Source organism: Kogia breviceps, chromosome 1, assembly GCF_026419965.1.
Source record: "Kogia breviceps isolate mKogBre1 chromosome 1, mKogBre1 haplotype 1, whole genome shotgun sequence".
NCBI classification, from domain to species: domain Eukaryota; kingdom Metazoa; phylum Chordata; class Mammalia; order Artiodactyla; family Physeteridae; genus Kogia; species Kogia breviceps.
In genome coordinates, this window is record NC_081310.1 from 155373952 (window position 1) to 155446040 (window position 72089).

Sequence of the window (72089 nt, forward strand, 5' to 3'; positions counted from 1 at the left end):
AGATCCACAACATAATCATGGCACTCCTGTTAAAGAAGGTGGAAATTGGAAGAAGATGTTGGACCACATCATTAATGAAAGAAGATGTTGAGACCAGGTAATCCGTGGAGTCCTGGCCAAGCCTCACTGTCTGTAGACCACCCCAGCGGTAATTTCCCTGGTACCTGACTGCATAATCAGTATGAAAATTGTTGGTCTCCGGCACACTTCAAATCACATTTCTTTTAGCTTGTGGGGTACAAACTGTCCTAATGGAGAAGAGCAAAATGGAAGACTCTAAACCTTGACTTTGGTCAAGATAGAAGATCAAATACTGCATTCTGAAAGGAACTGGCAAAGACTAGTTAGACCTAATTTTTAAGTCTTGTTGTATAAGATGAAGATTCAGTCAATCACTGGGTGCCTATGTGTCAGATACCACTGAGTCCTGGTGACACTCAGTGGACTCACAAGAAATCTCTGCCATCAGGAAGTTCAGTACATACTGAACACAAATTCTTTAGTCCATCTGAGACTTTAAATGGAACAGGATAGAGAGGGAGTCAGGCATGCCAGCAGGCAAGGATCTAACATTTAAAATGGTTGGTCAGGGTTGAACTCACTGAAAGGGAGGGGAGCAAGCAAACACGTAGCTTTGTAGAGGAGGCAGACATGAGCCAGATCTGCTGACATCTTCCTGAGAGAGAAGCAGAACTGCTCCCGACGTTCCCAGAAGATGGGAAGCACAGGGGGTCATCCGTCACACCCGTTCCCTGTAATTGATACGTGTCACCATGGGGGGTAACTTTTCAATACTGCATAAAGCTGAATTTTCATGAGTTTGGAATTGGTCACTTTCTGACCACGGCTTTCTAATATTCATTTTTTCTAGTAAAGCAAATAACATTTCTGTCATCTTTCCATTTGAGAAATATAGCAACCCCTGAGGCTGGTGCCAGGAGGGAACAAACTACTTGTAGGTTCCATCGGCCATTACTCCTCAGCTAGGCAGTCTTTCAGATTCAGACTTCTGATGTTAGCAAACACTCTTCTACTCTTCAATAAGTATAAGAACATAGAAAATTATACAAAAATACAATTCCTTGAACTAAGTGCTTCTTTGTGGTGATCCACTGGAGGGCTTCTGATCTGTTGAGAGAGATACTGGCCTCCTCCTCCTTTATTCATGTACCTGCCCCCTCAGCTAATCCAGGCCCCAAGTGTTGCTTTAACTGTCCTGAGCACCGTGCTATAGTAGCCAAACACTTAGAACCCAAATTATGGCTTTCTTTTATATCTGTGTCAGATTTCCCCACTCTGGACAGAATAAAGTACTGGATCAGCTTCCTTGTTCTCCCTTGGTGGGATTAGCCTTCTTGTTTTTCTTTGGTGAGATCTGTACCTCTATCAAGGATTACTGGTTTGTTGGTACTTCTAAATACAAAGCCTATCAGCTCATCCTGGGGATTAACACATGGTGAAAGTGATTTCCCCCCAAGCCTTGTAAATTAAGGTATTCCTTTAGGGATGAATATGTTCTTAAATTTCTGTTTCTATCACTACTAATCCTTAAATTCTTGAATTTATGGCTGTGTGATAGAAGACTGGGTTCCATTTTCTCCACATGATCTGCAGTTATGCTAAACCCATTTTGAAATATTTTTCTAACTGAAACAGAACAACAGTGGGAAGCTAGACTTCACACCTCCCGTCACCGAGCTTCTTTTGAATCTGAATTTGGTGAGAAGTGCCACATTTTCTCTGGGCCTACAAGGATCAGGACTGAGTTGGGAGCTGCCTCATCTCCTGCCTGGAATAGTGTGATACAGAACATGCCAAAGCTTGACCTCATCTTGAACATGCCATGACCAAGGATGTTGGAGATGATAGGCAGCATCTGGGCTCTCCTTTTGAGTGTGAGGCTGCATGTCACAGGTGACAGAGATGGAAGAATCTGAGGAGGTTTTCAAATTAACTCCCATACAACACCAAAGAGTTTCTCATTCAGGTTCCAATAATTGTATCTTCATGTATCCTTGAAGTCCTACAGAAATCCATCTGATGTACTCCTGTTTCCCTGTTGGTCATAAAACTTAGAATTAGTACACTGCCCCTGAATTTTCTTTAGGAGTGGCAATTCTCTTAATGTAGCAATTCCAGGTTTTTCATGTAAACTCTGAGCTTTGTATAGAGTTTTCAGTATCCAGATGTGTGAAGCAACTGCTAAACAAACTGATGTTAAATGCATCAGAGGTGATTATTGAGACAAGACTGTTGGATAAATTGATCATGTGTTCAGTCATATTCAGGTAGGGCAAGAGATCCATTATGTGATCTCAGAGTCATTCTTTGTAGGCTCTAGTGAAGAGAAATATGGACCCCTAAAATGTGTTTTGAGATTCTATACAAGTACCTGAAAGGAACCTGGAAGAGGAATCTGCCCCTTGCAGGTTATTTTTCTTATCTTGATCACTACTGCCAGCCTAAAATATCCTGTGCTGGAATTATCAACATTGGCACCAAAAGGATAAACTCCTGCCTATTTAACCCTACCCCCTTTAGTGTACCAATTCTTCAGTCAGGGTCTTCTGAGAAGACCTTCTCTGAGGGTGAGAGACCCTTCAGAAGGGGATGCAGAGCTGAACCTTTGAAGGGCCAAAGAAGGAAGGACAGCCTTCTTCTTCCTAAGAAGAGCCTCTAATTGTGTTCCATCTTTAAGAAAGTTTTCACCAGACCAAAAGAAGGCATTAGAGTTAGACTGTACAGAGTTCTGTGTTGGGCATTAGACTGGGAAAAATCTAGGGAGGACCTGGCCTTGACATGAATGTTGCAGTAGATCCTGGAGGTGTGGCTGCTGGAGGCTGTCACCCACCTACACAAGTCCAAGGATGCCACAACTTGCAATAAATGTATAATCATTTACTTGGCCTTTAAGGCAAGAGAAGGGTAAGCATGCTTCATCTCATGGGCCAGTGGTAGATAACACTCTATGTTGGGAGAGTCCAATATTTGTCTAAGCATTGGAGAAGAATGCTGGGTTGAATTATCAATGCCTGCTTCAGGGAGGGATGTGGCATCAGTGCTTCACAAAACAGTTCATTGCTTTGCCTGTTCTGAAGATGTCCATCTTAAAACTTATATCCCTCAAATTGATGAAAAGAATTAGACTCGTAAAGCATTTCAACTCTTGTCCAAACAATGCTATTAGATGTTTTCCTAGATTTATGTTGACTTTTTCTTGCTGTATTTCAGAACTACTTATACAAATTCCGTGTTGTAGAGATGCTAAAGATGTAACTAACATAGCACAGTGGTAGCATAAGCAGAAAATGTTCATATTCTTCTTCACTGAGACGTCACTGACAACCAGATGTGATTATTAATATACATTGGTATATGCACATATATTATGGTGATATTCAAAAAATCAAATTTTGGTTTACATTATACATGTATCTTTTTTTTTTACAAGGTTAAGTGATTTGGTCTACCCAATATGTTGCCTTTCCTTAACAAATCTAATCATACATGTGACTGAATACATATGAGATCATGTTCTTCAACATTGTGAAGGTTGGGAAATCATAGCATTTTCCAAGATAATATTAATTTTCCACATTAATAAGGTTGCTTATGAGCAATAAATCCAATTTGGTACCAACTTTTGAAGTGCTTAGCAATGACAACTTTTCTATCTTTCAGATTCAGAAAAAATACTTAGATTGGGCAGATTAGTAGGATTACAGATGCCACATGACATTGGAAGGCCTGAACTTTCTCTAAAATTAAAGCATATTTGTATTATGAACTCCAGATTATAAACCTTTATGGTAAATATATATTACACTGTTTTGACTGACTTCTGAGAATTCCAAAAGGCCAGAGACCACAGGAGTGGATAGGCCAGAATCTTGTTCACCAAGTCATGTATAATTCCACACTTATCAACATTTTCTCCATGCTCATCACTATCCGGCACATAAGAAAATACAGTGTAGGGCTTCCCTGGTGGCACAGTGGTTAAGAATCCGCCTGCCAATGCAGAGGAGACGGGTTCAAGCCCTGGTCTGGGAAGATCCCACATGCCACGGAGCAACTAAGCCAATGCACCATAACTACTGAGCCTGCGCTCTAGAGCCTGTGAGCCACAACTACTGAGCCCACGTGCCACAACTTCTGAAGCCCATGCACCTAGATCCCGTGCTCCACAACAAGAGAAGCTACTGCAATGACAAGCCTGTGCACTGCAACAAAGAGTAGCCCTGCTCGCCACAACTAGAGAAAGCCCATGCACAGCAACAAAGACCCAATGCAGCCAAAAATAAATAAAATAAATAAAATTTAAAATAATACAGCGAATAACATCATTCCTGCTTTAAGAACTTAAAACTTTTTATGAGGAATATACAGATGGTCAGGTGCAAGTAAAAGAATGGAAGAATGTGTTAGGCATCTGCAGAAGAATTTTCACGAATGGAACTTCAAGTGGAAATGAGTTTGTTCCATTTTGGAATATTTCATAGGAACTAGAATTAGTAGTACTTCTAAAAATGAATTAATAGCTGTCTGCAAAGTCATGTACTTTGTGCTTTAAAAATGTTAGCTTGAGGGATGGTTATCAAAAACTTAAATTGTATATAATAGAAATTATATATAATCATCATGCTGTATTTTAATCCTAGAAACTAAGAAAATACCATTTAAAGGCTTGTCTAAAAAAGGGACACCAAGGTCATCCTACTTGATGGTGACCTAACCACGTGACATGATGCCTGATGATGCTCTCTGAAGTTCTGAGACACAGAGGATCAAGGGTGGCCTTAAGAAAAACAATGACCTAGACTGAGACTGGGGTTGGGCCTGGACTCAAATTCAATAGTTCCCTGTCTTATCCTGTTAGTAGCAAAGTTGTGATTTACTTGACAGGAGACACATTAGCTCCATTCAAATCCAGACTTTCAGAGGCTGAAGCTTTGGCATCATGTGCACCAATTGGTAAGCCTTTAAAGGCTATTGCTCTTCAGTCCCTGGCTTATTTAGGATGTGTCCATACCTGAGAACTTATTTTCAAGGCCAGGTGTGGGCCATTGTTGGCGGTGCTTTTCATGTTTTTGGAACAGAGCTGGCTGATTTTGTTCTTGTAGCCAGAAAATCCATGTGGAAGACTATAAATCTATTTTACTAAACAGGATAGACTATTAGCAGGTTTGCAACTCCCATCCTACAAGAAAAATGATCATATTTAGTACTCTAATTTTAAATGCCTTAATTTGGGCTCTTCCAGGAGCAGAGCCTGAGATGAGAATTTAGACGCTGATAGTGTAAAGTGAGGAAAGAGTGGGTAGTGTAGAGGGAAGGAACTCAAACTTAAAGGACACTTTGAACTCCTGACACAATGCACCTTTACACTTTCTCTACTCTTGCCTGAGTTTCCATCTATTTTCAGAGATTTCCTTGAGTCTTGATGGAGCATTTTCTGAGGCACTTCAGATACTTACAACTATAAAAAGCAATCTGGATTATACTGTCAAGAAGATAAGTTCACCCTTGAATAGGTAAACCTATGGCAGTGTATCAGCCATATCTATTATGGATGAAGTAGAGAAGGGAAAAGAGTGGGTGGGGAGAAACTCTGGAATATGTTGCAGGTCTGTTAACTGAAACAGGAGAGAGAAAGAAGGAGAATTGCACAGGAGACTTTGACTGAGATTCCGCATTGACTGAACAAAAACTTTTTCAGATGCATACTGCAGTCTGTGATTGCCCAAAATCAAGTCCTGTATCACAGGAGTGGCCAGGCTGCAGTTACCCTTCTGTACTCTGTCATTGGCTAGGAGAATGTGAGAGAAATACTGAATAGAAGGAGTCTCAATTCAGGATAGCTTTGAGAAATTCTCACCCAGGCCATTGCTGATTAGCAGGGCAAAAATTACCCATAGACAATTCTCTCATTGAGTTTGAAAAGGCATCTGCAGAAAGATTATTGAGAATGAAACAGTTTTAGCCTTCAGGTTCCACTTGGGAATATGGCATTGGAACCGTAATTGCTAGTATTTCTCAGGAATGTTTTTTAGAGCTCTGTGCAATGCCTTGCACTTTAAGCTAAATGTTGACCATACTCTAAGCTATCAAAAACTAACATTGTATATTGTAGATATTATATATCCTATATATTTGAATCCTAGATATTAAGAAAGCATTAAATACCAATAAATACTTGTCTTAAAGAAGCAACAAAAATCATCCTATAGTGTGGTGGCCAAGTCCATTCACTTTGAAGCCTGAAGCTCTCCAAGAATCTGAGAAATAGAAGTATCAAGGGTGGCCTTAAGGAAAAAGACCTAGGTTGAAGCTGGGGTTGGTCCTGGACCCACATTCCATTGTCCCTTTTCTTGTCCTATTAGTGGCAAAGTTGTAATCAGGAGTTGAAGAGAGATACTAGTTCAGTTCAAATTTAGGCTGTGAGTGGGCTGAGGTTTTGGCAGGCTGCAGTACATCCTAGATGGGTTAGAAGCATTGGTCCCAGGTTTAATCACTAAACCTTAAAGGGACCAGAATAGTATCATGTTAGGGAGACAAGACCATCAGGACTTTGGTAAATGATTGGTAGGTCTAGATAAGATTCCATGCAAGATTTCTGGTACATAAGACCATTTAATGTACTCTCTTCTCACACATTCTCCCAATTTGCCACGGTGAGAGTTAACCCCTGGCAGGAGATGTTCCTATTATCTTTTGTCCACCTAAGGAAAGCAATTAGGACATTATTACCAGCAAGTTGGTAAGTGATCCAATTCTAAAATCTAGTCTTGGAGACTGCTTCTTGTCCCACTCCTCCTAGTAGGGTCCCTTGAATCCCCCCAAATGGGTAGGCCTTAGTGGCCCAGCCCTGTTGTCAGTGGAAAGCAGTCCTTGGCAGGCATGACCTCAACACTAGTGTAGAAATGGATCTCAGCAGCAACTGGACCCTCATCAATGTCCTCTCTGAAGTAGGTCTGTGGGATTCAAGAGAATTATGTACAAAAAGATAATGGTTCCCACACTTGTATTAAAGTGTCCACTTATTCTTCCAAAGTCCTGATCATCAAAGCCTTGGACCTGAGGAAAGGAGTTGGTTCATGCCCATCAATCCTACATACAAGTTGCCAGCCTTTCACCCTTGAACAGCTTAATCTATGGCTGTATGTAGGCTGCTTTTAAGTACGACACTGTGATCACTTAAATTTGTCTGTCCTGTTTCTTGTACTGTTCTGACTCCAATCACTGAGTGGAAAGCCTTTGTAGAGAATATTAAGAGACTCTTAGTATATCTCTGGGGCTGTTTGAGAGTAATATGATCTTGGGGCATGCTGACATGGTCTTTAATCATCTTTTACCTCCCATGTCTGTGAGACTTAGATGGGTTGACACAGAGGAATTGAGTGTGGTTAATGTGAGAATTGACAAGTGTTCCCAGGTCAGCCAGCCTGGGCATTACCTAAAAGCCAGGTAACAATATATGTCAAAGTCAACATCCATAAGATTAGAGGAAGCATGTTCATTCGGCTCCTCCAAGAAGCAGGCATCGAATGGAAATACTTTGGGAAAAACTGTAAGGATAACAGATATATGGGAGCAGGAGTTGGGGGTAAGAGACTTTGAAATGCAGTGCAGGTCTGACATCTGAAGCAGGAGAAAATGAAAGGAGGATTGGATAAGAGGAGACAGACTACAGTGCAGTTCTGACTGGGGCTCGCAACTGGCCAAAATTTTCTCAAATTTGCCTATAAGAGTCCTGCACCAAAGGGGAATGGCAATGTTCCTATAACCATGCCATGCTCAGTCCTTAGCTGGGAGCATCCCCAAAAGATTATTGCTTGTATGGATCCTGCAGTTGGGAGAGAAAGCAGCTGGAGGATGTCCACACCATCTAATCTCCTTGTATATCATTCTCTTGAAAGGAAATATAAGCAGCACATCTACAGGGACTATTTCTTTTGTGGAGAAGTAAATTTGTGAGGTGCATGTTTGAGAGGCAATTCGTCCTTGGTTCTCAAGGCTCAGGGGAATTTGAAGAGCTAAAATCATTAAGGACCCACACAGATGTCCCCATCTGATGTTTCAGGGCCCCATGTTTTTCCAGACAGAGCCCTCATCTTAGCATAGAGACCTGCTATAGTTGAGTATGCAATGTGTTTTGAGCTTTGTCTCTAAGCTAGCTTCTGGGCCTCTGCTCTTTTTCTGTAGGAGATAAGAGCCTCTTGTAAATTACTAGAGATGCATTCTGGGCCTCACAATGTTGATACTTGGAGATACAAAGCAAAATCATTTTCATGTTAGGTTACATGTTGGGCCAGATAATTGAGTCTTGAAAGACTCAGTATCCATGGACCTACCCAATCAATGATCAATTCCCTGACCTGACTGTGTAAATGCAATGAATATATTTGGTCATTGGCAGAACCCTAATACCATTTTCTTAACTTGGGTAAGAACTAACATCATGGAAGTGACAAAAGGGAAGTTTCTAAAGCTCATCTCTAATGGCCAAATATTACATCCTTGAAAGAAAGTGTACCACCACTAAAGAAAAAAAAAAAAAAAAAACAGAGAAAATGCATCTTTCCAACATATTTCCCTTAAACTGTCAATCTGGTCCCTAGAAATCCAGGTTTCTGAAGAAAGTTCCTGGAGAAAGTGGATTACTTAAATTCAATTCAGTATTAGATGAGGTATTTTGCTACAGCTGGTTATTACCACCTCAGGTACAAAGGCCTGCCACAAGGCCATCCGTGTATATAATTGTCTTCCTAAGGCTATGTCTATTCTATCTTCTGTCAAAATAGTCTGAAAAGATTGATACATCTGGACATTTTGCAGAACATTTCATTACTTTTCTATACTATATTGATGACATCACAGTTGGCCCAGATAAACTAGAAGTGGCAAATATACTGGAGGCACACCAGAGGGTAAGAGTTTAAAACACAGGAAGATTCAAGAGACTATCATTTCATGGAGGTTTTTAGGAGTACGGTGACTTGTAGGGTATAGCCTCAAAGTAAAGGACCATCTTCACCATGAAAAAAGAAATAAAATCAATGGCTGATATACCTCTTCATGTTCCAGAGGCAGTATATGCTCCTTTGGTAATAACATTCTGGTCTATATATCAGATGACAGAAAAGGCTGCCAGCTTTGAATGGTACCTGGAGTAGGAAAGGGCCCTGCTGCTGAGGCCATACAATCTGGCATATCCTATGGTATTAGTGGTATCTATGATGAAGGAAAAATATCATGTAGAATTAATGGCATGGTCTAGTAAAATCACAACATAGAGCAAGGCCAGATCTCCTGTATCAGAGAACTATGTACCGTTGAAAAATAGCTTTTAGTATTCAACTGGACTTAGTAGAAATTAAGCACCTTATCCCAGGACCCCAAGGGAGTATGTGGCCAGAACTGCCCATCCTGACAGGGTCTGTCAGATTCACCAAGTCACAAATTCAGTAATCTATCATGACATGGAACTTGTACATCCAGGACCAAACATAAGTAAGCTATACAATTATGTGGCCCAGACTGTCATGTCATCCACAGACGTTTCACTATACTTCTCCTTCAAGTCACATCTATAGACATGTAGGGAATTTATTCACCATATGACAGAAGTAAAATGATGGAAGGTTGCACCAAATACGTCATCTCATATGCAGCTAAAACAAAGGACTGCTACTATATCCAGCTAAACTCAGAAACTAGAGATAAAAACCCTCCAAGTAGGGCTTCCCTGGTGGTGCAGTGGTTGAGAGTCCACCTGCTGATGCAGGGGACGCGGGTTCGTGCCCCGGTCTGGGAGGATCCCACATGTTGCGGAGCGGGTGGGCCTGTGGGCCATGGCCGCTGGGCCTGCATGTCCGGAGCATGTGCTCCACAGAGGGAGAGGCCGCAGTGGTGAGAGGCCCATGTACTGAAAACAAACAAACAAACAAAAAAACAACCCTCCAAGTAGGCAGGGCTTTGAGTGGTGTACCTAGATTAATGCTTTGGGAAAAGAAGGAACTCAGAATATACATGATATCATGAATTGTGACAAACGACATGGGTAGCTCATGTAGGGCCTGGAAACAAAGTCTAGAAGACAAGGGGGCAAAGAGTTCTGGGGAAGAGGCATGTGGACATATATATGGGAGTGGGAATAATGATGAGGACCTTTGTATTAACACTCACGAGAAAGTCATCTACTGCAGAACACTACACAATAAGGTAGATAGAATGGTTCTGCCAGTTGACAAGAACCATTCATATCATTGATCTCAATGCTTTACCAATACACACATGAGTGGATTATTTATGATGACAGAGATGGAAGCTGTGCATGAATCCAAAATCACTGACTCCCATTCACCAGCGCTGGTCTAGCTACTGCTTCTGCCCAACATACAAAATACCAGCCACAGAATATGGCAACATCTCTGGAAATCAACTGGTCATTTGGCAGTTCATTTTGACAAGAATGGACACATATTCCAGGCATAGGTTTGCCTTTCCTGCCAGCAGGGCCTTGACCAGTATTCCTATCCTAAGGCCTACAGGGTGTTTGATCCAGTGGCAGAGAATCTTGAATATTACATGGAGTAACAGAGCCACTTTATAGCAAAGTAGGATAGTAGTGAGCATATGACCATGGGACTTCTTGGTCCTATACCATACTGTACCACCCAGAGCAGCTGGGTAGCTTAAATAAATTGAAGCTTAAATAAAATTTGTAGCTTAAATAAAAAGGTCAGCAGAGGAGCTAGTCAAGGGTGAGGGAAATCTAGAAGGGGGTGGGAGGAATTATATAATAAATATCATTGATGTCATTGAGACCAGATGCAGGGACTGTAGGTTCTACTAACCGTTCTGTTCCCTAAGGGGAAAAAAGCCCAACAGAAACTTCTTCCAGACCTTATGAGGCAATTTCATCCAAGTAGCATATGGATTGAACTATGGTGGATGTTGTCCCATCTGGATGCCCCACTCTCACCATCCCCAATTCAGGATTAGGCATAATTCCCTCAGCTTCTGGAAATGTTGCCAGCTAAATACGTCCAGCTGAATCTTCACCTTGCCCTTGGCTAAAAAGAGCTACCAGCCCAGGATCATACTTCCTGAGCCAGCCTGCCTTCAGTGACTGTTAAGAATAGATACAAAAGTACCAGGACTCTTGCTCCACTTTAGGTTGACTCTGAAAGGTCATTCCAGATCCAGAATTCTCTGTAGGATTGGCTGAGGCCTTTGATGTGACTATAGCATAGATCCACTTGTCCCTCTGCCCCACTCTGCTTCCTCTCCTCCCCCAGTGGGCATTGGTCCTGAGAGCACGTCCCAGGAAACATTCTGCAAACAAATCTCCACCTCAGCCTGCTTTTTTGAGAAACTGATTTGCAACAAACATACACATGTTCTATGTGTACCTGTCATGTTCTATAATAAAAATATTATAGAAGGAAACTTTAAACTCAAAACAGTGTCTGAATAAATATCTACATTTAAAATTTTATGACTGAATAGCAATGATTCTTGCTAAGCTACACATTAAGTAAAATCACTTGAAATAGCCATTTACAATAAAAGTTAAAGGAAATTGTGTAATCAATTCACAACTGTTTCAGAAATGATATTAGCATGAAATTGTTACCAAGCCAGTTTTATTTGCCAAATGCACAGCAAGCCAAACACTTTGACACTGAGGTTTGCAGCTGAGAAGTTTCATGCAGGAGGCAGCGAAGGGAGAAGACACGAAAACAAATTTCAAATGGACCTTCCCGAAAATCAGGTTTAGGCTATGTATGAGATAAGAGGTAAGATGGTCTGAGGCATGAGGAAAGGTGATTGGAGGTAAGAAAGGTGAGGTGACTGATGGTCTGTGCAAGCACAGTCGAGCTCCATGCCTCTTCATGGGACACAAGATCAAAGAAAGGTGTGCTCTGAGAGTGGAGCCTTTGGCCCCTCTGAGGTCAAAAGGTCATCCATCAGACATTCACACAGGCCACTTAAATGATCCAGGTCTCAACTGGTTTGAACTAAACAAGAACAAGCTCCAAGTTCCTGAAAAACAACTTAAGCAATCCTTACTATAGTGACCCATATATCCAATATATTTTACAATAAGGATGCTAATGGGAGTTCAGTTTAAAATCCACTAAGAGAAAGAGAGGTAGGTTAGGTTTGGCAGGATTAAACAGGTTACCCCTGGGTTTTAATGCTCCCTTGTCTTTGTTCATTTGTCTTGAGGGATTCAGGGAAAAGACCCCTCTGACTACTTCCTGATGGCAAAGGGCATAGGCCTAACAAGAGTCTGAGGAACAAAACTGTTTAGTGTTCATTTGGAAATAGTCCCTGTTTCCCAGCTAACATTTTACATTATTAGAATTGTCGTGTCTCATTCCTCATTCAACAGCTTTAGCACAACAGTTAAGAGCATGTTTTATAAGCAAATACCAGATCAAAATATAGATAAGATGAGAAGTATAGATACCCAAGCATTAACAGTCCCTGAAGAATAGATTTTTCTTCCCTTGTGGAATCCAGGACTTTCACCCTGAAAACAAATGTGGACCTGGCACTTCTGGGGATAACTGTTGCAGCCAAGTAGCTTGTTGCCTCATTTTGCCTATATGGATTTCTACATCAGTAGAGGTGTTAATGTATGCACAGCAGGTGATATTAGCAACAGCACAAACTCCACCTTGTTCAGCTAGGATGTCATCCAGAGCTCTGTGGTTATCTAGGACTACCTTGTCTAATGAGACAATTTCCTTCTGTTGGGCATAGTAGCTTAAGGCATCTTCATGTGCTATTATGCCTAAGGTAATGGAAAGTTTCCTAATCATGTGCTCATATGATCTGACTCCCCACCATGGTAAGAGTACTCTACAGAACATGTACCAAAAGCCATCCCCTTGATATCCAGGTAGATAGGAGCCCATTTTGTTTTGGAGAACAATTTGAAAAAACTAGTCCAGTGTTGAGTCTTACTGGAGTCATGGACAGAAAAGGAACAACTAAGTACCCTAGTAGGGAGGTACCACCAATTATCCAATTGTCTCAACATGTATAGGCCCAAAGTTGATCACTGGAACTGCAAAGATGTATCCTGAGAGAACACAGAAAATGACAGATATATTTTGCAAATTGGATGTGTCTCATTCTTGAGGAGAGAGTCTAGGACTTATTCAAGTTAGGGCTCACTATGAGTTAGTATCCATGAAGAGTGCTATCCTTTACAGCTTGAGAGAGGAGTAGGTTGACCCATTCCTTGAAAATATACCAAGTCTTGCTTTTGGAAACCTCACATAACTGAGAGAACCCATAATCTGATGTTGTGGTGTACCTCTCCAAGACTAGAAAATAAGCCAGGGATGAAAACTGAGTAGGCTCAATTCTTTACTAGATGCTGTTAGTTTCCCTAACAGAAAAGATATGGTTCTGATGGCAGTTTAAACTTTTTTTTCTACACTTTCTCCAGAGACCATTATCCTTGTCTGGGTAGGGAGGGTTAGGAAGAAACAAGAAACAGAAGATGAAGGGCCTTGAGTAACCATTCTAGTTTTATAGGTTACACTTGTAGGCGTTTGAGTATACGTCACAGTAGAGTGAGGGACAGCTGAAAAATATGTTAATGGTACAACCAAGGGTGATCAGTGTGATCATGTGCAGAAGAAGGGCTTGGATGACATTATCCGACAACTTGAGAAAGCCACTGCCTTTGCCAACACTTGGGAAATTCTAGTCTTTGAATTGTCCTTCCAAGCCTGGAGGAGGGGGTGTAGGGTCAAAGGCAACAAGGAAGCATGACAAAAAGGAGACAGGAAATCATATTTCTAGTTTAACGTGTGGATTTAGAAGAATCAAGCATGTAATCAAACAAGGGAGTTACTCCTTGTTTTAGGAGACTGTCTTCTGAATAGCAATTTGAGACCTATGAGAGGTTCACCATTCAGGGACGTCAGTGTCTGGGGTGTGAAGCCAGCCAAGGTTGGGATGATGATGGTCGTGATGTTCTCCTACAGGCTGGCTGCCATTCCCTGTGAGTGTTCTGTAAATAAAACCTAGTGACCCTGAGGATCCTTGTGGAGCCACTTAATTCAATGTGATGAATCCATGGCTTGACTCATTTTTAATATCACTGAGGAATGGGTCACTAATAACACTTCAAACTGTGGTCCAGTGAGGATGGAGCTGCTTTTCTGGATGCTTATTTTTCCACGATTTCAGTAGCACCCAGTCTCCAGGACAGAAGTGGTAGAGAGGAGCATCTGTGGGAAATATCAACCTGTTAGAAGTAAACTAAGGTAGAGCAGTTACAGTAGCTCACAATGATGGTACATACCTGACAGTGTCTGGTTCCTTGACTCCAGTACCCTCTGGTCTCCTAAATCAACTCCAGAACATAGAAAGGGGCTCCCATATAACATTTCATTGGGGTTCAATAGAGATTGCTTTTAGGAGCCACCATCATCCGAAGCAGGGCCCCTGGTAAGGCCTTAATCCCAGGCAAATTTGTCTCTTGACAAATCCTAACTAAAGCCTTTAAGAGTGTGATTCATCTTCTCCATTTTGCCAGTAGATTGCAATTGCCACAAAGCACATAATTTCCAACCAATATCTAAGCCACCAGATGCTTGAGTTATATTTCCCACAAAGGCTCAGCCTTTGTCACTTTGAATAGACACAGGTACATTTATGGCATTCCCCAGTCCAGAGTTTCATAGTCTCCTCCTTTAAGAGCTTTATAAAAGGCTTTTGCTATGAGTCCAAATTTAGAGATTGGAATGCAGCAGAACCTGGTCATTACCAGAATCCCTGCAGTTCCCACCACCAGGAGATAATTGCAATGTTCGTTAAAGCTTCCCTTCTGTCAGGGGCCACTTTCTCTGTCCTTGTCAGAGTTCATGGCCTAAGTATTAAACAGAGGCCTGGGAGATCTGTCCATTTTTCTTGGGCACCTTACACCTTGCTTAGACAAAAAGTTCAAATTCAAAACCATATTCTCATCAGAGGTGTCCTTTGTTTTACTGGCAATCAGAATATCATCTACATACTGGAGCAGAGCTCCCTCATTTAGTTAAATGTCTCTCAAGTTCCTTGTCAAGACTTTCCCAAATATAGTAAGTGCACTTTCAAATATCTGAGGAAGTAGTTTCAGCACTACTGTGGTTTAACTCTTATATCTAGATCTTCCCAATTAAAAGCAAAACACTCTTGGAATTAAAACTCAGGGATATGCAGAAAAAGGCACCTTTGGGGACTTCTGTTTGCTCACTACTTTGAAGCCCATGGTGAACGGAGTGTATGAGTTAGGTACAACTGGTTGAATATCTTCCACAGTTTGATTAATTGCCCTTAAATCCTGTACAAACCTGTATTTATCTGTGCCTGGCTGCTGGAAAGTTAAAATTGGACTATTATAAGGAGACTGTCAGGGACACACTAAGTCATGCTCAAGGAAGGCTGTTGGTGGGGGCTGAATCCCTTGCTCTGCCCCCTTCCTTCAACAGGTACTACATCCAGTTTGGAATTTGGGCCCAAGGACTGAGTCTGATCTGTATAGGTACAGCTGTTTTCATTCTCCCCTGCCTCCCTTCCATCCATACTTCTGGACTCACGTGCTGCAGTATCTTTTCCATGAGTGTTGTAGGCTATTCCTTTTGGAGTTGTAGCAACCGAGCTTGCAATGTGCAAGCCTGCCCTGATGATACTGGGTATCCATTTGTCCAGGTGCATAGGTAACACTTGCATTTAATTTGGTTAGTAAATCTCTTCCTAGAAGAGGAATGGGACATACAGGCATGTACAGAAAATTATGCTTCAGATGAGTCTTCCCCATCTGACAATCTAAGGGCTGCAGAAACAGCTTTTTCAGGATTTCTCCAGACACCTCAGTTATTAATATAGTCTAAGAAGAAAGTTTAGAAAATGGGGTATATAGAGAGGAGTGGGTGGCCCCCACGTTGATCAGAAAGTCAAAAGTTGATTTCTCATATTTGTAGTCAACTGGAGCTCCATAAGGGAAATATTAAGGGACTCAGTGGGATTTTAAAGAACCCCTGGGCCCCATTATTCCTGTCAGCTCAGGCATGTGGTGTTTCCCCCATAGTTCACCACTTTCAGGAGCTTCACTCAAGGTATGACACTCTATTCCAGTGTGACTGCTGTTTGCAATCTGCACATTGGTGAGGTCCCACATGAGGACCTGGGAAATTCTTCCTGCTGCTGGATCCCTTGTGGGGGACCTCAGTTTGGCCCAACATTGCCCTGTGTCAAGGCAGCCACCAGCAGAGCAACCTGTTTCATCTTTTGTGGTTTCCTTTTCTCCTGAACCTTGTCTCTGTTATTAAAAATTTGAAAGGCAAATTCACCTAGTTGAGACATAGGCTTCCCCAAGGCTCCTTCTACTTTTTGGAACTTCCTCTATGTGTTAGGGGCACTTAGATGATTGAATGTCATATTGGAGTTCTCTGGTGTCACAGGATATATATATATATATATATAATCAGTGTGTTGATAAAGACTCCTTTGGTTTTTGTTTTCCTCCTGTACTTTATAGGACTTCTCTATTTGGGGCACCCCTTTTTATAGCCCTGCAAGAATACAATCTTGTAAATGTTCAATTTGGTCTATGTCCTGCATTCACATCCCAATTAGGATCCACTGCTGGTATAGCTGTGCCTGCTGCAGCCCACACCAGGTTGCCAGGGGGTATCTGCATGAAGCCAATCTGCCTCTTCCCTAGCTTTTTCTAGCACCATTCTACATTCTTCTGAAATAGGGGAATTTAATAAATATCTTCCCAGGTTGGGTTGTGGGTTGAAAAGGTTTTTTGGTTCTCTTTGGGTTATGTGGATAAGTTGGCATATTCCAATCCAATAAATCCACAGTTGAAAAGGAGGAATGGACCCAAATCAACCCCATCATCTGCCCAGTCTCAGAGTTCATACCTCCACTGGGACTTGCCTTAATGGATAATGCCCTGCCTGGTTTGGGGTAGCTCGTTGGCCAAATTGAGTACCCTTATGGGGGTAAGAGGGGGAGACCATTCCTATTTCTGGACCCTCAGGGATTGGGGAAGGGGGCCCAAGCCTGAGGTCATGATGGGGAATCAACAGGGCCACCATATGGGGGTAGAGGAGGAGCAGTCTGAGAGTTCAACTGAGTTGACAGCAAGTCATCTCCCTTTTCATTAGAATCGGGCAAAACAGATCTCTCTGTATTTCCTTCTTGTTGGACCATAATCTTTTCTTTGCTCTCATTTATTCTGGTACAAGAACATAAAAGATTTGTCTGTAAAAGATTTTACACCCCATTTTTCTTTTTACTTACTATTTAAATCTAATTGTAAATTGTATTTCAAAGCCATTTTTCTCTGGAGTCTAAAGAATATTGTGGCCAAGTGGTATTATGAAAAATACCATCTTCTTTATTTTCGCAGGTTGATAACTAAACATTGCCCAGTTTTGGATAACGCAACCTAGAAGGCTGCAAAGGGAATGGAATTAACGTTTCCCATTTTGGAGGGCTTTTACCATGCAGCTGCAGCAAACACAGCCTTTGTAAGTGTCAGACTGGGTAGCATTTGCAGAAATTTTCCAGAGCCAGCAAAGTTCAGGTGAGTAAGCCCCAGATGAGCTGCTGATGCTGACTGCTTTGCCGGGAATGATGAAGGCCCCGAAGAATTGTTCTCTTAAAAGGGAGTCCCTAGGACGTTGTTACACATCACAGGCAGATGCCCCAACACCTCCATAAATTCCCTGGTCACCTGGAACTTCCCAAGAGACTGGAGGGAACAATGCCTCTTTTCTTTGGAGTCAAAGAACCCTCTTAAAGTTATTTCCTCAGGTACTTTTATTACAGTCACCAAGAAATTCGACCCCTAAATAACCAATTCTGAACAAATAAGACAATCAGAAATAGACATAGATAAACAAGGCCAAACCTCTGGGCCTCTAACCCAGGTTTGAGAAGCTCAGAAGCTCCCACCTTCCATGGTTTCTCTCATAGGGTGGGCCTCTAACCCTCCACCCTAGCCTTGGGGCTCCAACTCAAGGGTCCAGACTCTAGCCAGACTAAAGTCTGCCCAAGGTGGGACTCTAACCCATAATCTTGACAAGATTATTAGACAATTTAGTAACTGGTGCATTTTAACAAGGTTACTCACCCAAAGGGCCTCTTCCAAACACAGAAACTGTTTCTCAGCTACAAAGGGAAACTAGGTACCAAAGGTGGGCCGCCCTGCACTAGGGAAATCCTGGGGATGGTTCTGACGACCAGGGATTCCGCCCTGACCCTTGCAGCTGCCGTGACTCATCCACAGCAGCTCTCAGTATGAACAAGTGGTGACAAACCATGGCAAAGATCTATCTTGACATTTTCTGCTGCCTGGTTTGTGAAATGTGTTACTGTACCAGGTTCATTTACCAGAGGAGCAGCAAGTTAAATACTGACAAGTAGAGTTTGGTAGCTGAGAAGAGTTTCATTCATGAGGCAGCCAAGGGAGAAGACATGCAAACAAATCTCAACTCCAGCCCTGGCCCTGAAGACAGGGTTTAAAGAACTTTACGGGGTAAAGGGGCAGGATGGTCTGAGACATGGGAAAAGGTGATTGGAGGTAAGAAAAGTGAGGTAATCGGTGGTGTGTGCAAGACTGCTTGAGCTTCATGGCTTTTCATAAGACACAAGTTCAGAAAAAGGTGTGGTGGTAGCACACCTGAGCTTTAGGCCCCCTGAGGAGCTTTTGGCCCCCGGTGGTCAAAAGGTCATCCATCAGATACTCAGACCCAATTGAATGGCAAGTGGTCTCAACCTGTCTGCTCTGGACAAGATCTAGCTCCAAGTTCCTGAAAAGCAACTTGAGCAACGTTACTTTAGGGACCCAAATATCAGAAAGAAGTGTTACTATAAGGAAGCTAGTGGGAGTTTAGCTTAAAATCCTCTAAAAGCAAGAGAGGCAGTTTAGTTTTGGTGGGCCTAATCAGGTTAGCTCTGGGTTTCGATATGCCCTTGTCTTTCCTTGAATCCCTGAATAATGAGGAATGAACAAACGACCCCTCTGGCTACATCCTGGTGGCAAAGGGCTTAGGCCTAACAAGGGCTTGAGGAATGAAACTGTTTCACATTCACTTGGAAAGTCTCTGGTTCCAGGTTTCAGGTTGACATTTTACATTATTAGAATTGTCCTGCCTTGCTCAGTACAACATCTAAGGGCTCATTTTATAAGCAAATACTGGACTAAAAGGATGAGAAGTATCAATAACCCGAGCTTTAATAGTCGCTGAAGATTAGATCTTCCCTTGTGGAATCCAGGAGCTTTACCCTGAAAACCGGTCTGGACCTGGCACTTCTAGGGATACCTGTTGTAGCCAAGTAGCTTGTTGCCTTATTTTGCCTATATGGGTTTCTATTGCAGTAGAAGCATTAAAATATGTACAGCAGGAGGTATTAGCAACAGCACAAATTCCACCTTGTTCAGCCAGGATGTCATCTAGAGCTCTGTGGTTATCTAGGACTACCTTGTCTAGAAAGACAATTTCCTTCTGTTGAGCAGCAGTAGCTAAGGCAGTTTCATGTGCTATTATGCCTAGGGTAATGGAAAAGGACCCAATCATTTGCTCATGTGATCTGACTCCCCACTGTGGTAAAAGTACTCCACAAAACATGTACGGAAAGCCATCCTCTTGATATCCAGGTAAGTAAGCAGCCTTTCTTATTCTCGAGAACAATTCAAAAGAACTAGTCCGATGCTAAGTCTCACTGGAGTCATGGACAGAAAAGGGAGTGACTAAGTACACTAGTAGGGAGGTGCCTCCAGTTCTCCAATTGTCTCAATATGTATAGGCCCTAAGGTGATCACTGGAACTGCAAAGATGTGTCCTAAGGAGGCACAGAAAATGTCAGACATATTTTGGAATTGAGTCTCTCATTCTTACGGAGATGGTCTAGAACTTGCTCAAGCTAGTGGTCACTGAGTTAGTACCCATGAAGAGTAGTGTCGTTTACAGCTTGATAGGGGAGTAGGTTGGCGTACTCGTTGAAAACATAACGTCTCCATTTTGAAACCTTGACATAATTGACAGAACACGTAACCTGATGTTGGAGTATACGATTCCTGGACTAGAAAATAAGAACAGGAGACAATGGGGAGAGAAGTGAATAATGCCATTTAGTAAACAGAAAAGGCTAGTTTTCCCATCAGAAAAGGTCTGGTTTCAGTGAGAGTAAGTTTTTGGTTTACATTTTTTTCTCCAGAGATCATTATCCTAGTCTGGGTTGGAAGCGAGGGGGAGTTAGGAATAAACAAGGAACAGAAGATAAAGGGCCTTGAATAACCATTCTAACTTTATTGGTTACACTTGTAGGCTTTTGCTTTCATGTCAAAGTAAATTTAGGGATGCTGAAAAAAAATGTTACAGGCACAAAAAAGGGAATAGTATGATCACGTGAGGAAGGTGGTTTTGGATGACCTATCCAACACTGAGAAAGATTACCTGCCTTTGCCAATGCTTGGGAAATCATAGTCATCGAATTGTCCTTCCAAGCTGGCGGGGAGTGGGGGAGGAGAGGAGGGGTCAAAGCCAACAAGGAAGTATGACAAACAGAGAAGGGTAATCATTTTTCTACTTCAACATGTGGATTTAGAAGAGTCAAGCAAGTAATCTAACAAGTGAGTTACTCGTTGCTGTAGGAGACTGCCTTCTGAATAGCAACTTGAGACCTATCAGGGGTTCACTTGTCCATTCAGGGAGGTGTGGAGCCAGCCAATGTTGGGATGACTACGGTCGTGCTGTTCTCCTACAGCATGGGTCCTGTGCTCTGTGACGTTTCTGTAGATAAGAGGTGTCACTGATGATCCTTGTGGAGCCAACTTAATTCAAGTGTGATGAATCCATGGCTTGACTCATTTTTAATATCACCGAGGAATGGGTCACAAGTAGGACCTCAAATACTGGTCCAGCAAGGATAGAGCTGGTTTTCTAGATACTTATTTTCCCACGATTTCAGTAGAACCCAGTCTCCAGGACAGAAGTCGGACAGAAGAGCATCTGTGGGAAACATCATCCTGCTGGAAGCAAACTGATGTAAAGCGGTTACAGTAGCTCCCTATGATGGTACATACCAGACAGTATCTAATTCCTTAAGATATCAGTTCTCTCTGGGTCTCCCAAATCAATTCTAGAATATAGAAAAGGGCTCCCAGGTAACATTTCCTATGGGCTAAAAGAGATTACTTTTAGGGGCCACCTCACCCAAAGCAGGTAACCTAGGAATTATTTCTTTTAGGAAGGATTTTGCAACCTGGAAAGACTTTTTGGACCAGAAGGAAAAGCTTCAACCCAACCAGTGAAACTGTCCACAAATACTAGTATGTGCCTAAAATTTCCAGAGGTTCTCGGCATCAGAGTAAGTCAATCAGCCAGTTTTCTCCAGGTCCAGTGCCTCGGGCCTGAACTCCTCTGATTACTTGAGGTGGCCCAGTTTCTAGATTGTTTATAGCACATACCATTCATTTCTGTATAACTTTTGAATAGTCCTTTGCATGTTTGGTCCTACAATGAATTTCTGAATCCAGTGGAGGGTGGCGTCCCTCCCATAGTGGGTGCTCTGGTGTATAAGATTTATGACATCCTCCAGAAGATGTTCAGATACAGGGTCTTGTCCATTATAAATCCATCCTTCCTTGCTGTACCTATAGTAGGGGTCCTGAGGATGGTCAGAACTCCAATCAAATCCCCATTCATTGGCCCTTCCTAAGTCCTCAGGAGAATACTTTGGATAACGTATTGTCAAATCCACATCAGGAGTCAGGGCTAACATGGGGATCTATGTGTTTTGGTCCTGGCCACCAGCTTCCTGGCCTGTTCTGCTTGATTTTTCCCTTAAGCGATCAGTCTGATCTCGAATGCCCTGGGCAATGTACAATGGCCAGTTCTTTTCCTCCACCACAGCTTCTAATAAGTTTAAAATGTCTTTCACATGTTTGAGGTCCTTCTTCCCTGCAGTTAACAGTCCCCTCTCATTTCAAATCTCCCATGGGCATGGACCACTGAAAAAGCATATTTAGAATCAGTGAAAAATACTCTCTTATCTTTACCTAGATGGAGGACTCTGGTCAGTGCTATAACTTGGGCCTTTTGTGTGGACTTACCTTGTGGGGGGCTTCTACTTCCAGTATCTATTGATGGGTCACCATCACATACCCAACTTTGTGTTGTCCTTGGTCCATAAATATACTCTCAACTGTGAACATCTCAAGGTCTGGATTCTCCAATGGCAATTCTCTCGGGGAGGGGCAGCTGGGATAGACTTGTTCAATTATGTGAATATAATCAGGTACATGTTCCTCACTACTAGTGGGAAGCAGCATGGCTGGGTTTAAGGTTGAGGCTGCCTTCAAAGTGACATTAGGGTTATGCAATAATATATATAGTCTGATATTCTTCTAACCTCCTGAGGTTGATGAATATCCTCCCTTCTGTTCTAAGAGGGGAAGTACAGTAAGGGGTATACACAGTGGTATGTTGTCCCAGTATAAATTTTTTTTGCTTCTTATAAGAGGTCACAAGTAGCCACTATGGCTTGAAGGTAAACTGGCCATCCCTTAGTGACTCTGTCTCACTGTTTTGGGAAATAGGCAACAGGTCTCCTTATGCTGCTCAAATATTGAGTCAATACTCCAAGACTGATTCCCTGTCCCTCATGAGCAAACAGGTCGAAAGCTTCCTGATATCTGGAAGGTCTAAAGTCGGGGCAGTTAATAACTTTTCTTTGATAACTGGGAGTGCCTTATGGCTTTCCCAGTCCAGCCTAGAGGTTCATTAACTCCTCCTTTAAGAGCTGCATAAGGGCTTTCTCTATGAGTCCAAAGTTGGAGATTGGAATGTGGCAGAACCTGGTTGTTCCCAGAATCCCTGCAATTGTCTCCTGGTAGTGGGAACTGCAGCCCTGGCTAAAGCTTCCCTTCTGTCAGGGAGCCACTTTCTCTGTCCTTTGGAGAGTTCGAAGCCCAAGTGTTTAACAGAGGGCTGGGAGATCTGTGCCTTTTTCTTGGGCACCCTACACCTTGTTCAGCCAAAAAGTTCAAAGTCAAAACTGTATTCTGGTCAAAGGTGTACTTTGTTTTACTGGCAATCAGAATATTATCTACATATTGGAGCAGAGCTCCCTCATTTTGTTAAAGGTGCCTCAAATCCTTCGCCAAGACTATCCTAAATACATGGGAGTGGGGGTACTTTCAAATCCCTGAGCAAGTACGGGCCAGCAGTATTGATGTTTAACTCTTGTATATAGATCTTCCCATTCAAAAGCAAGCAACTCTGGGATTCAGAGTTTTAGAGTGGTCCTGGGTTAGAGACCACTGGATGAATATCTTCCACAGTTTAACAAATTGCTCTCCTCTACCAACCAGTATGCATCTATCTATGCCTGGTTTCTGGGCCAGAAAAAATAGAGTATTATCAGGAGACAGGCAGGGGTGCACTAACATACTGAAGAAAGACTCTTAGCAGAGGCTGAATTCCATGCTCTGTCCCTTCCTTTAATGGGTACTGCATTTCAGTTTGGAATTTTGGCCCAAGGACTGAGTCTGACCCATATAAGTGTAGCTGATTTTGCTCTCCCCAGCCTCCCTTCAGTCCATAGTTCCCACCTCATGCCCTGCGGTATCTCTTCCAAAAGTGACGAGGGTATTCCTTTTGGGGTTGGACCAACAGAGCCTGCAATGCGCAAGATTGCTCTCGTGGTTTTTCAGGGTTTCTTCAGACACTTCAGTTACTAACATAATCTCAGAAGAAAGTTCAGAAAACCAGGGTATTTCGAACCAAGTAGGTGGCCCCCATATTTATCAGAAAGTCAAAAAGTTGACTTCCCACATTCATAGTCAACCAGGGTTCCATAAAGGAAATATTAAGGGACTCAACAGGATTTAAAAGAACCCCTGGGCCCCGTTATTCTTTGTCATTGTCATTCTCAGTCAGCTCAGGCATGTGACATTTCCCCCATAGTTCTCCTTATTCAGGAGCTTCACTCAAGATATGACACTCTTTCTTCCAGCATGACTGCTGTTTGCAATCTGCACATTGGTGAGGTCCCATTTGAGGCCCTGGGGAATTCTTCCTGCTCCTGGGTCCCTTATGGGGGACCACAGTTTGGTCCAACATTGCCCTGTGTCAAGGCAGCCACCAGCAGAGCAGCCTGTTTCATCTTTTGTGGCTCCCTTCTCTCCTGAACCTAGTCTGTCATTAAAAACTTGAAAGGCAGTTTCAACCAGTTGAGACATAGGGTTCCCCAAAGCCCCTTGCTCCCTTTTGTAACTTCCTCTGTATGTCAGAGGCACTTAGACCATGGAATGTCATATCGAAGTTTTCTGGTGTCTCAGGATATCCTCATTCTACATTCTTCTGAAATAAGGAGGGAATTTAAGTTTCTAACATCTGCCCAGGTTGAGTTGTGGGTAGAAAAGATATTTGTTCTTTCTGGGTCATCTCAATAAGTTTGCATATTCTTTCCATTCAATAAATCCAAATTTGAAAAGGAGGAATGGACCCAAATCAATCCCATCAGCTGCTCAGTCTTAGAGTTCATACTTCCACTTGGACTTGTCTTAATGGATAATGCCCTGCCTAGTTTTGGGTAGCCCCCTGGCCAAATTGAGTACCTTGATGGGTGTGAGAGGGGGAGACCATTCTTATTTTTCAACCCTCCAAGGACTGGAGGGGCCCAAGCCTGGGGTTGTGGCTCACATGCTGGTGACAGAATCAGTAAGGCCACCATATGGGGGTGGAGGAACAGCAGTCAAAATGTTAAACAACTGACAGCAAGTTATCCTCCTTTTCATTAGAATCAGGTAAAACAGGTTTCTTTGCCTTTCCTTCTTTTTTTTTTTTTTAAACATCTTTATTGGAGTATAACTGTTTTACAATAGTGTGTTACTTTCTCCTTTACAACAAAGTGAATCAGTTATACATATACATATGTTCCCATATCTCTTCCCTCTTGCACCACCCTCCCTCCCACCCTCCCTCTAGGTGGTCACAAAGCACAGAGGTGATCTCCCTGTGCTATGCAGCAGCTTCCCACTAGCTATCTAATTTACATTTGATAGTGTATATATGTCCCTGCCACTCTCTCACTTCGTCACAGCTTACCCTTCCCCCTCCCCATATCCTCAAGTCCATGCTCTAGTAAGTCTGTGTTTTATTCCCGTCCTACCACTAATCTATTCATGACATTTTTTTTTTCCTTAGAGTCCCTATATATGTGTAGCATATGGTATTTGTTTTTCTCCTTCTGACTTACTTCACTCTGTATGACAGACTCTACGTCTATCCACCGCATTATAAATAACTCAGTTTCATTTCTTTTTATGGCTGAGTAATATTCCATTGTATATATATGCCACATCTTCCTTATCCATTCATCTGTTGATGGACACTTAGGTTGCTTCCATGTCCTGGATATCATAAATAGAGCTGCAATGAACATTTTGGTACATGACTCTTTTTGAATTATGGTTTTCTCAGGGTATATGCCCAGTAGTGGGATTGCTGGGTCGTATGGTAGTTCTATTTGTAGATTTTTAAGGAACCTCCATACTGTTCTCCATAGTGGCTGTATCAATTTACATTCCCACCAGCAGTGCAAGAGTGTTCCCTTTTCTCCACACCCTCTCCAGCATTTATTGTTTCTAGAGTTTTTGATGATGGCCAATCTGGCCGGTGTGAGATGATTTCTCATTGTAGTTTTGATTTGCATTTCTCTAATGATTAATGAGGTTGAGCATTCTTTCATGTGTTTGTTGGCTATCTGTATATCTTCTTTGGAGAAATGTCTATTTAGTTCTTCTGCCCATTTTTGGATTGGATTGTTTGTTTTTTTGTTATTGAGCTGCATGAGTTGCTTATAAATTTTGGATATTAATCCTTTGTCAGTTGCTTCATTTGCAAATATTTTCTCCCATTCTGAGGGTTGTCTTTTGGTCTTGTTTATGGTATCCTTTGCTGTGCAAAAGTTTTACGTTTCATTAGGTCCCATTTGTTTATTTTTGTTTTTATTTCCATTTCTCTAGGAGATGGGTCAAAAAGGATCTTGCTGTGATTGATGTCATAGAGTGTTCTGCCTATGTTTTCCTCTAAGAGTTTGATAGTGTCTGGCCTTACATTTAGGTCTTGAACCCATTTTGAGTTTATTTTTATGTATGGTGTTAGGGAGTGTTCTAATTTCATACTTATACATGTACCCGTCCAGTTTTCCCAGCACCACTTATTGAAGAGGCTCTCTTTTCTCCACTGTGTTTCCTTCCCTCCTTTATCAAAGATAAGGTGACCATATGTGTGTGGGTTTATCTCTGGGCTTTCTATCCTGTTCCATTGATCTATATTTCTGTTTTTGTGCCAGTACCATACTGTCTTGATTACTGTGGCCTTGTAGCATAGTCTGAAGTCAGGGAGCCTGATTCCTCCAGCTCCATTTTTCGTTCTCAAGATTGCTTTGGATATTCGGGGTCTTTTGTGTTTCCATACAAATTGTGAAATTCTTTGTTCTAGTTCTATAAAAACTGCCCATGGTAGTTTGATAGGGATTGCATTGAATCTGTAGATTGCTTTGGGTAATAGAGTCATTTTCACAGTGTTGATTCTTCCAATCCAAGAACATGGTATATCTCTCCATCTATTTGTATCATCTTTAATTTCTTTCATCAGTGTCTTATAGTTTTCTGCATACAAGTCTTTTGTCTCCTTAGATAGGTTTATTCCTAGATATTTTATTCTTTTTGTTGCAATGGTAAATGGGAGTGTTTTCTTAATTTCATTCTCAGATTTTTCATCATTAGTGTATAAGAATGCCAGAGATTTCTGTGCATTAATTTTGTATCCTGCTACTTTACCAAATTCATTAATTAGTTCCAGTAGTTTTCTGGTAGCATCCTTAGTATTCTCTATGTATAGTATCATGTCATCTGCAAACAGTGAAAGCTTTACTTCTTCTTTTCTTATTTGGATTCCTTTTATTTCTTTTTCTTCTCTAATTGCTGTGGCTAGAACTTCCACAACTATGTTGAATAAGAGTGGTGAGAGTGGGCAACCTTGTCTCATTCTTGATCTTAGTGGAAATGGTTTCAGTTTTTCACCATTGAGAACAATGCTGGCTGTGGGTTTGTCATATATTGCCTTTATTATATTGAGGAAAGTTCCCTCTATGCCTACTTTCTGCACGGTTTTTATCATAAATGAGTGTTGAAGTTTGTCAAAAGCTTTCTCTGCATCTATTGAGATGATCATATGGTTTTTCTCCTTCAGATTGTAGATATGGTGTATCACGTTGATTGATTTGCGTATATTGAAGAATCCTTGCATTCCTGGGATAAATCCCACTTGATCATGGTGTATGATCCTTTTAATGTGCTGTTGGATTCTGTTTGCTAGTATTTTGTTGAGGATTTTTGCATGTATTTTCATCAGTGATATGGGCCTATAGTTTTCTTTCTTTGTGACGTCTTTGTCTGGTTTTGGTATCAGGGTGATGGTGGCCTCGTAGAATGAGTTTGGGAGTGTTCCTCCCTGTGCTATCTTTTGGAAGAGTTTGAGAAGGATAGGTGTTAGCTCTTCTCTAAATGTTTGATAGAATTCACCTGTGAAGCCATCTGGTCCTGGGCTTTTGTGTGTTGGAAGATTTTTAATCACAGTTTCAATTTCAGTGCTTGTGATTGGTCTGTTCATATTTTCTATTTCTTCCTGGTTCAGTCTCTGCAGCTTGTGCATTTCTAAGAATTTGTCCATTTCTTCCAGGTTGTCCATTTTATTGGCATACAGTTGCTTGTAGTAATCTCTAATAATCTTTTGTATTTCTGCAGAGTCAGTTGTTACATCTCCTTTTTCATTTCTAATTCTACTGATTTGAGTCTTCTCCCTTTTTTTTCTTGATGAGTCTGGCTAATGGTTTATCAATTTTATTTATCTTCTCAAAGAACCAGCTTTTACTTTTATTGATCTTTGCTATTGTTTCCTTCATTTCTTTTTCATTTATTTCTGATCTGATCTTTATGATTTCTTTCCTTCTGCTAAATTTGGGTTTTTTTTGTTCTTCCTTCTCTAATTGCTTTAGGTGCATAGTTAAGTTGTTTATTCGAGATGTTTCCTGTTTCTTAAGGTATGATTGTATTGCTATAAACTTCCCTCTTAGAACTGCTTTTGCTGTATCCCATAGGTTTTGGGTCGTCGTCTCTCCATTGTCATTTGTTTCTAAGTACTTTTTGATTTCCTCTTTGATTTCTTCAGTGATCACTTCGTTATTAAGTAGTGTATTGTTTAGCCTCCATGTGTTTGTATTTTTTACAGCTCTTTTCCTGTAATTGATATCTAGTCTCATAGCGTTGTGGTCAGAAAAGATACTTGATATGATTTCAATTTTCTTAAATTTGCCAAGGCTAGTTTTGTGACCCAAGATATGATCTATCCTGGAGAATGTTCCATGGGCACTTGAGAAAAATGTGTATTCTGTTGTTTATGGATGGAATGTCCTATAAATATCAAGTAAATCCATCTTGTATAATGCATCATTTAAAGCTTGTGTGTCCTTATTTATTTTCATTTTGGATGATCTGTCCATTGGTGACAGTGGGGTGTTAAAGTCCCCTACTATGATTGTGTTACCGTCGATTTCCCATTTTAAGGCTGTTAGTATTTGCCTTATGTATTGAGGTGCGCCTATGTTGGGTGCATAAATATTTACAATTGTTATATCTTCTTCATGGATCGATCCCTTGATCATTATGTAGTGTCCTTCTTTGTCTCCTGTAATAGTTTTTATTTTAAAGTCTATTTTGTCTGATATGAGAATTGCTACTCCAGCTTTCTTCTCATTTCCATTTGCATGGAATATCTTTTTCCATCCCCTCACTTTCAGCCTGTAAGTGTCCCTAGGTCTGAAGTGGGTCTCTTGTGGACAGCATATATATGGGTCCTGTTTTTGTATCCATTCAGACAGTCTGTGTCTGTTGGTGGGAGCATTTAATCCTTTTACATTTAAGGTAATTATTGATATGTGCGTTCCTATTACCATTTACTTAATTGTTTCAGGTTGTTCTTGTAGGTCTTTTCCTTCTCTCATGTTTCTTGCCTAGAGAAGTTCCTTTAGCATTTGTTGTAAAGCTGGTTTGGTGGTGCTGAACTCTCTGAGCTTTTGCTTGTCTGTAAAGGTTTTAATTTCTCCATCAAATCTGAATGAGATCCTTGCTGGGTAGAGTAATCTTGGTTGTAGGGTTTTTTCTTTCATCATTTTAAATATGTCCTGCCACTCCCTTCTGGCTTGTAGAGTTTCTGCTGAAAGGTCAGATGTTAATCTTATGGGGATTCCCTTGTGTGTTATTTGTTGTTTTTCCCTTGCTGCTTTTAATATATTTTCTTTGTATTTAATTTTTGACAGTTTGATTATTACGTGTCTTTGCGTGTTTATCCTGTATGGGACTCTCTGTGCTTCCTGGACTTGGTTGACTATTTCCTTTCCTATATTAGGGAAGTTTTCAACTATAATCTCTTCAAATATTTTCTCAGTCCCTTTCTTTTACTCTTCTTCTTCTGGGACCCCTATCATTCGAATGTTGGTGCATTTAATGTTGTCCCAGAGGTCTCTGAGACTGTCCCCAGTTCTTTTCATTTTTTTTTCTTTCTTCTGCTCTGCAGTAGTTATTTCCACTATTTTATCTTCCAGGTCACTTATCCGTCCTTCTGCCTCAGTTATTCTGCTACTGATCCCGTCTAGAGTATTTTTCATTTCATTTATTGTGTTGCTCATCATTACTTGCTTCCTCTTTATTTCTTCTAGGTTCTTGTTAACTGTTTCTTGCAATTTGTCTATTCTATTTCCAAGATTTTGCATCATCTTCATCATCATTATTCTAAATTCTCTTTCAGGTTCATTGGCTATTACCTCTTCATTTGTTACGTCTGGTGTGTTTTTATCTTGTTCCTTCATCTGTTGTGTGTTTTTCTGTCTTCTCATTTTGGTTATCTTACTGTGTTTGGGGTCTCCCTTTTGCAGGCTGCAGGTTCGTAGTTCTATCTATTTTTGGTGGCTGTCGCCAGTGGCTGAAGTTGGTTCAGTGGGTTGAGCAGGTTTCCTGGTTGGAGGGACCAGTGCCCCTGTTCTGGTGGATGAGGCTGGATCCCGTCTCCCTGGTGGGCAGGTCCACGTCTGGTGGCGTGTATGGGGATGTTGGTAGCCTTACTGTGATTCTAGGCAGCCTCTCTGCTAATGTATGGGGCTGTAGACCTGTCTCGCTCTTTGTTGGGTATAGGGTGTCCAGCACTGTTCGCTGCTGGTCCTTGAGTGAAGCTGGGTCTTGGTGTTGAGATGGAGATCTCTGGGAGATTTTCGCCATTTGATATTACGTGGAGCTGAGAGGTCTCTTGTGGACCAGTGTCCTGAGGTTAGTTCTCCCACCTCAGAGACACAGCCTTGACACCTGGCTGGAGTGCCAAGAGTCTTTAATCCACACGGCTCAAAACAAAAGGGAGAAAAAAATAGAAAGGCAAGAAAGGAAGGAAGAAAGGAGGAAGGGAGGGAAGGAAGGAAGAAAGGAAGGGAGGAAGGAAGGAGGGAATAAAGAAAGGAAGGGAGGGAAGAAGAAAGCAAGGGAGGAAGGAAGGAGGGAATAAAGAAAGGAAGGGAGGGAGGAAGAAAGGAAGGGAGGAAGGAAGGAGGGAATAAAGCAAGGAAGGGAGGGAGGAAGAAAGGAAGGGAGGAAGGAAGGAGGGAATAAAGGAAGGAAGGAGGGAAATAGGAAAGAAAGGAGGGAGGAAAGGAAGAAAGAAAGGGGAGAAGACAAAATAAAGTAGGGTAAAATACAGTTATTAAAATAACAAAATAATTATTAAGAAGAAAAATTTCTATTGAAGAAAAAAAAAAAAAAGGTCGGTCTAACCCCAGGACAAATGGTGAAAACAAAGCTACACAGACAAAATCTCACACAGCAGCACCCACATACACACTCACAAAAAGAAAAAAGGGGAAAATAATAGTATATCTTGCTCCCAAAGTCCACCTCCTCAACCTGGGATATTTCTCTGTCTATTCAGGTTTTCCACAGATGCAGGGCACTTCAAGCTGACTGTGGAGCTTTAACCTGCTGTTTCTGAGGCTGCTGGGAGGGACCTCCCCCACTCTTTGTTCACACAGCTCCTGGGGCTCAGCCCTGGACCTGGCCACGCCTCTGCGCGCAGTTCGTCGGAGGGCGTCTGCCCTTCGCTCAGACAGGGCGGGGTCAAAGGAGCAGCATTAACGGAGCAGCTGATTCGTGGTCTCTGGCTCACTCAGGAGGGGGGGCGCGGGGGGGGCACGGATGTGGGGCGAGTCCGTGGCGGCAACGGCCGACGTGACGCTGCACCGGCCTGAGGCGCACTGCACGTTTTCCTGGGGAAGCAGTCCCAGGATCCCGGGACCCTGGCGGTGGCGGGCTGCACAGGCTCCCGGGAGGGCCGGTGTGGAGAGTGACCTGTGCTCGCACACAGGCCTCATGGTGGCGGCAGTAGCAACCCTAGCGTCCCACACCCGTCTCTGTTGTCCGTGCCGACAGCCGCAGCTCGTGCCCGTTTCTGGAGCTCCTTTATGTGGTGCCCCTAATTCCCTTTCCTCGCACCCCAGGAAGCGAAGAGGCAAGAAAAAGTCTCTTGTCTCTTCGGCAGCTCCGCGCCCGCTTCTGGAGCTCCTTTAAGCGGCGCGCTTATACCCCTCTCCTTGCGCAGCAGGAGGCAAAGAGGAAAAAAAAGGTCTCTTGCCTCTTCGGCAGCTCCAGACTTCTCCAGAACTCCCTCCCGGCTAGTTGTGGTGCACTAACCCCTTCAGGCTGTTTTCACTCTGCCAACTCCAGACCTTTCCCTTGGATCTGCCCCAGGCTCAGTTCCCAGCCCCGCCCATCCCGGCAGGTGAGCAGACAAGTCTCTCGGGCTGGTGAGTGCTGGTCGGCACCGATCCTCTGCGGAATCTCTCCACTTTGCCCTCCGCACCCTGTTGGTCTGCTCTCCTCCGCGGCTCCGAAGCTTCCCCCTCCGCCACCCGCAGTCTCCGCCCGCGACGGGGCTTCTAGTGTGTGGGAACCTTTCCTCCTTCACGGCTCCCTCCCACTGGTGCAGGTCCTGTCCCTATTCTTTTGTCTCTGTTTATTCTTTTTTCTTTTGCCCTACCCAGGTAGGTGGGGAGTTTCTTGCCTTTTGGGAGGTCTGAGGTCTTCTGCCAGCGTTCGGTGGGTGTTCTATAGGAGAAGTTCCACGTGTAGATGTATTTCTGATGTATCTGTGAGGAGGGAGGTAATCCCCGTGTCTTACTCTTCTGCCATCTTCTCTGCACCCTCTAGGGAGTGTTCTAATTTCATACTTTTACAGGTACCTGTCCAGTTTTCCCAGCACCACTTATTGAAGAGGCTGTCTTTTCTCCACTGTAACTTCTTGCCTCTTTTATCAAAGATAAGGTGACCATATGTGTGTGGGTTTATCTCTGGGCTTTCTATCCTGTTCCATTGATCTATATTTCTGTTTTTGTGCCAGTACCATACTGTCTTGATTACTGTGTCCTTGTAGTATTGTCTGAAGTCAGGGAGCCTGATTCCTCCAGCTCCATTTTTTGTTCTCGATTGCTTTGGCTATTCGGGGTCTTTTGCGTTTCCATACAAATTGTGAAATTTTTTGTTCTAGTTCTGTAAAAAATGCCAGTGGTAATTTGATAGGGATTGCATTGAATCTGTAGATTGCTTTGGGTAGTAGTCATTTTCACCATGTTGATTCTTCCAATCCAAGAACATGGTATATTTCTACACCTATTTGTATCAACTTTAATTTCTTTCATCAGTGTCTTATAGTTTTCTGCATACAAGTCTTTTGTCTCCTTAGGTAGGTTTATTCCTAGATATTTTATTCTTTTTGTTGCAATGGTAAATGGGAGGGTTTTCTTAATTTCACTCTCAGATTTTTCATCATTAGTGTATAAGAATGCCAGAGATTTCTGTGCATTAATTTTGTATCCTGCTACTTTACCAAATTCATTGATTAGCTCTAGTAGTTTTCTGGTAGCATCCTTAGGATTCTCTATGTATAGTATCATGTCATATGCAAACAGTGACAGCTTTACTTCTTCTTTTCCTATTTGGATTCCTTTTATTTCTTTTTCTTCTCTGATTGCTGTTGCTAGAACTTCCAAAACTATGTTGAATAAGAGTGGGGAGAGTGGGCAACCTTGTCTCGTTCCTGATCTTAGTGGAAATGGTTTCAGATTTTCACCATTGAGAACGATGCTAGCTGTGGGTTTGTCATATATGGCCTTTATTATGTTGAAGAAAGTTCCCTCTATGCCTACTTTCTGCAGGGTTTTTATCATAAATGAGTGTTGAATTTTGTCAAAAGCTTTCTCTGCATCTATTGAGATGATCATATGGTTTTTCTCCTTCAGTTTGTTGATATGGTGTATCACGTTGATTGATTTGCATATATTGAAGGATCTAGCATTCCTGGAATAAACCCCACTTGATCATGATGTATGATCCTTTTAATGTGCTGTTGGATTCTGTTTGCTAATATTTTGTTGAGGATTTTTGAATCTATGTTCATCAGTGATAATTGGCCTACAGTTTTCTTTCTTTGTGACGTCTTTGTCTGTTTTTGGTATCAGGGTGATGATGGCCTCATAGAATGAGTTTGGGAGTGTTGCTCCCTCTGCTATCTTTTGGAAGAGTTTGAGAAGGATAGGTGTTAGCTCTTCTCTAAATATTTGATAGAATTCACCTGTGAAGCCATCTGGTCCTGGGCTTTTGTTTGTTGGAAGATTTTTAATCACAGTTTCATTTTCAGTGCTTGTGATTGGTCTGTTCATATTTTCTATTTCTTCCTGGTTCAGTCTCTGCAGGTTGTGCATTTCTAAGAATTTGTCCATTTCTTCCAGGTTGTCCATTTTTTGGCATACAGTTGCTTGTAGTAATCTCTAATAATCTTTTGTATTTCTGCAGTGTGAGTTGTTACTTCTCCTTTTTCATTTCTAATTCTATTGATTTGAGTCTTCTCCCTTTTTTTCTTGATGAGTCTGGCTAATGGTTTATCAGTTTTATTTATCTTCTCAAAGAACCAGCTTTTACTTTTATTGATCTTTGCTATTGTTTCCTTCATTTCTTTTTCATTTATTTCTGATCTGATCTTTATGATTTCTTTCCTTCTGCTAAATTTGCGGTTTTTTTGTTCTTCTTTCTCTAATTGCTTTAAGTGCAAAGTTAGGTTATTTATTCGAGATGTTTCCTGTTTCTTAAAGTACGATTGTATTGCTATAAACTTGCCTTTTAGAACTGCTTTTGCTGTATCCCATAGGTCTTGGGTTGTCGTGTCTCCATTGTCATTTGTTTCAAAGTATTTTTTGATTTCCTCTTTGATTTCTTCAGTGATCACTTCGTTATTAAGTAGTGTATTGTTTAGCCTCCATATGTTTGTATTTTTTACAGATCTTTTCCTGTAATTGATATCTAGTCTCATAGCGTTGTGGTTGGAAAAGATGCTTCATATGATTTCAATTTTCTTAAATTTGGCAAGGCTAGACTTGTGACCCAATATATGATCGATCCTGGAGAATGTTCCATGAGCCCTTGAGAAAAATGTGTATTCTGTTGTTTTTGGATGGAATGTCCTATAAATATCAATTAAGTTCATCTTGTGTAATGTGTCATTTAAAGCTTGTGTTTCCTTATTTATTTTCATTTGGGATGATCTGTCCATTGGTGAAAGTGGGGTGTTAAAGTCCCCTACTATAATTGTGTTATTGTCGATTTCCCATTTTAAGGCTGTTAGTATTTGCCTTATGTATTGAGGTGCGCCTATGTTGGGTGCATAAATATTTACAATTGTTATATCTTCTTCATGGATTGATCCCTTGATCATCATGTAGTCTCCTTCTTTGTCTCTTGTAATAATTTTTATTTTAAAGTCTATTTTGTCTGATATGAGAATTGCTACTCCAGCTTTCTTCTGATTTTCATTTGCATGGAATATCTTTTTCCATCCCCACACTTTCAGTCTGTATGTGTCCCTAGGTTTGGAGTGGGTCTCTTGTAGACAGCATATATATGGGTCTTGTTTTTGTATCCATTCAGCCAGTCTGTGTCTGTCGGTGGGAGCATTTAATCCATTTACCTTTAAAGCAATTATCGATATGTATGTTCCTATTACCATTTACTTAATTGTTTCAGGTTGTTCTTGTAGGTCTTTTCCTTCTCTTATGTTTCTTGCCTAGAGAAGTTCCTTTAGCATTTGTTGTAAAGCTGGTTTGGTGGTGCTGAACTCTCTCAGTGTTTGCTTGTCTGTAAAGGTTTTAATTTCTCCATCAAATCTGAATGAGATCCTTGCTGGGTAATCTTGGTTGTAGGGTTTTTTCCTTCATCACTTTAAATATGTCCTGCCACTCCCTTCTGGCTTGTAGAGTTTCTGCTGAAAGATCAGATGTTAACCTTATGGGGATTCCCTTGTGTGTTATTTGTTGTTTTTCCCTTGCTGCTTTTAATATGTTTTCTTTGTATTTAATTTTTGACAGTTTGATTATTATGTGTCTCGGCGTGTTTATTCTTGGGTTTATCCTGTATGGGACTCTCTGTGCTTCCTGGACTTGGTTGACTATTTCCTTTCCTATATTAGGGAAGTTTTCAACTATAATCTCTTCAAATATTTTCTCAGTCCCTTTCTTTTACTCTTCTTCTTCTGGGACCCCTATGATTCGAATGTTGGTGTATTTAATGTTGTCCCAGAGGTCTCTGAGACTGTCCTCAGTTCTTTTCATTCTTTTTTCTTTCTTTTGCTCTGCGGTAGTTATTTCCACTATTTTATCTTCCAGGTCACTTATCCGTCCTTCTGCCTCAGTTATTCTGCTATTGATCCCATCTAGAGTATTTTTCATTTCATTTATTGTGTTGCTCGTCGCTGCTTGCTTCCTCTTTATTTCTTCTAGTTCCTTGTTAACTGTTTCTTGAAATTTGTCTATTCTATTTCCAAGATTTTGAATCATCTTTACTATCATTATTCTGAATTCTTTTTCAGGTAGACTGCCTATTTCCTCTTCATTTGTTAGGTCTGGTGTGTTTTTATCTTGCTCCTTCATCTGCTGTGTGTTTTTCTGTCTTCTCATTTCACTTATCTTACTGTGTTTGGGGTCTCCTTTTTGCAGGCTGCAGGTTTGTAGTTCCCGTTGTTTTTGATGGCTGTCCCCAGTGGCTAAGGTTGGTTCAGTGGGTTGAGTAGGTTTCCTGGTTGGGGGGACTAGTGCCTTTGTTCTTGTGGATGAGGCTGGATCTTGTCTTTCTGGTGGGCAGGTCCATGTCTGGCGGTGTGTTTGGGGATGTTGGTAGCCTTATTATGATTTTAGGCAGCCTCTCTGCTAATGGATGGGGCTGTAGACCTGTCTTGCTCTTTGTTGGGGATAGGGTGTCCAGCACTGTTCATTGCTGGTCCTTGAGTGAAGCTGGGTCTTGGTGTTGAGATGGAGATCTCTGGGAGATTTTCGCTGTTTGATATTGAGTGGAGCTGGGAGGTCTCTTGTGGACTAGTGTCTTGAGGTTGGTTCTCCCACCTCAGAGACACAGCCCTGGTGCCTGGCTGGGGTGCCAAGAGCCTTTAATCCACACAGCTCAAAATAAAAGGGAGAAAAAATAGAAAGGAAAGAAAAGGAAGGAAGGAAGGAGGGAGGGAGGGAAGGAAGAAATGAAGGAAGGAAGAAAGCAAGAAAGGAAGGAAGCAAGGTGGAGAGGAAGAAAGGGAGGAAGGAAGAGAGCAAGGGAGGAAGGAAGGGAGGAAGGAAGGAAGAAAGGAGGGAAGAAAGGAAAGAAGAAAGAAAGGGAGAGGACAAAATAAAGTAGGATAAAGTATAGTTATTAAAATAAAAAATAATTATTAAGAAGAAAAATTTCTATTAAAAATAAAACAGAAAAACAGGTCGGTCTAATCCTAGGACAAATGGTGAAAGCAAAGCTATACAGACAAAATCTCACACAGCAGCACACACATACACACTCACAAAAAGAAAAAAGGGGAAAATAATAGTATATCTTGCTCCCAAAGTCCACCTCCTCAACTTGGGATGATTCGTTGTCTATTCAGGTTTTCCACAGATGCAGGGCACTTCAAGTTGATTGTGGAGCTTTAATCCACTGCTTCTGAGGCTGCTGGGAGAGACCTCCCCCTCTCCTCTTTGTTCGCACAGCTTCTGGGGTTCAGCTTTGGACTTGGCCCCGCCTCTGCGTGTAGGTCGTCCGAGGTTGTCTGCCCTTCGCTCAGACAGGATGAGGTTAAAGGAGCAGTTGATTCGGGGGCTCCGGCTCACTCAGGCTGGGGGGAGGGAGTGGCTCAGATGCGGGGTGAGCCCGCAGCAGCAGAGGCCGGCGTGATGCTGCACCGGCCCGAGGCGCACTGCGCGTTCTCCCTGGTAAGCTGTCCCTGGATCCCGGGACACCGGCAGTGGCGGGCTGCATGGGCTCCCGGAAGGGGCGGTGTGGAGAGTGACCTGTGCTCACACACAGGCCTCTTGGTGGCGGCAGCAGCAACCTTAGCGTCCCACACCCGTCTCTATTGTCCGTGCAGACAGCCGCGGCTCGCGCCCGTTTCTGGAGCTCCTTTACACAGTGCTCTTAATCCCCTCTCCTCGCGCCTGAGGAAGCAAAGAGGCAAGAAAAAGTCTCTTGTCTCTTCGGCAGCTCCACGCCCGTTTCTGGGGCTCCTTTAAGCGGCGCGCTTAATCTCCTCTCCTCGCTCCCAGGAAGCAAAGAGGGAAGAAAAGGTCTCTTGCCTCTTCGGCAGCTCCAGACTTCAACCGAACTCCCTCCCGGCCAGCCGTAGCGCACTAACCCCTTCAGGCTGTGTTCACTCTGCCAACTCCAGACCTTTCCCTGGGATCCGACTGAAGCCCGAGCCTCAGCTCCCGGCCCCCGCCCGCTCTGGCGGGGGAGCAGACAAGTCTCTCGGGCTGGTGAGTGCCGGTCGGCACCGATCCTCTGCGGGAATCTCTGGGCTTTGCCCTCTGCACCCTGTGGCTGCGCTCTCCTCCGGAGCTTCCCCCTCCGCCACCCATAGTCTCCACCCGCGAAGGGGCTTCTAGTGTGTGGGAGTCTTTCCTCCTTCACGGCTCCCTCCCACTGGTGTAGGTCCCGTCCCTATTCTTTGTCTCTGTTTATTCTTTTTTCTTTTGCCCTACCCAGGTATGTGGGGAGTTTCTTGCCTTTTGGGAGGTCTGAGGTCTTCTGCCAGCGTTCGGTGGGTGTTCTATAGGAGAAGTTCCACGTGTAGATGTATTTCTGATGTCTCTGTGAGGAGGAAGGTGATCTCCGCGTCTTACTCTTCCGCCATCTTTAAGCCGTCTCTGCCTTTCCTTCTTGTTGAACCATAACCTTACATTTTATTTGGTCTCTTCTAGTACAAGAAAAATAAAGTTGAACGTAAGATGTTTCATCCTAATTTTTTCCCATTAACAAAATCTAATTGTAAAATTGTAATTTAAGGATCCATTTTGAGGCCATGTTTTCTCCTGAGTTTAAAAAATATTCTGGCCATGTGGTGTTACCAAAACATCTTTTTTCTTTTTATGGGTTCATAGCTAAACCTTGCCCAGTTTTGGAGAATGCAACCTAGAGAGCTCCAAGGGGGAATAGAATTAACATTTCCCATTTTGCAGGGTTTTTTCCACATGGCCTCAGCAAACAAAGCCTTTATAAGTGTCTGTCTTGGTAGTATTTGCAGAAATTTTCCAGCGCCAACAGAACTCAGGAGAGTAAGCCCCAGAGGAGCTGCTGATGCCGATTGCTTCGTTGTGAATGATGAAGGCCCAGAAGGATTGTTCTCTTAAAAGTGAGTCCCTCTGAGGTCGTTTCACATCACGGGCAGGAACCCCAACACCTCCATAAATTCCCCAGTCACTTGGGAACGTTCCAAGAGATCGGAGGGAATACTGCCTCTTTTCTTTGGAGTCAAAAGACATTCATAAGTTTAATTCCTAAGGGAGTTTTTCTACAGTCACCAAGAAAGTGAGCCCCCAAAGCATCTTATTTGTTAAGAATTGGCTATCAGACATAGAAAAACATAGGTAAATAAGTCTAAAACTCCATGACTCTAACTCAGGTTTGAGAACCTCAGCAGCTCCCAGCTTTCATATTTTCTCTCGTAGGGTGGGTCTCTACCCATCATCCTTGCTTTGGGACTCCAACACAAGGTTCTGGACTCTAGCCTGACTAAAGTCTCACCAAGGAGGGACTCCAACGTACAATCTTATCAGGCTTATTAGACAGTTTTGGCACAGGCACATTTTAAAGAGGTTATTCACTCACAAGAAGTCTTCCAAACACAGAAACCATTTCTCAGCTGTAAAGTAAAACTATACACCAAAGGTCAGTGGCTCTGCATTGGGGAAATCTCAGGGATGGTAACTGGGACACGTGATCCCCACCTGTAGCTGCTGGGACTTGTCCCCAGGCTCTCAGTATCAGCAAGGGACTGGGGAACCACAGACAAAAGTCCCATCTAGACATTTTCTATTGGCCGGCACACCAAACGTGTTACTGAAAGAGGTTCATTTTCAGGCCACATGACAAGCCAAACCCAGAGACACAGAGGTTGGCAGCTGAGAAATGTTTTATTCGTATGACAGCCAAGCAAGGAGACACAAACACAAATCTCAAATCCACCTTCCCGAAGATAGGGTTTAGGAATAGTTATGGGATAAAGAAACAGGGTTGTCTGAGGCATGGGAGAGGTGATTGGAGGTAGGAAAAGTCAATTAATCGGTGGGCTGCGGAAGCATAGTAGAGCTTCATGGTTCTTCATAGAATGTGCTAAGGCTACCACTTTCTGAACTTGAGTTATGAAGGTAGAGTTTTTAGCCTCTAATGTCAAAAGGTCATCCATCAGACACAGGTCCAGCTGAATGGTCGGTGTTCTCAACAGGTCTGAACTGGGCAAGGTCCAGCTCCAAGTTCCGAAAAAAAAGCAACTTTAGGTCACTATAGTAACAGTTGCTTATCTATAAGGCAGCTAGTGGGAGTTTAAAACCAACTGAAAACAAGTGACTAGGCCTGCAGTTTCAAATGACTACCTTTAATGGCAAGTCAGAAATGGAACATGCAGGTGATCCTGATATTGAGGACCAAGGCCTTCAAAGGTACATCATTTTCACTAAGTACTGTCTCAGGGGAGTGTTTAATTGCCTTTTACAGAGCAAAAAGTTAATGTGGGCCAGCCGGGAAACTATTCATTCCCCTTTGGTAATTTTTACCATAATTTCAAACACTGCTCCTTACCTGATTGCCTGGGAGTCTGGGGTTTGACATAGCTTTATCCTCTACCTATTTGCCACCAATCTCTTCACAAAGCCTGTAAGTGCCTCAATATATTCAGAGCAGAAATCATCTGAGTCTTCCTCATCATTCTCATCAGCTCCCTCCCTATTATAACAAAACTCTTTTGCCCTTACTTCATAGACTAAGAAATCATAATGGAGACTTATGGTTCCATTTAGAAAAATACTTTCCATGAGCCATCTGCATCACTGATGTGCTATATTTGTCCTATTGAAGAGGTAGTCAAACTTCTGAGCAGTCAAGATGGCACAGATCACTGGACTGTATCCCAGATGTGCTGACTGAGAATCTCTGAGGATTGAGTCCAGGATTCTGCAGTTTAAATTCCTCTGGTTTTTACTATACATGATAAATGGAAGAACCATCACTTTAAATGTTTGGCCATTGAACTCTCTGCTTGGTTAGTTTAGTGGTCAGCTAATGACTGAACAGATCTTAATGGTTTGAACCAATAATCCCCCAACCTCTGCAGAGAGGCTTGTTGTATGCTTAGAAGCAAGTCATCAATGCTCTGGCAGGTAATTTACAACTCTACCTTAGCTTTCACTCCTGCTTATACAGGGCCTCCTTATCAGCCAGAAGCAAGGGATTCTCAGGTCTTTGAGCATGCACACAACACTGGAGCATGCACAGCTCTACACATGTGTATGGCCTAGATTCCCAGGAATACGTAGTTTTTCCAAACCCCCTGTAGACATGTTACTCCCAGCTTTTCCTTAATGTTGGTCAGCTTATTTATACCCACTGTTTTCACCACCTCAGGCCATGTGATGTTAAATGATTGCTGCCAATTGTTCTTTAAAATGCTCTAGGGAAAAGGCAGTTTGTTTGACTATACCAGGAGCTTATTCTTTGCAAAGTCAAAGTCTTGCCAAATAAAGACTATTCTCTAGAAAATGAGCTTTTCAGGGAGTATCAATCCCCTTTTGCCCTATCAATCCTAGGCTATTTTTCATGGCTACCATGATTGTGAAACTGAGAACTCAAACACTGGCATAATGATCAACAAATATAGGTGAATGGAAATAGAGGTCCCAGAAATCGGCCCATACTTAATTGCAATTAGAGTTTTGACAAAAGCGCCACAGTGAAATAAATAGTCTTTTCAACAAATGGTGCTGGGCCCACTAGAAATTCATTTAGAAAAAGATGAACCTAAATTCCTGTCTCACACTATTACAGAAAACTTAATTTCAGATGGATTATACAACTAAACTTATCCTAAATTTTCTTCTAGAAGGTTTAGTTGACTATATTTGCCCTTAGACTTTTTGGAGATAGGCACTTAGAGAAAGTTTTTTAGACAGAACCACAGAATGCAATAACATAAAAAATGAATAGGTTAAACCACATCAAAATTTAAATCATTCTCATCAAAAGATACCATGAAGAAAATGAGTAAATATGGCACAAACTAGGAGAAAATTATGTGGAAAATATACACCTGACAAAGGACTAATGTTCAGAATATATAAAGAATTTTCCAATTCAACAATAAAAGACAACAAAAACTCAGTAAAACATTCTAATAGAAACTTCACAAGATAGCTATAGGAATAGCCAATGAGCACATGAAAAAAAAATGTCCCAAAGCATTAGTCATGAGGGAAATACACATGATTAAAGTCTACATTACACAGGACTTCAAATTTTATGTATTTCACTGTATGTAAATTTTAACAAAAACTAAACAAACATTGAACTTCTTTTGGTAATTACATGATGAAGTATTTGGAGGTAAAATATCTGATCCTGAAAGTTAACTTGAGTGCATTAAATATGTTGAATTAATGGTAAATAAGTAATAAAGAAGATATTAATTGTAGAATTTAGGCTGTGAACATGAGCGTTTTATGTATCATTTTTTAGCCTTTTCTATGCTTATCAATCTCACAATAAAATGTTGGGGAAAATTATATTAAAGCAAAGAAATACAAATAGAGGGTAGGTTTCTTATTTGTGTGACTATTCATATGGCCATAGCCAGTTTTTGGTTTCCTATGTTATTGTGTGTTCCCCTTAAATCAGCATTGTGCTCCCCAGCTAACACTTCCTTCTTGGATTTGATCTGATGTAGGTGCCAAACCAGATTGGCTCAGTCACCACTAGCCCTCTGAACCCTGGAAGGTTGGTTGGTCTCCCAGCTGGGACAGCCAGTGACGACTTCGCCCACCTATGACTGCAAAGCCCAGGTCAGCACAGCCATTGTCTCACCCTCTATCATTAATTGATTGTCTCCCTTCTCCCCTCGGGCAAGGAATGGCAGCCTGCAAACCCTTCCTCACTTTCCTGTGTGGGTAGCAGGCAGCTCCACTGCCCAGGTTGGACTAGATTGTGACCACAGAGATTCTGACTTCCTCAATGTCCTAACAGCAAGGTGGATTATTCCAACCAGGAAGTGTGAGAGCATTACCACCCAGATGCCTCTCCAGGGACCTCTCCTGTGATTAAACAACCGCTGTAAAGTTTCCTCGAAGCCATGGCCAGCTCGGTAATGCCCCACTTTCAATTGCTTTCCTTCCTCTCTTCCCCGCTTCTTTCTCTCCATTCCTACTTCCTCGGGAATATACCTCCAATGATGTTTATGTTCTTTAGAAAAGAGCCAAAGCAAATCTCAAGTTGATTCTATTTGCTTGTTCTGCAACTACCTCTTCATTTTCCTTTACTTCTCTAGTGTTCTTTAAACTCCACAGAGTATTTTTCTAGAACTGGGCTTAAGTATCTAAAGAACCAACAAAGTGGTCCATAATTTTACTATAACTTAATTTCCAGTGGCCTGAAAGAATACTACCCACCCAATAAAAATATTTAACATTCAGAGTATGAAAAACTTTAATACTATAATTTGATCACATTTTTATTAAAAGCATATACTCATGTATTGAAAAAGAAAGAACTTGTTTTAAAATCTTAACAATTAAAATACATGTATAAGAATGCTCTTAGCAACATATATACAGTAGCCAAAAGCTAAAACACTCCAAAAGTAGAGTATTAGATAAATTTGTAAGTCATAAAATTAGGATTGCCAGATAAAATAAGGATATTATTTACATTATTAAATGAGTTACCTGAAATTTAAACATATCACAAATAGTGCATGGGACATACTAAAACATTTGGCTTTTTTTCTGAAATTCAAATTTAACTGGGTATCATGAATTTTTATTTGCTAAATCTGTTAATATTATGCAATAATGAAAATGAGTGAACTATAGTTAAATGCAACACGAATCAGTCAAGCATTGTTGAGTAAAAAATGTTGTCTTTACATAAAACTCAAACTAAGGCAGAACTCAATAATTTAGAAATCAGCATAGTAGTTACAAGGTCAGGAACAAGTGGGTAGTGATCCATAGTAGTCAGGAAGGGATCTCCTGGCCTGCTAATGCATTGAACTCTGTGGGGGGTATAGTAACACAAAGATTTTTATGTTGCTTTGATTCACTGAACTGTGACTTACAATTTTTGTACATGTTATAAAATGTTGCAGAATGTTTTTTGTTCATCCAAAGAAAGTTGCAATCACTGCTGCACACTGTTACTTCAGTGTTATCTGATTACAAAAATATCCAATTCTAAGGTTCAAAGTCAAAAAATAAACTAAGATAGAAAAGCATAAAGAAAAAATATTCAGTCCAAAGTAATCACTATTAAGACAAATTTTGGCTGTGTACTCTTTCAGAATTGGAGAGAAGAAAACTTTAAGAAAATATTTCAAGATGGCTTTATTTTTAACCAACATCTTTTGTTTCTCTCCCAAACCCACTAAGATGTTGCTTCTTCTCCATTCCTCAGTTCTGAGTATTCAGGGAAAAGAAAACAATTTCTTCCTAGCAGACTACATACATTTTAGAAACATCAGGGTTCTCTTTGAAGATTTGTCAAAAATAGGTTTAGAAATGTGAGCAACCTGTCTCAGCACAGGTTCAGTGGCTCAAATTTTGTCAGAACTAAGTTTGAATCCAGGTGTGAATGGGCAAGTTATCAAAGCCCCGCATCTTTAATGTCCTCATTTGAAAATCAGTTAAGCCTCAACCTAAGGAATGACAAGTTAAGCCCAGCGCCTGGCAGAGAGGAAGCCTTCATTTATCAACATGATAAACCCACAATTGTTCTGATGAAGTCTCAACTGGAGGGCTCTTTCTTTAGCTTGAACTTTCCACAGGTCTGGGTTTGCCTGTCTTCCTCCTACTGGCAGCGTGCCTGAGATTGATTTCCTTGCAATTTCTTCCCTCCTTGATTTTAGCAATAAAATACTCTAAAAATGGGAGGCTAATGAAGTTATGTAAGTTAAAATGATTATTTTCCCAAGCCCTCTGATTCGTTCCTAGAACAATCATCTGAGAAGAGTTCCTTGTAAGCTAGACGAACGTCTTTGTAAATTTCCTTGGGCAATGACTGTGAATCTGCCCAAACTACAGGATGCTTATCTTTTAGTAAAGTAAAATATCTGTCTTGCCCACACCTAATTAAAAGGGCTGATTTCATTATACCACTGTGTCACTTGGCTGTCTTTCAGGATCTCTTTGTGAATATGTGGGGGAGAAAGGGACAGCGAATGTGCTTTATTTCATTACTTAAGCTCCCATGAAACAGCAAAATGGCAGAAACAGCAGTCTGAGACGTTGGAGATAATTGCTGTTTAATTCTGGATTTGATGAGCTAATGAGCACTGTGCAGAAGGCATATGATGGGGCCTCATTTACAGCATAAACTATGTTGCTGTGTGCATTGGGGAAAAATATGTCATCTGTGTGTATCGTCGCAAATTACATTTTTCAGCGTAAGCAGTAATCCTGCCAAACAATTACAATGTTTACAGAATCTGATGTAATCCATCTGTTGAAAAGACTTTTCTGTGTTTAGGCTGATAAAATACAAAACAGTTGGTGAAGACTTAACAAAATCCATGGATTTTGATTTTTGGGAGAGTGTCATTTTCTTTCTAGTCTGTGCAATGGTGATTAATGGTTAAAAGATTCCAGAGCCTTGGACTCCAACAAATTCTGTGAGATGGAGAGACAGCGACACAGTCGAGGTTCAACTGCCTTCCCTAATGTATTACCTTCTTGCTAAGCACTGACACGAAGGCATGGTCAAGTGCACTTGAAAAGCAAAGTGTTCAAAGTACATATTCTCTCCCCACTACTGCCATTCTTACCTTACAGCTAAATTTGGTAGTGTTTATACAGAGTGACTCAAAGAATCTTAGTTGAATAGCCCTTCCTTCATGAGAGGTTGACTTTACTACTGGGGTGAGCTGAAAGACAGTGAACTAGATGCTTTACAAATGTTAGCTTTTTTTGAGACTTGGTGTCATAGTTTGGGCTATGGACATTGGGCTCCTCAAATAACACTACTAATAAGTAGTAGGGCCAAGGCCCATGCCCTTAACCTTTAAGGAAGGCTTTCTTGACCTAGTCCCATTGACACTTTACACCAGGTAATTCTTTGGTGAGTAGAGGTAAACATCCTATAATGTACAGGATAGACCCAGCAGATGCCAGCAACATCTCTCCAAGTTGTGATAACCAAAAATATCTCCAGCCATCCCCAAATGTCCCCTGGGGAGCACTGTTACCACCACTACCATGGTTGAGAACCACTGCTCTACGGTATATTTCATAAATGATAATTGTGCCATGGGTTTTCATATCAGATGGATTTGTGTTTGCATCCTGGCTTTACCACATACAGGTTGTATGATCTTAAGTAAGGAACTTAAAGAATCCTGACTGTAGATAGCAGGATCACAAAGTCATAGCTTCAAGGGGGTGGGTTTTACTGCCTACCATATTCTCAGATTCCTCCTGCCCTCAGGCCTTACTGAAGAAGCATACCACCTAAGACAAGACAGGTTGCTTACCATGCCAAGACTGCTTCAAGACAAGTCCTCTTGATGTCCTCCCCCTTTAAACCAGATTTTACTGCCTATATGACCCTCATAAGTATAAATATTGAGTCAGTACAAGAAGTATTAATATTTTCTCTAGAATACAATGGGTAGAGAATGAGACAGACATTCAGTACCCCCTTTATCCCTCAGAATTTACTGTATTATTATGCTCCCATCAGCTTCCATCTTCTAGTACCTACATCTCAACAATTTCCAGACAGTTGCTCTGCAGGCACATGCGTGGCAGGCTGGGCATGCTGGAGACTGATCACCAACCCAGAAGCAGTCCTTACCCCAACTGAGAGGCGAGACAGCTGGGGTATTTATATCCCCACTCTCTGCTATCCTTGGCTAATCCTGAGAGATGTATGCTACCATTTCTGAGATTAAGCTCCAGCCACCTACAGTGGTAGCTGGCTTAATACATCCATTATTGACTGTATTCCCTATGTCACTTCTTCATTCACCTGCCAGTGTTCCCTACACCTCCCAAATAAACCACTTGCATCTAATCTTTGTCATCTGTCACTAAAAGGAGAGTATAAATTATTTTCTAGTGAGTTATTCTTTAGTGTACATAATTTCAGGGAGTGCTTAAAAATGCAGATTTCTCAACCCTATAGATTCTGACTAAGTAATTCTGCAGCAAGACCCCCAAAATGCTGTGTTATAAAAAGTACCCTCAGGTATTTGAAGTGGACCATTCTTTGAGAAGTTTTATTATATGGTAGTTTTTAGAGTTGATGAAAACTGTTTATCATTTTAAATACTTAGCATGCTTAAAGTGCCCCCAAATGTAAGCTGCTATCATGACTACTTATGTAGACTTCCTCAGCAGAGTCAGCCTCAGCAGAGAAGTCAGATCATCCAGAATGATGAGAACAGAAAGCTGATAGAGACAGACATCACAGGCAGGGATATGGAAACATCTGGTGGCTGTAAGATTTAATGCCCTATTCCAATGAATGGTTTTGTGACTACAGTAGACTATGAGACTTGAGTTGCTATATAAAATCTTAGCTAATGCTGTCTATAAAATGCCAGGAATAGAGTGTTTATAAGAGCAAGATTGTTTGACTTAATTTCATATCCCCAAAGCATAGCATGATGTCTGCTATAGTCAAGATTCAACAAATACATTGACTAGGTGGACAGAATTTACAGTGAAAGAGTAGAGATACTCAAATCAGACAGCTGGCTAGATTTCCCAGATTTGGAAGTTTGGATGGGATAATGTCAAGCTTAGTGACTGTGACAATCTTCAAGTTAATCCACACATTTCACGGAGGATTACAAGATATGGTAGAGTCAATTGTTGAGGCCCTACCCAGCTTATGTGAGTGTGAGATACTAATAGCTCATAGATGCACATTTCTCCAGGAAATTGCCCTCAGCTGATGGAAGCACATCCCCTGGAAATGCCGTCCACAAGGGTGGCCCAAGACCAATGACTGATTCTAAAGCACCAACCCCTTGCCTCAGAATAGGACAATTTTATGGTGCCATTCATTTCCAGAGCTCCCTTAGATATCATGCTGAAATAGGCTTCAGCTGAAGCCACATCTCTGCTTACCTCCTTCCCCTGTCCTAACCTGCTCGCTCACCTACTTACAAATTTCTCCTGAAAGTCCTCCCTCAACAACCACCTGCACAAGAATCCCTGTGCTTAAGGAACCTGACCTAAGGCACTTGGCACCATGAGTGAAGCTCAAATCTACATGTGTGCATGTCTTTGGACTCAAGGGACTCAATGACCACACCACATAACATACCACTCAGAAGTTGCTGGCCTGGTAGAGTAGTGAAACAACCACTTAAAGATGCAGCTGAAGTGCCAGCTTGAGATACCATCAAGCAGGGGGCACTATCCTTCTGGACACACTTTAACCAATATCCCTTATATGCTTCTGGGTTCCCACTAGTAAAATGCATGGGTCCGGGCACCAAGAGGTGGAAGTAGGATCACTGCTCAATGTGGGACAAACCTGTGATACCACTTATCCTCCAGTGCTCTTCAGAGAACAAAGGCTGAGATATAACTTCAGTTGAAATAACATCTGTGAACTTCTCCTGCTCTATCCTGCTTCCCTCACTTCCCATACAGGTTCCTCCTCTGGACATTCAATAACTAAGTCACTTTCACAAGAGTTGTCTCTGGCTCTGCTTTTAGGGAACCCAGGCTAGGGTTAAGACAAGGCACCCCAGTTCAAACAATATAGAAATCATCTCATCCTCTGCTCTCCGTTTAACAGATGTTGGAGAAGAATCTGATGCTTTGTTTGCTGGGTAATGAAACAGATACTGAGAAGATAAATTACCTAAGGTCACTTAGTAAGAAGAAAAGCCAATATTGAACCTGGATCAGACTGTAGAGGCCTCTTTCCACTGCAGCATTCCTGCTGGTTGCTCAGGCCCAGGAATCACAGTACCTTTTTTTTTGGTACGTGGGCCTCTCACTATTGTGGCCTCTCCCTTTGCATAGCAAAGGCTCCGGACGCACAGGCTCAGTGGCCATGGCTCACAGGCCTAGTCGCTTTGCGGCACATGGGATCTTCCCGGACCGGGGAATGAACCCGTGTCCCCTGCATCTGCAGGCAGACTCTCAACCACTGTGCCACCAGGGAAGCCCTCACAGTACTTTTATGCGGAATCTCACCACCTTCCTGTCTTCCACTTCCTAGACTGGCTGGTCTGGGAGGATAACAAAAGACAATCATGAGTGGTGTCTTGGATGGGTCACAGTAAGCTAGAAACACCACTCTGGAAGTCTCCTTTCAACCCCAGGCTATCATCAGTTATTACCTAGCTTTTCCTCTTAGAGCTAGGCCTGTCAGGCTGTGGTACTCAGATATTCCTATTTGTCTCTCAGTTCCAAAGATGTTATTCAGCATGTTTCATCATGTATATTGGCCACTTCCCCAGGAAGTTGATTTGAGTCTGTTTCACCAAAGTCACAGTCCCCTTTCTAGCCATGACTCTGAAACTAGTCAAAGTGAGCAATTTGCATCTCTTGAAGTAACACATTTATGTGGATTTACTCTGTTCCAGGTTTCTGAAATGGACTTTGAGGGAAGAGAAGTGTTGAGTGGGTGGAGAATATGGGGATGGAGTGAGCACTGAGGGGAAAGGTCAGGACCTATTTGAGGGAAATGAGCCATCACTCAATAAGCATGTGTGCTGATGCCCACTTCATTCCACCACAAATTCAATTGCCAGATGTGCTCTCAGTCCATACATGGTAGGTCTCAAAGCCAAAGGGACTAGGCTTCATATTCATTAGCTACTCTAGGCCTTGGAGACTTATTTAAAGTGTAGCAATATTTTTGGGGGGTGGGAGCAGGGATCTGTCTCCTAAAGCAAATGATATAAAAGCAAAAATAAACAAATGGGACCTAATTAAACTTAAAAGCTTTTCCACAGCAAAGGAAAACCATCAACACAATGAAAAGACAACCTACTGAATCGAAGAAAATATTTGCATATGTTATGACCATTAAGGGGTTAATATCCAACATATATAAACAGCTCATACAGCTCAACATCAAAAAAACAAACAACCTGATTAAAAAATGGGCAGAAGAAATGAACAGACATTTTTCCAAAGAGGAAATGCATATGACCAAGAGGCACATGAAAAGAGGCTAATCATAAGGGAAATGCAAATCAAAACCACAGTGAGATATCATCTCACACCTGTCAGAAAGGCTATTATCAAAAAAAGTCTACAAATAACAATTGTTGGCAAGGATGTGGAGAAAAGGAAACCCTCCTACACTGCTGGTGGGAATGTAAATTGGTGCAGCCACTATGGAAAACAGTATGGAGGTTTCTCAAAAAAAACTAATAATAGAATTATCATATGACCCAGCAATTCCACTCCTGAGTATATATCTGAAAAAAACAAAAACAAAAACAAAAACAAAAATATTAATTCAAAATATACATGCACCCAAATGTTCAAGCAGCATTATTTACAATTGCCAAGATATGAAAGCTACCTAAGTGTCCATCAACAGACAACTAGAAAAGAAGACATCTATATGAGGAACACTACTTAGCCATAAAAAAGAAGGAAATTTTGCCATTTGCAGCAACATGGATGGACTTGGAGGGCACTATGCTAAGTTAAATAAGTGAGACAGAGAAAGACAAATACCCTGATCCCTTATATGTGGAATCTAAAAAATACAACAAACTAGTGAATATAACAGAAAAGAAGACTCACAGATACAGAGAACAAACTAGTGGTTAGCTGTGGGGAGAGGTAATTAGAGAGGGGCAAGATAGGGCTAGGGGTCTAAGAGTTACAAACTGCTATGTATAAAATAAATAAGCTACGAGGATATACTGTACAGCACAGGGAATATAGTGAATATTTTATAAAAACTATAAATGGAATATAGTCTTTAAAAATTGTGAATCACTATCTAGTACACCTGTAACTTGTACAATATTGTACATCAACTATTGTTCAATAAAAAAAAGTTTGAGTCAGGAGAAGTTATTTAAAAGTTCAGTTTGGCAACAAACATGAAGGAATAATTGGAAGGACTTAGGAATGTTCTCTGCATCCAGTTACGGCAGACTTATTGTGTCAGAAATTGCATGATCCTTCTGAGTCCATTGACACTACCTATTTCCTGGACTCATTGCAGCTGGTTCTCCTAGGATTGATCAACCACCCCGGCACCCACCTGAGGCTCACCAGTCCCTTGCCTTAGGAGTGACAGGGCTGCCACCCCACAACCAGGCTGATTAGCTTCATGCCTGGAGTTTGGGACTCTTCCTGCTACTTATAATCTAGGATGAAACATTATGCCTCATGGCATGGGATCTGGCAGCCTAAGTAGCTGAAAAAGAAACCAAGTGATAAAATTCCTGCTAGGAAACCATGTGGGAGGTAGCTGAGGAGATAAAAATCGTCTCTACCATGAACTATTTATTCTTAGGTGAAAGTTTTCCTTGAGCCAATGAAATCTAGGGTTAAGACAGAATCTGACAGTCTCCTTTCCCCTTCCAAACCTTCCAAACAACTGTTTTGCATGTGAGAAAGATGGGGAAAGAAAAGCTTAGGAAATGTGATGATATGCCATATAAGGAAACTCTCCCTTTTGCATTTTTGAAAGACTTCTTAAAATAATGTGAAATTATTCACTCATGTATTTTTTAATGTGACATCATTCTAAGTCTGGACTACTAGGCATCTCAATTTTATTTGGGTTATACTACATTCACTTTAATCCTATCCAGAGAATTTGGAACCATGACTACAGTTTTCTTGAGGTGATTTTGATTTTAACTAGTATCTACTATCTCAGGAAAAGTAATCTATTACCAGATATTACTATGTACATGTTTATCTATATACTTTATATCAATTTCTTCTAAAATAAGAGCAAAGACCATTTTCAGCATTACATTTTAAGTGACAAACAACATATGGGTCTGATTCTCTTTGTGGACCTAATTCTTTAAACAAGGTTAGTATGACTTTTTGAATGTGACCGTTTCAATACAATTATTAAAATACATTATAACTACCCTTTGCTCTATGTGTTTTGTGATGTCTTTAGCCAAAAGCGATATGATTTTGACTGGAGCTCGTTCAGCAGAAACATTTGCTTAATCTTGTTAACGTCCTCACTAATGAACCATCCAATGATTATTACTACAAAAATGCAGCCAAGATGTCCAGGTGCCTCTCATCACAGTTCTGGTTGTTGCTATTTTCCAGTTACTCTAATCCCATATAGCAATATGAGCAGGATGAGCTTGAATGTGTGAGCAATCTGCACATCATTTCATTGGTCAGGGGCTTCCTCTGACAACCAATTTAGAGGGAAAAAAATTTGAATTAAAGTCCAGTCAGGGAGTTCCTCTTTTTTCCTCTTTGCAGGTTTAGAAGATTTGGAAAATCTTTGGAAAGATTTTCTGTCCATTAGCACTTCCATCCAAAAGTAAGCAAATAAGGGAGACCAGGCAGAATTCTCAGCAATCATAGATTCTGTAACAGACCCTGGACTTTGGACTAAAAGTAATCAAGCATTTGCAATGACTAGGACAGCACACTACACAGAAATGTCTAAAGATAGTTAGAAGGAGTACAACATTATTAAACTTGTTTGGAGGGATATGTTGGGGGGATGGTGGGTAATGAACACGGCACAGAGCATTCCATCTGCCACTGCCCATGATCTGAATCTAACTCTTGTGCTCTTGGAAGGATATTTCCCGCCCCACGACTTGACTTGATCTGCCTAGTGAATACCTATTCATTCTTAAGGTCTCTAGTCATCACTTCCTCAAAGACCTTCTACCAGCCCAGATTAAAAAATCTTATGGATACACTTCTCTGTAGTATTTATCCCAGTCATAATTTTACATTTACTTATTTATCTGTCTCATCCCCTCATCTTTAAGCTCCATGAGGACAAAGGTTGTCTTCCCACTAATCACAGTGCCCCAACAAGTAAGGGTTTCGTGTCTTGCTGAATGAATTCCTTCTTTGCACCTACATTTCCCTACCTTTTAAAAGGAGGAAGTTGGAGATTTTTAAGAAACTACTAAACACTAATGTGACAGCTCTTCAGCATATAGAAAAGACATTCATCTGCCCTAGAACATACCAACTTCCCCCCTAAAAGAGATTTTGGGTAATCTGGAGATTACAGAGCAAGACTAATACAGACCCAAAGATTTGATTTCTCATGAGAGGGCTTCAAACACCCTCTCATGATCAGGGGATCAGGGGAGAGCTTCTGAAACCCATCCTTGGGCTTTTTTGGAAATGTGGGCTTACACAAACCATATCAGCTTTAAAATATCTGTACAGGATATTGTGTGGACTTTGATGGAAATGGATCTACTATTTTATTTTTTAAACCTCAAACATGCTCTAGCAAACCTCAGATTAAAATCTCAAATGGCTGTTTTCTTAGTTTCTTTAAACTTTTTTTTCCTTTTGGTGTGTCAGTGACTAATAAATTACAGTAAACCTTGAGTTTATACTAGCTCATAGGTGATTACACTGGGCAAGTAGTTTTCCCAAACCCTAGGGTCCTTTGGAAAATTAAATAACCCACATAAGGAAGAAATAAGCAGACAGAGGGGTCCCTACCTACCTGCATTCTCTAGCTGCCGAAATTGTGTTTTGATAAGAGGAAACAGGACAAGAAGGAACTGATAGGATCCTAGAACCTGAAAACTAAAATTGTTGTTATTGTAAAAACTGCCCTGAATAGGTCAGCCAGGCCTGAGTGTCTGTTGTAGGATTGCTGAGCTTGGCCCTCATCTAAATTTTTAATCTCCATTCCATTCCTACCTCTGACTATCCTTTATCCCCCATCATTATATCATTCTAGAAACCATGTATTTCAGACATTCCAGGAGAATCCCAGTTTCAATTGTCTTGTCCTGATACCTTCATGACTGCCCACATTCTCATCACAACAGGTGTTCTATTTTTGCCTTCAGCAGCATGGCCCCTGGAATGGCACCTCAGATGGGAGTTGCAGACACAAAACTTGATGGAGGCCAGCAGGTAGCAAAAATGATTAAAGCCAACCCACTATACTGGGGCAGTTGTTACTAAAGCCTCAGCTAATAGTTACCAGAAGAAGGCAAGCCTGATTTTTAAAAAAGTTTTCTGACTTTTAAAAATTCTGAACACCAGATTTTCACGTGAAATATCCTATTAAAAAAAATGTTTACCACTAACTTGACTTGAAAAAGTATGAGTAAGCCAAGAAACAAAAACAAAAACAAAAATATACAAAAGCCCATTTGTCTATAGGCTCATCAGGCCACACTTGTCAGATTACTTCAGTCTTTCTCTAAACTCTCCATGCTTTATCCCTGTCTGTCCCTGAATGCCCGCACAAACCATTTCATTAACTCATCCAACAACCTATGAGATAGCTGGTAGTGTTCCCATTTTTAATTTGAGGTCATAGAGGCTCTGATATTGCTAACTGGTCCATGGTTACACAACTCAGAAAAGATTTAGTGTTTGGGATCACAAAGAACTCTTATCAATGTCCTTGTTCTTTTCCATATTATACCATTATCCCCTGAAATACCTAATAATGCACCCATTAAAAAAATAAACTACCATGATAGACCCCAAAAAGATATCTATAAAAATAAAAGTGAAATACCTGGAGGTCCACCCCCCAAGTGCTGACACAGCATAGTGGCTCTGTCACCCCAAGATTGCCCAAAGCCAAACAAGCACAAATGCATCCCACATTTGATGGACAGTGAGTTGGAATCAGCCAAGACAGTGAAGTAGAAAGACTCTGAGCTCACGTCCTCTCACAGGCACACCAATATTACAATTATTTACAGAATAACCATCGATAAAAACTGGAACCAGAAAAAGATCTACAACAAAAGATATAAAGAAGGAATCACAGCAAGATGGGTAGGAGGGGCAGAGTTACAGTATAATCAAATCCCATGCACCCAGACAGCCAACCCACAAGTTGGAGAATAATTACATTGTAGAGGTTCTCTACAAGGAGTGAGGGGTCTGAGCCCCACTTCAGCCTCCTCAGCCTGGGGATCCTGCACTGGGAAGATGACTCTCCAGAATGCTTGGCTTTGAAGATCAGTGGGGCTTACTTTAGGGAGTCCCAGAGGGCTGGGGGAAATAGAGACTCCACTCCAAAAAGGCACACACAATATCTCACATGTTCTGGGACCCAGAGCAGAAACAGTCAATTGAAAGGAACCTGGGTTAGACCTACTTTCATATCTTGGAATATCTCCCAGAGAGGCAGGAGGCAACTGAAGCTCACCCTGGGGACACAGACACTGGCAGAAGCCATTTTGGGGAGCTCATTGTACCACATGAATACTGGTGTAAGAACCTTTTCGGAATCCTCCCTCTAGCTTATTAACTTCAGGACTGAGCCCTGCCCCTACCCAACAGTCTGTAGGCATCAGTTCTGGGACACCTCAGGCCAAGGAACTAACTGGATGTGGACACAGTCCCACTCACCAGCAGAGAGGCTGCCTTAAGACCTCCTGAGCTCACAGACACCCCTGGACATAGCTCTGTCCACCAGGCAGTCCAGGACCCAGCCCCACATAGCAGTGCACAGGTACTAGAACCAGGACTTCCAGGATACTGCAGCCAGGAACCTGGATCCACCCACTAGTATGCAGGCACCAGTCTCAGAATCTCAAGCACCACCCACAAGCCACCCTGCTTTAATATTAGGACCAACCTCACCCACCAGTGGGAGGACACCAGGTTCAGGAAAACTACAGACCCAGAGCCTGTGGACCCAGCCCATCTACCAGCAGGTCAGCATCAGCCCTGGGACAGGCTGGGCCCTGGCCCCACCCAACAGCAGGCTAACACAAGCTTTGGGACACCCCAGATGCCACAGCCAGATGTGTAAGGAGTTGGTCCCATCCACTAGTGGTCTGACACCAGTTCTGAGACCCCTGGCCCCTGCAGCCAGACCTCAGGACTTGGCTCTGCCTGCCAGTGTGCCAGCACTAGTCTCAGGGCCCCCCAGGTTTCCACAGCCAGCCACCTCATGACCCAGCCCCACTAGCTAGCAGCTTCTGCACAAGGCAGAGCCTGGTAACCAGTGGACTAGGAGCTAAACAAGCCACCAGACCACCCACAGTAGTCAGCCCTCTACAACAGAAGGAGTAATACATCCCACATAGGGGATACCCCTAGTGCATATAGCTCTGGTGATGAGAGGGGAGTGTAATGCTGGGGCATATAGAATGTCTCCTACAAAAAGACACTTCTTCAAAGTTGGGAAATATAACCAAACTACCAGATGCATAGGAATAAAAACAAGTTAGGCAAAATGTGGTGACAGAGGAATATGTTCCAAATGAAGGAACAAGATAAAACCCCAGAAAAACTAACTGAAGTGTAGATAGGCAATCTACCTGAGAAATAGTTCAGGGTAATGATAATAAAATGATCAAAGAACTCCGAGAAGAATGGGTGCACAGAGTGAGAAGTTAGAAGCTTTTTATAAAGAGTTAGAAAATACAAAGAACAATTAAATAGAGATGAAGAATACAATAACTGAAATGAAAACTATGCTAAAAGGAATCAGCAGTGGGCTAAATGATACAGAGGAATAAATCAGCAAGATGGAAAAGAGAATAGTAGATATCACTGATGGTGAAGAGAAAAAAGAAAGAATGAAAGAAATGAGGACAGTTTAGGAGACCTCTGGGACAACATCAAATGTACTAATGCTCATATTATAGGAGTCTCAGAAGGAGAAGAGAGAGAGAAAGAGGCAGAGAACATATTTGAAGACAAAATAGCTAAAACCTTCCCTAACCTGGGAAAATAAACTGTGCTCTCTGGACTTGGATGTCTGAGAGTTCCAAACAGGGTCAACCTAAAGAGGAACACACCAAAACACATCGTAATTAGAATGGCAAAAATTAAAGATAAAGGGGGAATATTAAAAAGCTGCAAGGGAAAAATAACAAGTTACATAAAAGGGAACTCCCATTAGGCTATCAGCTGAGTTTTCAGCAGAAACTCTGCAGGGCAGAAGGGAGTGTTATGACATATTTAAAGTGGTGACAAGGAAAAACCTACAAACAAAAATATTCTACCTAGCAAGGCTCTTATTCAGATTTGACAGAGACAACAAAAGTTTTACAGAGAAGCAAAAGCTAAAAGAGTTCAGCACCACAAAGTCAGCTTTACAAGAAATATTTAAAGGGACTTCTTTAAACAAAAAAGAAAAGGCCACAACTAGAAATGTGAACATCACTAAAAGAAAAACTCATCAGTAAAGGCAAATATACAGGAAAGGTAGAAAATTAACCACATACAAAGCTAGTAGGAAGGTTAAAAGAAAAATAGTAAAATCATCTATATATAATAAGCAGTCAAGGGAAACACAAAACAATTATGTAAAATATGTCAAAAAACTGTAATCATGGGAGGAGAGTATTAATGCATGGTTATTACAATGCACTTGAAATTAAGAGATCAGCAACTTTAAACTATCACATGTATGTATATAGACTGCTATGTAAAAGCCTCATGGTAACCACAAATCAAAAATCTATGATACATATACACACAAAAAAAGAAAAAGAAATCCAACTATAACACTAGGAGAGTGATCAAGATGGCAGAGGAGTAAGATGTGGAGCTCACCTCCCCCCACAAATACATGAAAAATACAACTACATATGGAATGATTCATACAGAACATCTACAGAACGCTGGCAGAAGACCTCAGACTTTGGAAAGGGCAAGAAAATCTTCATGTAACTGGGTAGGACAAAAGAAAAAGGAAAAAAATAAAATGAAAAGAGAGAGAGAAAGAATCTGGATGGAAACAGCACCCCAGGGAGGGAGCTGTGAAAGGAAAGATTCTTGCATGCCAGGAAGTCCCCTCATTGGAAGGGAGATCAGCTTGGATGGAGGGTGATATTCAGAGCCTCGGAGGAGAACACAGCAACCCGTCTGCAGAAGGCAAAACAGAGAATGACCTTCACAGATGGTCAGTACTACCACCCACACTTCCCAGCCTGAGATGCTCTTCTGCCAGTGAGGGCAGGAGTTGAGTGCTGAAATTTAGGTTTCAGAGGTCAGACCCTCGGAGAGGACTGGGGTTGTCTGCACAGAGACAGCCTAAAGGGGCTGGAGTGTGGCAACTGAGGCTGTAAGCAGAAGAAGCCTGGGACCACCAGAGAGGCAAGGCAACATTTTTGGGGGACATGCAAGGAGAAGGCCAGGATTGCCATAGGAGCTTCTTTCCCTGCACCAATCTCAGGCAACAGGACAGCACCTACATGAGCTCTGAGGTTGGGCACAAGCTGCCACTGCCATCTCAGGCTCCAGAGTCAGGCATGGGCTGCCACCACCACTTAGAAAACCACAAGTAGGAGCCAATTGTTGTCCCCCACCATACCAAGAGTGTATGCGGGCTGCCACTGCTGCTAAGATGATTACATGGAGACTAACAACATGATACTAAAAATTAATGAGTCAATGATGAAATCAAAAAGGAAATTTTAAAATACCTTGAGACAAAGGACAATGAAAACACAACCATACAAAATCTATGGAATGCAGCAAAAGTAGTTCTTAGAGGGAAGTTCATAGTGATACAGGCCTTCCTCAAAAAAATAAGAAAAATCTCGGGCTTCCCTGGTGGCGCAGTGGTTGAGAATCCGCCTGCCGATGCAGGAGACACGGGTTCGTGCCCTGGTCCGGGAAGATCCCACATGCCGCGGAGCGACTGAGCCCGTGAGCCATGGCCGCTGAGCCTGTGCGTCCGGAGCCTGTGCTCCGCAACGGGAGAGGCCACAACAGTGAGAGGCCCGCATACCGCAAAAAGAAAAAAAAAAAAATAAGAAAAATCTCAAATAAAAAGCCTAACATACCATCTAAAAGAATTAGAAAAAGAGGCACAAACAAAACTTAAAGTCAGTGGAAGGAAGGAAAAAATAAAGATCAGAGAGGAAATAAATAAAATAGAGATAAAAAACAATAGGAAAAATAAATAAAACCAAGAGTTGGTTCTTTGAATGGGCAAACAAAATTGACAAACCTCTGGCCAGGCTCACAAAGAAAAAAAGAGAAAACCCAAATAAACAAAATAAGAAATGAAAAAGGAGAAATATCAACCAATACCACAGAAATATAAAAAACGATAAGAGAATACTATGAAAAATTATATGCCAACAAATTCAATAACCTAGAAGAAATAGACAACTTTCTAGAAACACACAGCCCACCAAAACTGAATCAAGAAGAAATAAATTATTTGAACAAACTGATAAAAAGAAGTGAAATAGAATCTGTAAAAATAAATAAATAAATAACTCCCTCCCTCCCTCCCTCCCTACAAACAAAAGTCTGGGACCAGATGGCTTCACAGGCAAGTTCTACCAAACTTACAAAGAAGAACTTATACCTATCCTTCTCAAACTCTTTCAAAAGACTGAAGAGGAGGGAGCACTCCCAACTACATATTATGAAGCCAACATCACCCTGATACTAAAACCAGACAAAGATACCACCAAAGAAGAAAATTACAGGCCAATATCTTTGAAGATAGATGCAAAAATTCTCAATAAAATGCTAGCAAACCATATCCAACAACACATAAAAAAGATCATACACCATGACCAAGTGGGATTCATCCCAAGTTCACAAGGATGGTTCAATATACACAGATCAAAGTGAAATATCACATCAACTAAAGAAAAGACAAAAACCACATGATCATCTCGATAGATTCAGAAAAAGCATTTGACAAAATTCAATATCCATTCATGATAAAAGAGTTACCAGGGGGGAGCAAGAAGATGGCAGAAGAGTAAGACGTGGGATTCACCTTCCTCCACACAGATACATCAGAAATACATACACGTGGAACTTCTCCTATAGAACACCCACCGAGTGCTGGCAAAAGACCTCAGACCTCCTAAAAGGCAAGAAACTCCCCATGTACCTGGGTAGGGCAAAAGAAAACAGAATCAACAGAGACAAAAGAATAGGGACGGGACCTGCACCAGTGGGAGGGAGCCGTGAAGGAGGAAAGGTTCCCACACACTAGAAGCCCCTTCGCAGGCGGAGACTGCGTGTGGCGGAGGGGGAAGCTTCGGAGCCGCGGAGGAGAGCACAACAACAGAGTGCGGAGGGCAAAGAGGAGAGATTCCGCAGAGGATCGGTGCCGACCAGCACTCACCAGCCCGAGAGGCTTGTCTGCTCACCCTCCAGAGGTGGGCGGGGCTGGGAACTGAGCCTCGGCGGATCCCAGGGAAAGGTCTGGAGTTGGCAGAGTGAAAACAGCCTGAAGGGGTTAGTGCACCACAACTAGCTGGGAGAGAGTCCAGTTGAAGTCCGGAGCTGCCGAAGAGGCAAGAGACCTTTTCTTCCCTCTTTGCCTCCTGGTGCATGAGGAGAGGGGTTTAAGCGCGTCGCTTAAAGGAGCTCCAGAAACGGCCGCGGAGCTACCAAAGAGACAAGAGACTTTTTCTTGCCTCATCGCTTCCTGGGGTGCGAGGAGAAGGGATTAAGGGCACCGCGTAAAGGAGCTCCAGAAACGGGCGCAAGCCGCGGCTGTCAGCACAGACAGTAGAGACGGGTGTGGGATGCTAGGGTTGCTACTGCCGCCACCAAGAGGCCTGTGTGTGAGCACAGGTCACTCTCCACACCGCCCCTCCCAGGACCCTGGGCAGCCCGCCACTGCCAGGGTCCCGGGATCCAGGGACAGCTTCCCCAGGAGAACGCACGGTGTGCCTCGGGCCGGTGCAGCGTTACGCCGGCCTCTGATGGCGCAGGCTCGCCCTGCATCCATGCCCCTCACCCCCTGGCCTGAGTGAGCCAGAGATCCCGAATCAGCTGCTCCTTTAACCCCGTCCTGTCTGAGCGAAGGGCAAACGTCCTTGGACGACCTACGCGCAGAGGCGGGGCCAAGTCCAAAGCTGAACCCCAGGAGCTGTGCGAACAAAGAGAGGGGGAGGTCTCTCCAAGCCTCAGAAGCAGTGAATTAAATCTCCACACCCAACTTGAAGTGCCCTGCAGTTGTGGAAAACCTGAATAGACAGCGAAATATCCCAAGTTGAGGAGGTGGACTTTGGGAGCAAGATATACTATTATTTTCCCCTTTTTTCTTTTTGTGAGTGTGTATGTGGGTGCAGCTGTGTGAGATTTTGTCTGAATAGCTTTGTTTTCACCATTTATCCTAGGGATAGACCAACCTGGTTTTTTTTTGTTTGTTTTCTTTTTCTTTAATAGAAATTTTTCTTCTTAATAATTTTTAATAACTATATTTTATCCTACTTTATTTTGTCTTCGCCCTTTCTTTCTTCCCTCCTTCCTTCCCTCCTTCCTTCCTTCCTTTCTTCCATCCTCCCTTCCTTTCTTCCTCCCTCCCTTCCTTTCTTCCTTCCTTCCTTCCCAACCTTCCTCCTTCCTTCCTTCCTTCCTTTCTTTCCTTTCTATTTTTTTCTCACTTTTATTTTGAGCCATGTGGATTAAAGGCTCTTGGCACTCCAGCCAGGTGTCAAGGCTGTGACTCTGAGGTGGGAGAACCAACCTCAGGACACTGGTCCACAAGAGACCTCCCAGCTCCACGTAATATCAAACAGCAAAAATCTCCCAGTGACCTCCATCTCAACACCAAGACCCAGCTTCACTCAAGGACCAGCAACGAACAGTGCTGGACACCCTATGCCCAAAAAAGAGCAAGACAGGTCTACAGCCCCATCCATTAGCAGAGAGGCTGCCTAAAATCATAATAAGGTTACCAACATCCCCAAACAAACCACCAGACGTGGACCTGCCCACCAGAAAGACAAGATCCAGCCTAATCTGCCAGAACAGAGACACTAGCCCCCCCAACCAGGAAACCTGCTCAACCCACTGAACCAACCTCAGCCACTGGGGACAGCCACCAAATACAGAGGGAACTACGAATCTGCAGCCTGCAAAAAGGAGACCCCAAACACAGTAAGTTAAGCAAAATGAGAAGACAGAAAAACACATAGCAGATGAAGGAGCAAGATAAAAACACACCAGACCTAACAAATGAAGAGGTAATAGGCAGTCTACCTGAAAAAGAATCCAGAATAATGATAGTAAAGATGATTCAAAATCTTGGAAGTAGAAGAGACAAATTGCAAGAAACAGTTAACAAGGACCTAGAAGAAATAAAGAGGAAGCAAGTAACGATGAGCAACACAATAAATGAAATGAAAAATACTCTAGACGGGATCAGTAGCAGAATAACTGAGGCAGAAGGACAGATAAGTGACCTGGAAGATAAAATAGTGGAAATAACTACTGCAGAGCAGAATAAAGAAAAAAGAATGAAAAGAACTGAGGACAGTCTCAGAGACCTCTGGCACAACATTAACATACCAACATTCGAATTATAGGGGTCCCAGAAGAAGAATAGAAAAAGAAAGGGACTGAGAAAATATTTGAAGAGATTATAGTTGAAAACTTCCCTAATATAGGAAAGGAAATAGTCAATCAAGTCGAGGAAGCACAGAGAGTCCCATACAGGATAAACACGCCAAGACACATAATAATCAAACTGTCAAAAATTAAATGCAAAGAAAATATATTAAAAGCAGCTAGGGAAAAACAAAAAATAACACACAAGGGAATCCCCATAAGGTTAACATCGGACATTTCAGCAGAAACTCTACAAGCCAGAAGGGAGTGGCAGGACATATTTAAAGTGATGAAGGAAAAAAACCTACAACCAAGATTACTCTACCCAGCAAGGATCTCATTCAGATTTGATGGAGAAATTAAAACCTTTACAGACAAGCAAAAGCTGAGAGAGTTCAGCACCACCTAACCAGCTTTACAACAAATGCTAAAGGAACTTCTCTAAGCAAGAAACACAAGAGAAGGAAAAGACCTACAAGAACAACCCAAAACAATTAAGTAAACGGTAATAGGAACATACATATCGATAATTTCCTTAAATGTAAATGGAATAAATGCTCCCACCAAAAGACACAGACTGGCTGAATGGATACAAAAACAGGACCCATATATATGCTGTCTACAAGAGACCCACTTCAGACCTAGGGACACTTACAAGCTGAAAGTGCGGGGATGGAAAAAGATATTCCATGCAAATGGAAATGAGAAGAAAGCTGGAGTAGCAATTCTCATATCAGACAAAATAGACTTTAAAATAAAAACTATTACAAGAGACAAAGAAGGACACTACATAATGATCAAGGGATCGATCCATGAAGAAGATATAACAATCGTAAATATTTATGCACCCAACATAGGACCACCTCAGTATATAAGGCAAATACTAACAGCCATAAAAGGGGAAATTGACAGTAACACAATCATAGTAGGGGACTTTAACACCCCACTGTCACCAATGGACAGATCATCCAAAATGAAAATAAATAAGGAAACACAAGCTTTAAATGATATATTACAGAAGATGGACTTAATTGATATTTATAGGACATTCCATCCAAAAACAACAGAATACACATTTTTCTCAAGTTCTCATGGAACATTCTCCAGGATAGATCATATCTTGGGTCACAAAACTAGCCTTGGCAAATTAAAGAAAATTGAAATCATATCAAATATCTTTTCTGACCACAACGCTATGAGACTAGATATCAATTACAGGAAAAGAGCTGTAAAAAATACAAACACATGGAGGCTAAACAATACACTACTTAATAACGAAGTGATCACTGAAGAAATCAAAGAGGAAATCAAAAAGTACTTAGAAACAAATGACAATGGAGAGACGATGACCCAAAACCTATGGGATACAGCAAAAGCAGTTCTAAGAGGGAAGTTTATAGCAATACAATCATACCTTAAGAAACAGGAAGCATCTCGAATAAACAACCTAACTTTGCACCTAAAGCAATTAGAGAAGGAAGAACAAAAAAACCCGAAATTTAGCAGAAGGAAAGAAATCATAAAGATCAGATCAGAAATTAATGAAAAAGAAGTGAAGGAAACAATAGCAAAGATCAATAAAAGTAAAAGCTGGTTCTTTGAGAAGATAAATAAAATTGATAAACCATTAGCCAGACTCATCAAGAAAAAAAGGGAGAAGACTCTAATCAATAGAATTAGAAATGAAAAAGGAGAAGTAACAACTGACACTGCAGAAATACAAAAGATTATTAGAGATTACTACAAGCAACTGTATGCCAATAAAATGGACAACCTGGAAGAACTGGACAAATTCTTAGAAATGCACAAGCTGCCGAGACTGAACCAGGAAGAAATAGAAAATATGAACGGACCAATCACAAGCATTGAAATTGAAACTGTGACTAAAAATCTTCCAAACAAAAGCCCAGGACCAGATGGCTTCACAGGTGAATTCTATCAAACATTTAGAGAAGAGCTAACACCTATCCTTCTCAAACTCTTCCAACAGATAGCAGAGGGAAGAACACTCCCAAACTCATTCTATGAGGCCACCATCACCCTGATACCAAAACCAGACAAAGACGTCACAAAGCAAGAAAACTACAGGCCAGTATCACTGATAAACATAGATGCAAAAATCCTCAACAAAATACTAGCAAACAGACTCCAACAGCACATTAAAAGGATCATACACCATGATCAAGTGGGATTTATCCCAGGAATGCAAGGATTCTTCAATATACGCAAATCAATCAACGTGATACACCATATCAACAAACTGAAGGAGAAAAACCATATGATCATCTCAATAGATACAGAGGAAGCTTTTGACAAAATTCAACACTCATTTATGATAAAAACCCTGCAGAAAGTAGGCATAGAGGGAACTTTCCTCAACATAATAAAGGCCATATATGACAAACCCACAGCTAGCATTGTTCTCAATGGTGAAAAACTGAAACCATTTCCACTAAGATCAGGAACAAGACAAGGTTGCCCACTCTCACCACTCTTATTCAACATAGTTTTGGAAGTTCTAGCCACGGCAATCAGAGAAAAAAAAGAAATAAAAGGAATCCAAATAGGAAAAGAAGAAGTAAAGCTGTCACTGTTTGCATATGACATGATACTATACACAGAGAATACTAAGGATGCTACCAGAAAACTACTAGAACTAATCAATGAATTTGGTAAAGTAGCAGGATAGAAAATTAATGCACAGAAATCTCTGGCATTCTTATACACTAATGATGAAAAATCTGAGAGTGAAATTAAGAAAACACTCCCATTTACCATTGCAACAAAAAGAATAAAATATCTAGGAATAAACCTACCTAAGGAGACAAAAGACCTGTATGCAGAAAACTATAAGACACTGATGAAAGAAATTAAAGATGATACAAATAGGTGGAGAGATATACCATATTCTTGGATTGGAAGAATCAACATTGTGAAAATGACTCTATTACCCAATGCTATCTACAGATTCAATGCAATCCCTATCAAATTACCACTGGCATTTTTTACAGAACTAGAACAAAAAATTTCACAATTTGTATGGAAACACAAAAGACCCCGAATAGACAAAGCAATCTTGAGAACAAAAAAATGGAGCTGGAGGAATCAGGCTCCCTGACTTCAGACGATACTACAAGGACACAGTAATCAAGACAGTATGGTACTGGCACAAAAACAGAAGTATAGATCAATGGAACAGGATAGAAAGCCCAGAGATAAACCCACACATATATGGTCACCTTATCTTTGATAAAGGAGGGAAGGATATACAGTGGAGAAAAGACAGCCTATTCAATAAGTGGTGCTGGGAAAACTGGACAGCTACCTGTAAAAGTAGGAAATGAGAACACTCCCTAACACCACATACAAAAATAAACTCAAAATGGGTTAAAGACCTAAATGTAAGGCCAGACACTATCAAACTCTTAGAGGAAAACATAGGCAGAACACTCTATGACATCAATCACAACAAGATCCTTTTTGACCCATCTCCTAGAGAAATGGAAATAAAAACAAAAATAAACAAATGGGATCTAATGAAACGTAAAAGCTTTTGCACAGCAAAGGATACCATAAAGAAGACCAAAAGACAACCCTCAGAATGGGAGAAAATAGTTGCAAATAAAGCAACTGACAAAGGATTAATATCCACAATTTATAAGCAACTCATGTGGCTCAATAACAAAAAAAAAAAAACAACCCAATCCAAAAATGGGCAGAAGAACTAAATAGACATTTCTCCAAAGAAGATATACAGATTGCCAACAAATACATGAAAGAATGCTCAACATCATTAATCATTAGAGAAATGCAAATCAAAACTACAATGAGGTATCATCTCACACTGGTCAGATTGTCTATCATCAACAAATCTAGAAACAATAAATGCTGGAGAGGGTGTGGAGAAAAGGGAACACTCTTGCACTGTTGGTGGGAATGTAAATTGATACAGCCACTATGGAGAACAGTATGGAGGTTCCTTAAAAAACTACAAATAGAAGTACCATATGACCCCACAATCCCACTACTGGGCATTTACCCTGAGAAAACCATAATTCAAAAAGAGTCATGTACCAAAATGTTTATTGCAGCTCTATTTACGATAGCCAGGACATGGAAGCAACCTAAATGTCCATCAACAGATGAATGGATAAAGAATATGTGGCACATATATACAATGGAATATTACTCAGCCATAAAAAGAAATGAAACTGAGTTATTTGTAATGAGGTGGATAGACTTGGAGTCTGTCATACAGAATGAAGTCAGAAGGAGAAAAACAAATACCGTATGCTAACACATATATATGGAATCTAAGAAAAAAAAATGTCATGAAGAGATTAGTGGTAGGATGGGAATAAAACACAGACCTACTAGAGCATGGACTTGAGGATATGGGGAGGGGGAAGGGTAAGCGGTGACGATGTGAGAAAGTGGCAGGGACATATACACACTACCAAATTTAAAGTAGATAGCTAGTGGGAAGCTGCCGCATAGCACAGGGAGTTCACCTCTGTGCTTTGTGACCACCTAGAGGTGTGGGATAGGGAGGGTGGGAGGGAGGGTGATGCAAGAGGGAAGAGATATGGGAACATATGTATATGTATAACTGATTCACTTTGTTGTAAAGGAGAAACTAACACACTATTGTAAAACAGTTATACTCAAATAAAGATGTTTAAAAAAAAAAAAAAAAAGAGTTACCAAAGTGGGAATAGAGAGAACATATCTCAATATAATAAGTTGTTTATGGCAAACCTACAGCCAATATAATACTCAGCCATGAAAAGCTGAAAGCCTTCCCACTAAAATCTGGAACAAGACAAGAGTGCCCACTCTTACCAGTTTTATTCAATGTAGTATTGGAAATCCTAGCCACAGCAATTAGACAATAAAAAGAAATTTAAAGTATCCAAATTGGAAGGGAAAAGGTAAAATTGTCATTATATGTAGATGACATGATACTATATGTAGAAAACCCTAAAGATGCCACACAAAAACTACTAGAACTGATAAATGAATTCAGCAATGTAGCAGGATACAAGATTAACATACAGAAATTGGTTGCATTTCTTTACACTAACGATGGTATAGCAGACAGGGAATGTACAAAAACAATACCTTTTAAAATTACACCAAGAAAAAAAAAACTTAAGAATAGACCTGACTAAGGAGGTGAAAGATTTATATGCTGAAAGCTATTAAACATTAATAAAGGAAATTAAAGATCATTCAAAGAAATGGAAAGATATCCCATGCTCTTGGATTGGAAGAATTAACATTGTTAAAATGGCCATACTACCCAAAGCAAGCTACAGACTTAATGTGATCCTAATCAAATTACCCATGACATTTTTCACAGAACTAAAACAAATAATTCTTAAATTTATATGGAACCATAAAAGACCCCGAATTGCCAAAGCAATCCTGAGGGAAAAGAACAAAGCAGGAGGCATAACCCTTCCAGACTTCAAACAATACTACAGAAGTAGAGTAATCAAAGCAGTGTGGTATTGGCACAAAGACAGACATACAGATCAATGTAACAGAATAGAGAGCCCAGAAATAAACCCACATGCCTATAGTCAATTAATCTTTGACAAAAGAGGCAAGAATATAAAATGAGAAAAAGACAGTCTCTTCAGCGAGTGGTGTAGGGAAAGTTGAACAGCTGCATGTAAATCAATGAAGTTAGAACACACCCTCACACCATGCACAAAACTAAACTCAAAATGCCTTAAAGACTTAAATATAAGACATTATAAACTCATAGAATAAATCATAGGCAAAACTTTCTCTGACATAAATCATATGAATGGTCAGTCTCCCAAGACAATAGAAATAAAAACAAAAATAAACAAATGGGACATAATCAAACTAACAAGTTTTGCACAACAAAGAAAACCATAAAGAAAACAAAAAGATAACCTATGGAATATGAGAAGATATCTGCAAATGATGTGACCTAAAAAGGCTTAATTACCAAAACATACAAAGAGCTTACACAACTCAACAACAAAAAACAGCCCAGTCAGGGCACAGGTCTACATAGACATTTCTCCAAAGAAGACATACAGTTGGCCAATAGGGACATGAAAAGATGCCCAATGTCGCTAATTATTAGAAAAATGCAAATTAAAAGTACAATGAGCTACCACCTCACACTGGTCAGAATGACCACCATTTAAAAATCTACAAATAACAAATGCTGCAGAAGGTGTATAGAAAATGGTACCCTCCTACACTGTTGGTGGGAATGTAAGTTGGGGCAGCCACTATGAAAAACAGTTTGGAGGTTCCTTAGAAAACTATAAATAGAATTACCATGTGATCCAACAATCCTACTCTTAGGCATATATCTAGACAAAACTATAATTCAAAAAGATACATGCACCCTTATGTTCACAGCAACACTATTCACAATAGCCAAGACATGCAAGCAACCTAAATGTCCATCAACAGATGAATGGATAAAGATGTTGGATATAGGGAGGAGCTTCAAGATGGCGGAAGAGTAGGACACGGAGATCACCTTCCTCCCCACAGATACATCAGAAATACATCTACATGTGGAACAGCTCCTACAGAACACCTACTGAATGCTGGCAGAAGATCTCAGACCTCCCAAAAGGCAAGAAACTCCCCACATACCTGGGTAGGGCAAAGGAAAAAAGAAAAAACAGAGGCAAAAGAATAGGGACAGGACCTGCACCTCTGGAACGGAGCTGTGAAGGAGGAAAGGTTTTCACACACTAGAAACCCCCTTCGTGGGTGGAGACTGTGGGTGGTGGAAAGGGGAAACTTCGGAGCCATGGAGGAATGCATAGCAACAGGGGTGCAGAGAGCAAAGCAGAGAGATTCCCTCACAGAGGAACGGTGCCGACCAACACTCACCAGCCTGAGAAGCCTGTCTGCTCACCAATTGGGGCGGGTGGGGGCTGGGAGCTGAGGCTCGGGCTTCGGAGGTCAGATCCCAGGGAGAGGACTGGGGTTGGCTGCATGAACACAGCCTGAAGGGGGCTAGTGCACCACAGCTAGCTGGGAGGGAGTCTGGGAAAGTCTGGACCTGCTGAAGAGGCAAGAGACTTTTTCTTTCTTCTTTGTTTCCTGGTGAGCGAGGAGAGGGGATTAAGAGTGCCACTTAAAGGAGCTCCACAGACGGGTGCAAGTTGTGGCTTTCATCTCAGATACCAGAGATGGGCATGGGATGCTAAGGCTGCTGCTGCCGCAGCCACCAAGAGCCTGTGTGCAAGCACAGGTCACTGTCCTCACCACCCCTCCCAGGAGCCTGTGCAGCCTGCCACTGCCAGGGTCCCATGATCCAGGGACAACTTCCCCAGGGGAACACATGGTGCACCTCAGGCTGGTGCAACATCATGCTGGCCTCCGCTACTGCAGGCTCACTCTGCATCCTTACCCCTCCCTCCCCCACCCGGCCTGAGTGAGCCAGAGCCTCCGACTCAGCTGCTCTTTTAACCCCATCTTGTCTGAGCAAAGAACAGATGCCTTCAGGTGACCTACATGCAGAGGAAGGTCCAAATCCAAAGCTGAACCTCAGGAGCTATGAGAACAAAGAAGAGAAAGGGAATTTTCTCCCAGCAGCCTCAGGAGCAGTGGATTAAATCTCCAGAATCAACTTGATGTACACTGCATCTGTGGAATACCTGAATAGACAACAGATCATCCCAAATTGAGGAGGTGGACTTTGGGAACAAAAATATATACATATTTTCCCTTTTTTCTCTTTTTCTGAGTGTGTATGTGTATGCTTCTGTGTGTGACTTTGTCTGTATACCTTTGCTTTTACCATTTGTACTAGGGTTCTATCTGTCAATAGTCTTTGTATTTTAATTAAAAAATTTTTTTTCTTAATAATAATTTTTTATTTTAATAACTTTATTTTTTCTTTCTCCTTTCTTTTCTCTCTTTCTCTCTTTCTCTCTTTCTTTCTTTCTTTCTTTCTTTCTTTCTTTCTTTCTTTCTTTCTTTCTTTCTTTCTTTCTTTCTTTCTTTCTTTCTTTCTTTCTTTCTTTCTTTCTTTCTTTCTTTCTTTCTTTCTTTCTTTCTCATTTTTTCTCCCTTTTATTCTGAGCCGAGTGGATGAAAGGCTCTTGGTGCTCCAGCCAGGAGTCAGTGCTGTGCCTCTCAGGTGGGAGAGCCACTTCAGGAAACTGGTCCACAAGAGACTTCCCAGTTCGATATAATATCAAACAGCAAAAATCTCCCAGAGATCTCCCTCTTGATGCCAAGACCCAGCTTCACTCAAAGACCAGCAACCTATAGTGCTGGACATCCTATGCCAAACAACTAGCAAGACAGGAACACAACCCCATCCATTAGCAGAGAGGCTGCCTAAAATCATATTAAGGCCACAGACACCCCAAAACACACCACCAGACGTGGAGCTGCCCACCAGGAAGACAAGATCCAGCCTCATCCACCAGAACACAGGCAGTAGTCCCCTGCACCAGGAAACCTACACAACCCACTGAACCAACCGTAGCCACTAGGGACAGACACCAAAAACAATGGGAACTATGAACCTGCAGCCTGTGAGAAGGAGAACACAAACACAGTGAGTTAAGCAAAATGAGAAGACAGAAAAGCACACTGCAGATGAAGGAGCAAGGTAAAAACCCACCAGACCCAAATGAAGAGGAAATAGGCAGTCTACCTGAGAAAGAGTTAAGAATACTGATAGTAAATATGATCCAAAATTGTGGAAATAGAATAGACAAAATGCAAGAAACGTTTAACAAGGACCTAGAAGAACTAAACAGCAAACTAACGAGGAACAACACAATAAATGAAATTAAAAATTCTCTAGAAGAGATGAATAGCAGAATAACTGAGGCAGAAGAACGGATAAGTGAACTAGAAGATAAAATAGTGAAAATAACTACTGCAGAGTGGAATAAAGAAAAAAGAATGAAAAGAACTGAGGACAGTCTCAGAGTCCTCTGGGACAACATTAAACTCACCAAAATTCGAATTATAGGGGTCCCAGGAGAAGAAGACAAAAAGAAAGGGACTGAGAAAATATTTGAAGAGATTATAGTTGAAAACGTCCCTAATATGGGAAAGGAAACAGTTAATCAAGTCCAGGAAGCACGGAGTCCCATACAGGATAAATCCAAGGGGAAACATGCCAAGACACATATTAATCAAACTATCAAAAATTAAATACAAAGAAAACATATTAAAAGCAGCAAGGGAAAAACAACAAATAACACACAAGGGAATCCCCATAAGGTTAACATCGGACCTTTCAGCAGAAACTCTACAAGCCAGAAGGGAGTGGCAGGACATATTTAAAGTGATGAAGGAAAAAACCTACAACCAAGATTACTCTACCCAGCAAGGATCTCATTCAGATTTGATGGAGAAATTAAAACCTTTACAGACAAGCAAAAGATAAGAGAATTCAGCACCACCAAACCAGCTTTACAACAAATGCTAAAGGAACTTCTCTAGACAGGAAACACAAGAGAAGGAAAAGACCTACAATAACAAACCCAAAACAATTAAGAACATGGGAATAGGAACATACATATCGATAATTACCTTAAATGTAAATGGATTAAGTGCTCCCACCAAAAGACACAGATTGGCTGAATGGATACAAAAACAGGACCCATATATATGCTGTCTCCAAGAGACCCACTTCAGACCTAGTGACACATACAGACTGAAAGTGAGGGTATGGAAAAAGATATTCCATGCAAATGGAAACCAGAAGAAAGCTGGAGTAGCAATTCTCATATCAGACAAAATAGACTTTAAAATAAAGACTATTACAAGAGGCAAAGAAGGACACTACATAATGAAAAAGGGATTGATCCATGAAGAAGATATAACAATTGTAAATATTTATGCACCCAACATAGGAGCACCTCAGTATATAAGGCAAATACTAA

General features: G+C 41.5%; 1 long non-coding RNA gene across 1 annotated transcript; it reads left to right on the top strand.

The window, feature by feature from the left end:
* Positions 1 to 21313: 21313 nt before the first annotated feature.
* Positions 21314 to 42889, top strand: LOC136792057 (uncharacterized). Its single transcript, XR_010835217.1, has 4 exons — positions 21314 to 21399; positions 38730 to 38846; positions 42429 to 42543; positions 42725 to 42889. It is a non-coding gene; the product is annotated as an uncharacterized lncRNA (long non-coding RNA).
* Positions 42890 to 72089: the final 29200 nt, after the last annotated feature.